Below are 68,151 nucleotides of genomic sequence, written 5' to 3'. Positions count from 1 at the left end.
CCGGGGCCATGTTGATATCCAAGTGCCATCCTGCTTCAGGGCCATGCCAGTCCAGATGGCCTGCACTGCCACTTGGGACCGCGGTGATACCCAGGCTCAGGCTGCCGTCTAGGACCATAATTATATCTGAGGTCCTACCACAGCCAGGGTCTGTACTGATATCTGTGACTCACATTGCCACCAAAGGTCACATCGATGCCTGGGGTCTGGGTTACAACCTGTGGCTATGAGGGAATCCAAGGGCCATGCAGCCACCAAAGACATCCTGACCTGAGTGGCTTGTGCCGTCACCTGGGGCCACGGTGACATCCGTTCAGAGCTGCTATAGAGGGCCATGTCTGCGTCTGTGGCCCTACAGCAGCCAGGGTCTGAGTTCATGTCCAGAGCTCCTGTTGTCACCAAGAGCTATTTGGAGGACCAGAGCCTGGTTAGTCACAGTGTCTGAGAACTGTGCCACGATCAGGGCCAGGCTGACCTGGGGTGGGGGGTGCGGCGCTGTCACCTGGAGCCATAGAAACTTCCGGGTAGTATGGGCTGCTGCTTAGGGCCATGTCTGGGTCCTTGGCCCTGTGGAGGTCTGGGGTGGTGTCCATGGCTCTGCATATGCCCAAGGTCTTGCCAGTCACCTAGGACCATGTTGATGCCCGTGGCGGGGCCGGGTGCCTTGCCGATCTGAGGGCCCCGAGCTGCCACAGGGGCCGTGTTGAGCCTGGGTTCCTGCTGCAGCTGGGGTCCGTGGTGATGTCCACAGCCTGTGTCGGCATAGGGATCATTGGAGCCAGGCTGTGCTGGGCTAACCTTGCCCTTCACTGGCCCTGGGATGCATGGTTGGCCCTGCCCCTCCCTGCACATTGCAGCAGGAGTGCTGGCCCTACCCCTCAGGAGGAAAGATGACCCCCACGTGTCACCATAGGCGTGCACCTCACCTGGGAAGCACACTAGAACTGACCCCGTGATCCTGTGACACAGGGGACACAGGGGAGCCGTCCCTGAGGGCATGGGAACAGGAGAGTTGACTTGCCCCGTCCCCATCGGCCCTGTGGCGGCATGGATGAGGGGAAGGGGGAGGTGGCCTACCCCCTCACCCATTGCCACCTTGGGCAGGGGAGAGAGCTGGCCCCGGGGGCCTTTAGCCTCTCTGGCTGCAGTAAGAGACAGCAGCCTCTGCTTACTGCCTGGGCATCACACTAGAGCTGACTCCGGTGTGGTGAGCCAGCCCTGAAGGCAGAAGCGTGGACTCCGCCTCTCTCTATGCCCCGCCTACAGCAATCAGGGGAGAGGGCATGGGCAAACAGTAGAGCCGGCCCTGCAGGTAGGAGTGTGGGGACCTGGATTTGAGGGCCTGTGGGCAGGAGAGCTGGCCCCTCTCTCTGTGGTAGGCAGCCCTGGGTGAGCGAGCCGAGGCAGCGCTGGAGAGCTCATCCGGGTAGTAGCAATGATTGAACGCTGGCGAACTGACCAACCCAGCCACCACCCAGGCCCAGAACCAGGGTTGTGAGTTGGTCCACTCCAAGGTCCACCTCATTTGTGAACAGCTGGAGGACGAGAAAGAGGTAAACCTATAGATCCAAAACGGCAGGATCTCCATGACAGAAAACAACAGGATATCCAAGAGGAGCCCCAGCAAGAGCCCATCCCTGGCGGTGTAGCGGAAGCCAGAGGCCTCGAACCAGACCAATGACTCAGAGCAACATACACAGATAAAGATGGAGAGGCAAAGGGTGAACTGGACTCACTGAGCCGCACTACAGTGTCCGCGGCGACAGTCCTCCTTTTGTTGCTGTTATCTTTGTTTTGGTTCTTTGGTTTTTTTGGGTTTTCTTTTAAATTTGGTTTTGTTTTTGGGGGGAGGTTGCAAGAGCAGAAGGCAGATTCAAGGGTACAGAGAGGTAAGTGGGATCAGAATGCGTGATGTGAAATCCACATAGAATCAATAAAATTAAAATTAAATAATAAATAAGCCAGACAGTGGTGGTACACGCCTTCAATCCCAGCACTCGGGAGGCAGAGGCAGGTGGATCTCTGTGAGTTCGAGACCAGCCTGGTCTACAGAGCGAGTTCCAGGATAGACTCCAAAGCTACACAGAGAAACCCTGTCTTGGAAAACCAAAAAAAAAAAAAAAAAAAAAAAAAAAAGAAAGAAAAAAGAAGGGATTGCTGTTTGTGATATAATCGAGTAACAAAATGTTGGGACAATCTGTTTAATTTTCTTTTCCTTTTTAAAGATTTTTTAAAATGTATGTGTGCCACATGTGCCCCATGGAAGCCAGAAGAAGGTAACAGCTCCCCTGGCATTAGGATTGTGAGCTTCCTGATGTGAATGCTGGGAACCCCTGGGGCAGCATCGATTGACAGCTGAACCATCTCTCCAGCCTCCTCATCCGCTCCCATAATCTATGGGAAAATTCCGTATCTGACTCACTTCATATTTCTGTTGGGAAGCAGCATCCAGACCCATCCATTTATTAAATACCTATCCATTGTGCTCAATGCACCCCTCATCTCGTGGGTGTTTATGGATCGCCTGCAGATGAGGCACTCAGCCAGCCTAGCTGCCAACCTCACCCGGTGCTCCGCAGCCTGAAGGAACTGATTTCCTGTAAATGCAAAGGAGCCACTAAACCGTTTTCAGCTGGGGAGTGACAGGAGCCCTCTCCCTGGGGGTCTCTGTGTCAATCAGTTCCCTGTTACCACTGGTTGTGACAACCAGTATGAAGTAGGTCCCTTGTCTCCCTCTGCCGGAGCCGTACCGCCGACAGTTTTTCTCTCTTGTTTCTATGTTTGCTTGTAGAGTTCAAGTTTGTGAAAGTAGGGATCTTATTCATGCTGTTGGTCTCTGTCCTCAGCTCCTAAAGTGTCTACTGAGAGAAGCCTGGATTGTTGGAATGATCAGTGTTAAAGAAATACTTGGAGGAAGAGAAACATCAGAAAGCATCAGTAGCACCTGTCTCTTTGGTACTAATATCTATCTGTACATGAACTCTCTAAGATCTTCAGCAGAGGGAGTGAGCTTGCCAGCGATACAGGAGGGCTGGAATTACCCAAGGAGCTCATGCCTACAAAGCCCTCATCCAGAGACTTCATCTGAGGGATTATTGTAAAGACATGCCAAATTAACAGGTACAGTTATCTCACTAAAGACAGCCTTCTAAAAGGGACACTGCATGACCCTCCTGTCTGGGGTCGTTTATGGAAATGAAGACAGAGACCCCTGGTGGGGCGGCTCACAATTGTAGTCCTAATACTTGGGCATCTGCAGCAAGAGGAATGCTTAATTCAAGTCTGGACTGGGCTGTAATGTGAGACTATCTTTAAAAAACAAAACAGGGCCGGGCGGTGGTGGCGCACGCCTTTCATCCCAGCACTCGGGAGGCAGAGGCAGGCGGATCTCTGTGAGTTCGAGGCCGGGCTGGACCGATAGCCTCTGAAACAATACAGAGAAACCCTGTCTCGTAAAAACCAAAAAAAAATAATAAAATAATAAAATAAAAAAATAAAAATCAAAACAGAAGGGCAGGGATGATGGCTTAACAAGTTGAGAGCACAGGGACCCTGGTTTGAGTCCTAGCACTCACGTGGCAGCTAAAACCTCTTCTGGCCTCTGAGGACAGCAGGCATGCGTGTGGTGGGTGGGCAAAGCACCCATACGCATGAAATATCAACAAAATGTTTAAAAAAGAAAACGAGGAGATGGCATTCTCATACCTGCGCAAACAAGAATGTCACAGGCTTTTAAATCTCCACTTTGTCCCCCTAAAGATGGTATGTTCTCACAGAAGCCAGTTTACTCTTTGGGTCTTATTTGTCTCATATAGCCTCTCTGCCTCCCAAATGCTGGGACAACGGGCATGTGTTAGCATGCCCAGTCTGTTAGGCTGCATTTATATAAGTCTTTATCTTTTACTGTTTAAGGCATTACTTCTTTTGTTCATTTCTATCCATATAACAAACTTTTCTGTGGGAAAACTAAACCTCTGTGGGTCTGCCAGCCAGAGGGCCTTGATGACAGCAGCCAAGTCTGATGAGAGATGATGACCTATGGACGGCGACCACATCACCTCAGCAGAGGCCAGCTCAGTGGCTGTCCCCCACGGGGGCATGGTAGAGGGTATATAAGACTCACCCTTTCCTGAAATAAACTGAGCTTGTTGTTTCAACTTATTTCTGGTACCTGGGTCACTGGTTCCGCACCTAATTTCCCCCACCCCCCAAGGGACACCCACCGGGATCCTGCAAAAGTGTTCCTATCATCAAACTGGTGGCAATATACATACACACTCACTAAGCCTCTGTGGAATGACTCGGAAATAGATATTCAGTGGTCTCCCTAAGGTTCCTTAATGGAAATAGAGCCCAGGACTATAGCCCTGTAATGCCTTCCTTTCCCTGGTTCCCTCCCTCCTTGTCTTACAAAGGCACTGTCTTTTTTATGAGACAGGGTTTCTCTGTATTGTTTTGGAGGCTGTCGGTCCAGCCCGGCCTCGAACTCACAGATATCTGCCTGCCTCTGCCTCCCAAGTGCTGGATTAAAGACGTGCACCACCACTGCCCAGCACAAAGGCTCTGTCTAGCATGCAGTCTTTTATCTGCTCACCAGGAAGCCCAGCCTAAGATGTAAACAGAGAGGTTTCTTGGGATTGCCTTCTCCATCCATCTTTCTCTGTTGGCCTCTGAGAGAAGCCAACCTAAGATGCAACTGAACGAGAAACGAGAAAGATACAAGTTGAGGAAGGGGATAGAGGAGGATAGGTCACGGCACACTCGGAGAAGAGAGGTTCAAGCAGGATGAAGACCGCAGGAAGGACTTTTCCTGCAAGGGCACTGGTGAGGCATGCAAGCTTAGACCAGAAGCTTAGTGAGGTTGGTCTGGATGTTAAAGGATAGGTGGGCTGGGGGATTGCTTGGTGGGTAAAGCGCTTACCGGACAATAGTAATTCAGTAGTTGACCAGAAGCTGATGGAAAGGGATGGAACCCAATGGGAGACTCACCTCCCACAGGAGAAAGGGAGACAAGAATGGGAGTCTGTAAGATGCAGACCAAACCCAGAACAGGATGCAGGGGAAATGCCTTCGTAAAGTGCTCACCTCACATGCGGAGGACTTGAGTTCAGATCACCAGAACCCATGTAAAAAGCTGGGTAGAGCCAGGCGTTGGTGGCACGTGCCTTTAATCCCAGCACTCGGGAGGCAGAGGCAGGTGGATCTCTGGAAGTATGAGACCAGCCTGGTCTAAGAGCAAGTTCCAGGACATCCTCCAAAGCCACAGAGAAACCCTGGGTAGAGCAGCATGTATCAACAATCCCAGGCAGATCCGTGGGCATTCCAGGTCCAACTAGCCTGGCCTATATGGGGAAGTTCCAGGCCAATGAGAAACACTGTCTTGAACACACACACACACACACACACACACACACACACGCATGCTGTGTCATTTTGTTTTCTGTTACTGTAACAAATACCTGAAATAAATCAATTTAAAAAGCAGAAGTTTAGGCAAGGTAGCTCAGCAATTGAAAGTGCCTATTGCTTTTGCAATGGACATGGGTTCATTTGTTGGTACCCATACTGCTGCCTTGAGGCTGAGCTTTCAGCCGCTAGGAAATTGAGGGGGAGCCACAGAGTTGACAGACTGATCACTCAACTTGACATTTCTGCTGGAGTTAAACTGAATTCTTTGGGGCTGGAAAGTGGAGCAAAACTGAACTCTCTGGAGCCAATGAAAAAGGGAAACACACACAGACACACACACAGACACACACACACACAGACACACACAGACACACGCACAGACACAGACACACACACAGACACACAGACACAGACACACAGACACACACACATACACACACACAGACACACAGACACACGCACAGACACACACACACATACACACACAGACACACAGACACACGCACAGACACACACACACACACACACATACACACACATACACACACAGACACAGACACACGCAGACACAGACACACACACACAGACACACACACAGACACACACACATACACACACACAGACACAGACACACACACACACGCACAGACACACACACACGCACAGACACACGCACACGCACAGACACACGCACAGACACACACACACCTTCTTTATGGTCTTTCTATCATCTCTCTTTCATCTCTTCATTTCTTACCTCTATCCAGGTGTATCTGTTTTGTCTCTCTTGATGTCTTCCTTCTAGTTAACTTTATTTTTCCCCCTTACGGCTTATATACCCCAGCAAAATCTTCCAAGCAGTATAAAAATTACAATGTGGTTACGTTCTATGTTTAAGTGAATGATTACAATGAACACAGGTGAAAAATAAAGTGTTTCTCATATCCCTTACATTATTAAACATTTTACGCATTACAGGTGAAAAACAAATTATCTCCAAGAACCCACATACATTCTTGCTCAGGAAACTTGTTATAGATTAACATAGCATAAGCAAACAAAGTATTTTTCTCAGCCAATTCTTTTACTGGAAGGCTGCATTTTTGTGGTCACAAAGAAAGGATCAATTATTTTATTATTTATTTTAAAAGGTAATCCTTTTTGTTGTTGTTTGGGGTTTTTCTGGATTTTTTTGTGCGGTGGATTTTTTCGAGGCAGGGTTTCTCTGTGGTTTGGGGGGTTGTCCTGGAACTAGCTCTTGTATACCAGGCTGGTCTCAAACTCACAGAGATCCACCTGCCTCTGCCTCTTTATACCAGGCTGGTCTCAAACTCACAGAGATCCACCTGCCTCTGCCTCTTTATACCAGGCTGGTCTCAAACTCACAGAGATCTGCCTGCCTCTGCCTCTTGAGTCCAGGAAATAAAGGCATGAGCCACCACTTCCCAGCATGTTTGTTTTTGTTTTAATATCAGGAAGATGAGGGCAGAAATAGGTATAATTAATCACCTTTGATCACCAAACCCATCCTAGCAAGAAAGGTACTGAAAGGGGTAAACTAAACTCAAAGGCTTCACTTCTAATAATTTAGAAATAAAGGGACCAGACCCTCACTCAGCCCCTGCTTTAGCAGCTATGACAGGCTACAGAAAAGACACGTAGGCCTCCGACACAAGGAAACTCCAGATCTTCTGGCCTCCCGGAGTCTAGGGCCAAAACTGAACACAAAGAAACTCCAGACACACCAACCCCCATTAGCCTTACTAGATGCTTGGTTCCTGGGCACTGTTTGGTCACAACAGAAACTCCAGGGGGGGATCAAAACCTCCCCTGTAGTCTCCAGGATATAGTTCTGAAAACTATTGGTATCTTTATCCAACGGGCCACCTGCAAGTAACAAGACAATGCCATAGAAACCACAAAATGTTCCCTCTCAGCACTGACCAATGAAAATAATTGCTACACAGGTATTTCATGCCAAAACATGACTTTGAAATTTTTTCCTGATTGTTTGCAAATGTCAACCAATCAGAAACCAACTCCTACCTACTGATGTAATCCTGTAGGTTTTGTCTTTAAACCCTAGCAGTAGACAGGGAACTTCACTCTGTGGAGGCTGCTCGACAGCTAGTCAGACCTCCCTGTCATGGGTGGATAAACAATTAAAACCCTGCTTTTGAAGTTTAGTGGGTCTGTCTTCCTGGTGGTCTCTGGGGACTTTGCAACTTGGGCACAACATTTGGGGACTCGTCCGCGATCCCCAGGACCCCAGACCCCTAAAGCTTTAAGTCTCCGACCAGGCAAGTAAATGCTGTGTTTGTTTGTGTTATTTGTTGTGCTGGCCTGGCAAGAGGCTAAAGTCAACCAGGAAGTAACAATTTCTTTTTCTGTTTTTTTTTTTCCCTCCAAGACAGGGTTTCTCTGTGGCTTTGTAGCCTGTCCTGGAACTTGCTCTATATTATAGGCTGGCCTAGAACTCAGAGATCTGCCTGCTGAGTGCTGGGATTAAAGGTGTGCGCCACCACTACCTGGCTGGAAGTGACTATTCTTTAGTTTTCCTTACACTTAATTCTGGAGTAAGAAATACAACTCACAGCCAGGAATTGGTGGCACACGTCTTTCATCCCAGCACTCAGGAGACAGAGGCAGGCAGATATCTCTGTGAGTTCGAGGCGAGCCTGGTCTACAGAACAAGCTCTAGGACAGCCTCCAAAGCAATACACAGAAAAAAAAGAAAAGAAATCCAACTCAGAAAAAAGCAAGTGACAGACTTTACGAGGCTAGGGCTGCAGTGGCCAGCAAACACAGACAACCAAGGGATGGCTTAGAGGGTAAAGACACTCACGACAAAGCCTGAGACCTGATTGGTGGAAGGGGAGCACATACCGGAGCCTACAGTACTATTCTTACCATCAAAACTCTCAGCTTCTGTGTGTCTGGTTACGGATGCTTTGACAACAGCGAGTGTGTCATGCCCAATTGACACTGAAGCCCAACTCATGGCCCTTCTGTCCTCACTTTGTCAAATGTGTGCCCCTGCGAACATTGCTCTCATTTTCTCTCCATCACCCACAGCTTTCTAATGAAAAAAAAAAAGATTAGAAAATGGCACCAACCTTTAAAAACAAAAACAGAGACTCGCTTATTCCAGACTGGCCTTGAACCGGCTAAGGACGGCCTTTAACTTAATGATTCTTCACCTCCCAAGTGCTGAGACTACAGGCAAGCACCATCACCCTTGATCTTATGTAGTGCTGGTGAATTGATACGGATTTGTGTGATATAGACCCTTACACACTGAGCTACATCCCCAGGCAATAGACAATGACTCTGATTTGAAGACAGGGTCTCCCTATGTAGCCCTAGCTGGCCTAGAACTCACTATGATCAGGATGGCCGAGGACTCCCAGAGATTCTGCTGACTCTGCCTAAAGTCATTTGCCATCATGCCCCGATTTAGAGCAAGGTTTTTGTGGATTGGCCAACAGGATAATTCTGTTTATAAACATATGCACTTTCATATCTCAACCTGGCCCTGTTACTACCTTTGGGACCAGAGGAGACAAAGTATGTTTGTGGCTTCTAATACATCCCTCCTTCTCCCAAAGTTTGTAGTCCACAGCTGTGCCAATCAGCTGTAGCCTCAGCTATCACCACGCCTACCTTTGCCTTCCAGTCTGACATCTCTACAGTTGAAGGTTTTGATGGGGGAAGTCCTGTACATTTGTTAATAAAGCACTGCTGGCCAATAGGAATCTAGATAGGTGGGACTAGGAGTCCAGGAGGATTCTGGGAAGGAGAAACACAGAGAGTTCGAGATGTAACGCCATGGGGTAGGAGCCCGGAACTATTCTCGGGTAAGAGACATACTTAGATTAACAATTATGGGGTAATTACTTAAGTCAGAGCTAGCCAGTAAGAAACAAGCAAGGCCAACAGCTTCATAATTAATATAGCCTCCTGTGTGTTTATTTGGGACTGATGCGGCTCTGGAACCAGGCTGGCGGGAAGGCTTCTCTCACAAAGAAAAAGCTTCTCTTAACAGGGTTTCCTTGCTTTTGTTTTGAGGTAGCCATAAGCAGAACAAATGAAGACAAATGAACCAAATTACTTTTTTCTTTTATTGAACAGACAAGAAGGCTGATAAAGACAGAAAGAAAAATCAAGGCACAAAGCAGTTTTAAAACTGGGGGGTTTGTGAAGCAAGGATCTGGGTATTCTATAGTAAAACAGAATGGGAGTAACAACCAAATGGATCCGAGAATGCTGTCAGCTAACGAGGTCAGTGGTTCTCATTGAGTATCCTGGAGAGCAACGGTTGCTGGCTTTGTATCTGAAGGTTGTTACCGGCACTATATAGATGCAACCTGAGGCAGAACAAGCGTTCTGCTGCGTGTGGGTGGGTCAGTCCCACACGCAGACTGTTCCGCACCCTCGCGACTACCTAATGTCCTGTTGGACACTTATGCAGGACCTACAGTTTGAGAGAGAACACGTGGTTTCCTCTGAGACAAAATGTAATTTGTCCTGTCTTATTATCACTTCAATTAAGGTGATCCCGCCCTTTCCTTCACCATAGGACAGATAAGGTGCATGGTCTGCTATGGTGTACCCCAATGCCATCTGGTTTGTGTCACCCATCCCTTCCATCTTTCATTTTCCTGTACTTTGTACTGCTAAACTCTTAAGCCCAAACCTATTCATAGTGAGTTAACATCTTTTAAAACCTACAGCATAGTCATGCCTGAGCACTGACATACTGGAATTCAGTGTGTTCATTACATCTAGGTTTCATTCCCATTATAAAACAGGTAGGGCACTAAATTAAGTTTTAATAAACTCATGTAGACTGTATTGCCTATAAATCATCTCACGATGGCAAAAGGCATTATGAAAAAGATCTACCCTTAAAAGGATGAACATGTCTAGTGGGGTCTATGGTTGTCATGACTGTGGGCAGGAGGGCAGTACTGGCATTTAGCATTTGAGAGCGAACTACGCATCTTTCGACCTATTGGGCAGTTCCTCACAATAAGAAATTACTCTGCGCCCTATTCGAGTTTTGAATGCCTCATCAGACATTCATGTACGACCTACAGCTTGTCTGCAAGAATGTATCTCTTCATTCTCCGGACAATCTGTAAGCTCTTTTGTACAGTATCTTTATTACAACGAAGGTATTTCGTTCTTACCATGAACAGATAGTGCTGACATCTGTGAGTGACTTGTGTCAGTAGTTTTTACTCTGATGTCCACATATGTGCCTGGTTTTTCACCTTCGGCCAATTCCTTTCTTCTAAGCTCATACTGATTCATGGTAAGTGTAGGCATCTAACGACTCCATTATGTCTTAGTAATGTAAGTGCCGGAGTTATGACCTCTTAAATTATATTAACTTTGACTTATTTTTTTAATTAATGGAGTTATATGGAGAATATATTGTCTGAATTGCACTTTAGAGATTAAAACAGATTATTGCCTAGTGCAGGGAGGGGTGGGAACCCCAACAGAACCACTGAATTGAAGTAGGTACAAAAGTTACCAAGAACCGCAAGGACTTCAGAACAGGCTTAGGAACGACTCAGACGTGTAAGGGATTGGGGGATGCTGGGAGCCTGGAAGGAAGTCTAGCTTTCTGCTTGCATAGCAGGGAGCAAGTTATACTGTTTAGGGGGGTTGGGGCAGGCGGGTGTGGGGGGGGCGGGACACAAACACACCACGAACCGATCTCTTTGAAGGAGGCAAAGAGTGTTCCATTCTGAGCCTGTTGAGCTGGAGATGGCAGGAAAACATCCAACTAGAAGTCAGCTTACTGCGTAGTTATAATCACTGCATGTCTACAGTATGAAATCTACGTCAGAGAATTGAGTATTCCAAAACAGAAGATACCACATGAGAAAAAAAAGAAAAGGGAAATCAGTGAATTAAAAAAAAAAAAGTGGCGCCGGGAGGTGGTGGCACACGCCTTTAATCCCAGCACTCGGGAGGCAGAGGCAGGCAGATATCTGTGAGTTCGAGGCCAGGCTGGACCGATAGCCTCCAAAACAATACAGAGAAGCCCTGTCTCATAAAACCAAAAAAACAAAACAAAACAAAAAAAAAAAAGTGGCAATGAATGAAAAGAATCCTACTCTAAAAGATTCTGGAGACCTTCAAAGGAAAGCGACTGATGAAAACTCCGACCAATTACCCACTAATGTCGAACGTGTGCCGGAAGGAATGTAACAGGAAAGGAAGAAGTATAACAGGAAAACTGGGCATCTGGCACTGAGTGTCGAGAAAGGGGGTTGGAAGGAAGAGCCTGATTCGCATGTAGTAAGCAAGGAAAAAAAAAAAAACTGGTCCAGGCATCCTAAATGCTCTAAAAAACCACACCCACTACGCTTTCCCAGAAGATGTGGCTAGCAGGTAAAGGACTATGTGGGACACTTTTCTCTGCACAGCCTTTCGCTCACCAACAAATCAGTCTAGTCTCCTTACAAGGCCCAGCCTTCAAACACAGAAGACCTTTCCTGGTTTCTGTATGCAAATCCCAACAACACTGGGGTTTATCAGTGCTGCAACCTAACCTTACTAAAATCCAGATGATTACACACACAAAAAGCCTGACGTGCAAAAGCGTCCTCTGTAATCAGATAAATTAGAGCTCGGACAGCAAGAGTCTAAATGGACAATTAACTCCAGTTAGTTGATTCTGAACTATATGTCGGGGCGTTTATCATTATATTTCAGAGCCAACTCCATGGAATCTGTCTTCTAAGTAAATGCAGAGAGACAGAAATATGTTCCTCAGATCAGTTTCATCGCATGGTAGTATACAGTATTGCGTACTGCTTTTTGTGTCTCAGTATCGTTTAAATGTAGCCTTTAAACTTTTTTCCTCAGCAAGTTACCCAAAGCTGCAATGTCTTATATGTCCCTATTTCAATAAACATTATTACATGTCCCTCAAATTTCCCAAACTAATATCCAGTTCAAATTAAGTGAAACCAAAACAATGCTACATACACAGTGAAAACGAAGAGTACATGGGAAGATCAGATTATGGACAATTTAGAAATCAGCCTCACCAGCAATGCTAAGACGGTGAAATGTCTTCAAAATGCTGGAGTCATGGGGCAGGTTTTACAAAAAACACTGCCTTGTTCTTGGGGGGGGGGGGGACAACCTGGGACTGTGAATTTGGAGAGAAGTTTTGAGAATTGCTGATTTAAGACGTTAGGTAACGGTAGCAAGGAAATGTAAAAGTCTAACTGCTGCCCGGGGATGATTTGGTCCTGGAAGTCAACAGAATGGCCTCGGCGCAGTATGCATCGTTTCTAACTAATTGTGCAGGGTTTCTCTTTTTCTAGCTCCGTGTACTCAATCACATATGCTGGGCAAATCTGCTCTTTCTTGAAGATGACAAAGACGGAGGGATTCAACCTGCTGTCCACACAGCTGTCATAGAGAGCAGGCGCCCTGCTGTATGTCACATTGCCTTCGATGGAGTTTCCAGGCAAGACTCGGGCGACAAACATGACGATGTTTTTGGCCTCGTATGGACAATTCTTGTGGGAATACATGGCTTCTTTTGCAAAGTAATTTCCTAGAAATAACCAGAAAAAGTGGGAAATTGTTATTTAATCAATGAGCACAGGTTACAACGTATGGATGAAACGTCTGCCAATAACACCTTACTGACCCTTATAAGCCCTCTGGAATAGTTAATCCTCATCATATATACCTAACTGAACAGATAGGTGGGAGGCATCTCCAGGGAGGTAACTGGATGACCCACCCTGAATGTAGGTGACATCATTCTAAGGGCCAGAAACCCAGACTGGGTGGAAAAGGAAGAAAACAGATATGCGCGCGTGTGCACGCATGCACACACACACACCCTCCCTACTTCCTGACTGTGGCTATAATCTGATCAACCGAATTACAGTTGTCACGCCTTTCCCACCAACCGTGTAGAGCAGAAGACGATATCAGGTGCCCTGGAACTGGAGTCATAGATGGCTGTGAGCCTCCCTTGGGCACTGGGAATTGAACATGAGTCCTCTGGAAGAACAGATGGCGCTCTTAACCCCAAGTTCTCTCTCTAGCCCATGTCCTGACCACTTGAACAAAGCTGAATGTACAGGTAAAGATCTAAGTTGTTTGGCAAAGGAAACTCCAGACAGTAACATCCAGGCTGCAATAGCTACTGCACACTGTGTTTATTTAGACTTAAAATGAGAATTCAGAGCAAAAAGACAATTAAAAACAGTGCAGTTTGCCAAAGAAAGAATGATAAATTCATTTAAAGGTAAGGGTGGGGCTGGTGGTTAAGAATACTGACTGCTCTTCCAGAGGTCCTGAGTTCAATTCCCAGCACCCCACATGGTGGCTCACAACCACCTAAAATGAGATCTGGCGCCCTCTTCTGGCCTGCAGGTGTACATGCAGAACATTGTATACATAATAAATAAATAAATAAATAAATAAATAAATAAATCTTAAAGAAAAAAGGTAAGGGCGGGGCAGAGCAAACAGGTACCAACAAAGTGGCTAAAATTGTTAAAGCTGTTGTTCCCATTAATCAGAGCCCTTACCTTACTTGGGACAAAGGAAAAAAAAAAAAAAAACACGCCTTGAAGGAAGGCATCTGTCCTCTCTCTGGAAGCTAAAGAGTGGAACGACGCAGACTCACCAGAAGAGCAGTCTACGAACTGAACTAAATCCCCGGCTCTTGCTTTGGAATTTGAGATGGATCTCATTATGGAGCTCAGACTGGCCTCAAACTTAGAGCAATCCCCTGGCCTCAGGCACCGGTCCCGAGTACTATGATTAGCAGCATGCATGCGTGCATGCGCGTGCTCTGGAGTGTGAGCTCCCACCCGTGGGCGTGTGCCTGCATGTGCGTGTTCCTAAGTCAGAGGACACCCTTAGGTGCAGGTGTTCAAGTGCCATCCACATCTCTTCATTGGCTGGCTGAGGCTGGATCTCTCGCTGGTACCGAAACTCGCCACTGAAGCTATGCTGTCCATTCAGTGAGAGCCAGGGATGCACCTGTCTGTTTCCCTGCTGAGATTACAAGTATATGTCATTATGCCTTGTGTTTTTTTTCTCTCATTTGAGTTGTGAGGCTCATACTCGGTCCTCTAACTGAGCCTGGACTACTCTCTCAGCCCTGAACCGTTTCTGTATCTCCCCAGACCCCCCCCCCCCCCACTCTGTCGTTTGGGTTTTCTTACCATTGTAAGGTTTAATCAAAGCAAACTTATTTGCAGGAGAATGGGTCCATCCGGGATCCTTTTGCAGACTTATAGAGTTGGTCAGGAATTGGAAAACGACCAAACATAGAAACAAATCTACCAACCTGCCTCCCGTCTGTGACCGTTCCCTCCAGCGGTCATTGCTATCTGTCCCCTCCTTCCTAGTTGTCCCCAGCACCTCAGTTTCTACCAGCTCACTACAGCTGTGCTCCACACTGATCCAGGGAGTCTCTGAATCACAGAAGCAGTGGCATGCCTTGTGTATTTTATCACGGTTTTATTATATTTAGGACAGGGTCTCACCATGTAGTGCTGGCTGTCCTGGAACTCTGTGTGAACCAGGCTAAACTCCAATTCAAGAGATCTTCCTGCCTCTGCCTCCCAAGTACCGAGATTAAAAGCAAGCACCACCGTCACACATGTTTTATATTAGTTTTCACTGTGATAGGTCTGGTCCCCGCCATGAATTTCTTTCTTTTTCTTTTTCTTTTTTTTTTTGGGGGGGGGTTTTACAAGACAGGGTTTCTCTGTATTGTTTCGGAGGCTATCGTTCCAGCCCAGCCTCGAACTCACAGAGATCCTCCTGCCTCTGCCTCCCGAGGGCTGGGATTAAAGGCGTGCGCCACCACCGCCCGGTCCCCGCCATGAATTTCTATACCATGCTGTGCTGTGCTGTGCTGTGCTGTGCTGTCGGGTCTGACTATGTTACATTCCTCAAACGCCCACAAAGAGTGAATGATTCCTCAACAAAAAAAGGAGGGCAAGCCTCTAAAAGCCCAGTGTGGCTGAGATGAGAAGGGGCCTCTTTTCCCCGTCTTTTTATGTTTTTTGAGAAGGTTTCTCTGTATTGTTTTGGAGGCTGTCCTGGAACTCACTCTGTAGACCATGCTGGCCTCAAACTCACAGAGATCCACCCGCCTCTGCCTCCCCAGTGCTGGGATTAAAAGCGTGCGCCACCACTGCCACCCGGCCCCTCTCCCCATTCTTAACTGGAAGCCATTGGCGACAACAGAAAGATAGTTTGAAAGGCTCTGCATCCACAGACACAGGACAGGAAGAGGCATCTCCAGTAAGTACTAGCGGCAGACGACACAGCCAGTAGACGGAGCAGTTTACAAGTATGAAGACCTTGAGTTGTCCCCAGAGAAGAACAAGACAGAAAGACCCAGAACCAGGGCCTAACACCCACACCCCCAAGTCAAGAGAGACCTGTCCTAACACAGGCTGAAGGTAGCTTAGCTCATTTTCTCCCAGGGCCACGGAAGCCCAGACACGCAGGTTTACAAACTAATGCCAAGAACATCTCAACAAAAGCATCGTGTGCGGGGCTGGGATCATGGCTCTCTCTACTCCAGCACAAACCTTTTCCGTATTTGGTCTCCCGACTCCCGTTTAGGATCCAGTCGAAATTGCTCCTGCAGATATAATCCACGTGGGCACGGCATGTTGCGTGAAACAGAAGCATCTCGTTGCTGTTCCTCATCGCCACCTTCTTCCTGATACACAGAAACGGTGAGATTCAGTAGCAAGAAACGGGGCCAGCAAGATGGCTGCCACTGAGCGGGACAGCCTGGCTTCAATCGCCTCGGACCCACATGGTCAGAGGGGGCAAACGACTCCAGCCAAATTGTCTTGGGATATGCACGCAATGCCCTGCCACCCTCGTACCAAACAAATGTGAAAATAAAATAAAACTTAGTCTACTTTAACAACATGGTCCCGGACAAGGTTGGATTACGTCACCTTTCAAAAGTGTTCCAGAGGTCTTCATTCCATATCCTCTTTATGGTTGTAATCTTGAAATACTTCATGGATGCTTTAAAAAGTTCACTTATTGTGACATACTCCACATCCTGGCTATCGAGTGATACCAACTGAAAAAAAATTAGATGCTTAAATGTAAACTAGGAAATACTAAAAAACATGCGATATCCACACACGTGCACCCCCCCCCCATGACATGACCACCACTCTGTTCTCGGGTGAGATAGGCTGGCTCAGCGTTTCCATATCTGGCTTCTTGTTCATTCTGGTAATGAACCAACAGGCATGGGTATTGTCTGTTCAGGCCAATTTATATGGTATGGGACTTAGTCAGTCCAGAGACCCAGGAAACCCAAACTCCAAAACCAACCAGTGACAGAGCAATCAGAGGTACCTAAGCGACACAATCAGACCCGGGCCAGTTGTGAAGGCTCGACAGACTGGAAAATGGTCTTGTCCTTGCCAGGCTGGTGACACATTAAGACACACGGAGCCAGGCAACTGTGATTCTCTGAGCTCTTGTTACACCCTTATCAGCGTTGCTGTGATCTCCCAGGGTCACCGTAAGGAACCTGCCTAAGTGGCACTGCGTCCCCGAACACAGGGAGATGCCCTGGAAAACAGCCATTCTCTGGGAAAGCGTCCCAATCATACCTAGACACCTGTCTTTAATCTGGAGCTAACCCAGAAACACTCATTCACTCGGATAACACACCCAGACACTGCAAAGCACGTAAAACATGCTTTTACCTTTAAAACAAGTAAAACCAAGTACCTCGTATCTGTTAGAAGGAAATGTGCTAGTATTCCTCTGGGGAGGAGAATCCAGGGTCAGAGCCTCTACCACAGGCATCACTGGCTGCCAGCTACAAATAAAGACAGAAGGAAAATTCACTTGGTTCCCTTTCTACCCTCAACATGCAGCCAGAAAGCCAAGGCTTCCTGGGAAACCCATTGTTGGCACCCCTGAAAATCCCTGGTTCCAGTAACCACAGTTTTTTTCAAAAAGGGCGTAATTAAATAATGTAAATGCTCTTTCCGTTATAAAAACACTGGGCAGGCGAGACAGCTTAGTCCACAAGGTTGCTCGCTTGTAGGCCTGATGGTCTGGGTCTGACTGCTGCTGGGTCCTTCCAGGCTGGATGACAACAGACTCCGGTTTGTCCCCTGACCTCCTGGTGGGTATGCTTGCACACCCATGTGTGCCAAATGATAGGCAGTTAATTCAGAAAGGCACAGTGGGAAGGATCTTCCTTTCTGTGGAAACTGTATTTCAGGGTAACAGGTCAGCTGGAAGACAGGAATGACTGCAGACATCCCTTAGTGTTGGTAAACAGGATAGAAAGATGTTATTTGTTGCAATAAAAACACCCCTGGTGCCGCATTCTTGAACAAAAGCCAGTCTGCACTCAACTAGTCCTCAAAATCATCAGGCATGATGACAAGCCTTTTATCTGACCCAGCACTCAGGAGGCAGAGGCAGGTAGACCTCTGTGAGTCCGAGGCCAGCCTGATCTACAAAGCGAGTTCCAGGACATCCAGGGCCACACAAAGAAACCCGAAAGAAAAACAAAAGAAACAAACCAAACCAAAACAAAGAACCCCAAATTCTAAAAATCTTGCAACCAGCTTACAGAAGCCATCCATAAAATGATCCCATTAGAGTATATTTTGATAGATCAAATTACCCATTTCTTTTTTTTTTAATTACATTTTAAAAACAAGAGGGAAATGAACGTGGAGGTACAAACCTCTAATCTTAGGATTTAGGAGGCAGAACCAGGCATAAGTCTGAGCTCAGAGCCAGCCTGGTGTACACATTGAACTCAAGGCGAGCTAAGACTACATAGAAGCCCCTATCGCAAAAAAACACAAACAAACAAAGTAAGAAAATATGGAGAGACGGACTGTGGAGATGGTTTGCTATAGTGAGGACCTGAGTTCAGATCCCCAGCACCCACATAAAAAGCCTTGTGTGACGGCACCCTCCATAACACCAGCCTAGGAGTGTGCTCCAGAGACTCGCTGGACGGTCTAGCGGATGGGTGAGTGACCATGTCTCAAGATGAAGTGATCGAGGAGAACATACCAATGTCCACTTCAGACCCCACACCTATCAGAATGGGTGAGAACACACAGGCACACGCATGTGTGCACTGCACACACACAAAAACTTTAAAAATAGAGGGTACACTTAAAGAGTTGAAAAGCAGCTTAAGAGATAAACCAGCTATAAAAGGTCATTTCAAAGAGAGTGGGAAAACTGTACATGAAATGAGCGTCATTGCATGCCACTTAATCAATTATTGTCAGTTTTGTTAGATGTCCACGTGTATTGCCACAGAGCCTAACACCAAGAGGAATAAAAGAAATAACCAGAAGCTGTCCGTTCCTCTTCCCAGGGTCTGAAGGTGGGCTTCAGCAGTGAGCAGTGTTGCTGTTAGACACATTATTTGGTGGGGGTGGGGGTGGGGGGGAACAGTGTGGTTCATCCTCAGTGTGTGAACTTAGGTGACTAGCATTGGGTCTCAGACCAGATCACAGTGGAGGACCTGGACACGTCTGTTCCATCCTATAGTACTGGCTCCCACTTCCCTCCTGGACACCACCCCCTGCCCATTCCATGCTTGAGATCTTTCTAGATGTTATTTCCCATGTTGCCTAATGGTAATCCGCCTTGGACTCTTACAACCACAAGAATCTACAACAGTTTGATTTAATACCTGCCTTGAAACCTGATTCATGTAATCACACATCCCCCAGGGGGGGGAAAAAATCCAACTGCAAAGTTTGTCAACAATGAGACTTTACTGAGTTTCACAGCAGACAGGCAAGTTACAATGAATCCCCCACAGCAAAAAACCCGCCTTGAAATGCCCCGTTGGTACAATGATTGCAAGTCAATTAAAACTAAAACCAATGCATTTAGCCAACTTTATCTTTCTCCAAAGCTCTTAACCAGGTTAAGGGCTTAACCAGGCTGCTAGCTCAAGCCTATTTCCCAGCCTCCTGCCCTTTATAAACCACACAGCACAACCAAAGACAAAAAACCCACAGCAAACCAAAAATCCACTGTATACAGTACTTCACAGGCACACTCCCCCATCCAGTCAGTCACAGGTGGAGCAGATGAGGCCCAGAATATGGATGCCTAAAATCCCCTGGGAGTTAGGGGCAAATGCTCGTTTCCTGGTATAGTAACCCTCCCACCCTATACCAGAAATCCAAGGCCTAATAAAAAGGCTGACGGACGGCCTGCTCCCCTAGCCTGGGCCTTTTACTCAGGCCATGTTGCTTAACAGTGAAAACAAAAGCAGGAACTTCCCGAGAAGGCAGCCCCCAGATGCGCAGTGCATGGGCAGCAAGATGAGGGCCTGAGGTGAGGGCCCGAGCAGCTCAGACGCCTGCCAGCTAACCAGCTTCAGAACACTTACTCTGCGCCCCTCCTCCTGTGCTCCACATCCGTCCGCGAGACGAACACTGGCCGTCTGACTACATGCCTCTGAGTCTTGGAAGCTATGTTTGTCTGAATCATCCCTATAGACAGAAAAAATAAAATAAAAATCAAGACTCGGTCCTAGAAAATGACTCTTTCTTCCCAGAGGTCACTTGAATAGCTAACATTCATGACCGAATCTTAAATGTACAAATAGAGAGCGGTTTCAGATAAAAGCAAACAAACAACACATCAACTGTAGAATGTTGTTTCCAATTGTAGACTTGGCTCGAAATTCCAAGAGTGACCTTTTTCAAAAAGCAAGTTGCTATGTATTGTTAGAGTATAAAATAATATCTCACTTGGAAATTAAGCAGCTTCTCATGAAGCCTAACACATCCAGAAACCCCACCCAAACAAATGAAAACCAATGCCTACGTAAAGACCAGCATGGAAGTGTTCACAGGCATTATTACAACCAGACACTGAAAAACAAGCCTGATGTCCACAAATTGATGCATGAGATAAGCTACAGCATGCATTTAACAGAATTATTCAGCAAATCAAAATGAAGAACCACTGTATTTGCAGCAACATAAATGATTTTTAAAGCCATTATTTTGAGTTGAAAGAACCCAGCAATGTGCAAAACGTATACTGTAAGAAACCTATTAATATGAAGTTTTAGAAATAGTACAGCTGGTGGGGTGGGGGTGGTGGTGGTGGTGGCAGCTCACACTTTTAATCCCCGAACTCGGGAGGCAGAGGCAGGCAGATCTCTGTGAGTTCGAGGCCAGCCTGGACTGACAGCCTCCAAAACAATACAGAGAAACCCTGTCTTGTAAAAACAACAACAACAACAAAAAAAAATTAAACCGAGGACTTAAGAGATGGCTTAGGGACTCACAGGGTTCGCTGTTCTTGAAGCATCTGCATTAAAAATCAACTGCATACTTTTGAGGGATTTTGAGACATAGGGTCTCACTGTGTATCCCTAATAGCCATAGGAACTCTCCTGCCTCTGATTCTCAAGTGCTAGGGATTAAAGATGGGTTTTTCTGTGTAATAGTCCTCACTCTCCTGGAACTCGCTCTGTAGACCAGGCTGTCCTCGAACTCACAGAGATCCACCTGCCTCTGCCTCCCAAGCTTGGTTTGGTTTTTTTTTTTTTTTTTCAAGACAGGGTTTCCTCTGTGAAACAGTCCTGGATGCCCTGGAACTCACTCTGTAGACCAGACTGGCCTCAAACTCACAGCTGCCTCTGCATCCCAAGGGGGCATTTTTAAATTGCTAATTATGTGGGAGGACCCACCCCACTGTGGGCAGGGCCATGTCCAGGCAGCCGGAACTGTTCTGAGTAAGAAAGGCGGCTGAGTAAGCCAGTAAGCAGCACTCTTCCACGGTTTTTGCTTCAAGCTTGAGCCCTGGCCTCCCTAAACCCAGGTTGCTTTTGGTCGTGGTGGTATTATCGTAACAGCAGAGATACAAACTAAGACAACTACCCTAAAACCCACTAACACTCAATACTCTTATTTACTGACCGTTTTTTTTTTTCTAGTGGACACAGAGGAAATGAAGCAGTGGGCATATTTCAACATGTCTTGGTGTGAATGCCAGGTTGATCTCCAACATGGTGGGTGTATACTATAGGCTCTGAAGTTACATTGTTTGTGACACAATCAATTGCCTAGGACTCAAAATCAGAGACTGCCAGAAAAAGACTTGAGAAAGCATCCCATCTTCAAGCCTGACCCCCCCCCCCCCCCAAAGGGCAAGCGTCTTGCTACCAGCAGGCATGGTGCCAGAGGGACGGCGCTTTCAAATTTGTTTCCCATGTCTTTCTCACTCAACACAGCAGGCAGACCGGTGGAAGCGACCAAGACCTCCCTACAGAGGTTCACATAAACATGGTGGCAGAAAAACACAAAACACAGCACGGTGGCAGAAAAGCCACGCGCCTACGTGGAGGTGGTAAACGAAGCCAAGAGTAACTTTCTAAATGTCTAAGGGTGCCCAGAGTACCAAGGCTCCATTGTAGTCATCGGTGACTCAATGCTGAAGAACCCGAAGGAGAGAAGGGGCAGGAGTCAGAACATGGATCTGATGGCCACCAGCTCAGAGACACTCTCAGAGACACTTCCCACGCTAAAAGTGACCCTTGACCCTGGGTGTGGCCACGAGCGGGGAGTGTCTACTCTGGTGTGCCCAGTGCCAGACTCCACAGACATTCCACACCACCAAAGACAAGAACTCACCTTGGAAGCTTAATTCGTAGTGTTGTGAGCCGGCCTGAAACTGCACAACTCCCCTGGGACAGGACTGGAAGACAGACTCCAGGTACGGAGAGCTGATGTCGGAACTGAACTGGCTTTCTCTCTATGCACAGCAACAGTAGAGAACACACAGGTAAGGACTTGAGGGTTAGGTTTCTGGGAGATCTCTACCGTTCCATCTTACGGTTTAGTTTGCCTTTAGCGATAGGATTAGGGAGGCATGCTCTCTCCAAAATGAGGCTTAAGAACTTCCTAGCAGACACCGAGTCACAGTGCTGGAGAGAGCACTGTTCTATAGAAACTGATTCTTTCGGAGAGTGCCTGAAGCCCACGGCGGCGATATTCTTTTTATAGTCTCTGCACAATACAAACCCATCTGCACCCACTGGGACGGAATTCGACAGTCTTGCATGGATCGGAACATCTTGGGGAGTTAAGTTTGGAGTTGTAGGAGAATCAAGAAGCCTTTCTAACACTCCTGTTAAGTTCTAAGCTCCAATAGGGAGACTGCTGCTCAAACAGAAATGACCTGACTCCTGTGCCTTCAAGCACAGAAATTAGAACGAGCAGGCCTCCAGCCTGGCACTTACACTGAAGATGTATTGGCTTACTACCCACTGAGACTGTTATGAAAGGAGCTTGACTACCCAAGAAATGTAGGCCTCATCTCTGGTTCCAAGGCATCTAGGAAGGATGTAAACCTCAGGATGGGTAGGGAAGGACATGTGTCAGAACTACGCCACCGCCCCACCGAATCCACCCTGCAGCAGGTACAGGCTGGATGTAAAACTCTAGATTCAGGGGCTCCCAACAGAACAGGTGCAAACCATTCCTGGAGAGCTAGAGCAGAGGGGATGAAGATGGCCACCCTGCCAGCTGCCTACATGGGGAGGGGCTCACGATTTAAAGGTCTGCCAAATGTCCGTCAGGAGAAGGCACTGGAGAAGGAGAAGGCACTGGAGACGCACCTGAGGAAAACACCTTAGGGCCTAAGGCCTACATGCTCTCTCAGTCCTGCAGACCAGCAGGGCTAGAGGAGGGACATTTGTACTCAGACCCTTTTACATAATGCAGGTGGGAGACGGCGCCAAGACAAAAGGTAGATTTCTAAGCTTCAACAGCCGAGGATGACGTCAAACCGCGAAGATGTTTGATGCGGTTCCACTAACACAGAAATGGAAGATGGCCGCCATGACTGGGTGGCGCCTGGCTCCCCACGCCCCTCCTTCTGGCTCGAAGAACCCCCAAAGGGAGCACATCCTCATGAGGTCTTGAGACTTCCTACCCATCTAGCTTCAAGTCTTGTATCCTTCAACTCTCTGTTCAAGCTTTATAGGTCCCGGTCCCGCCCTATTGTGCCTCAACCCACCTTCCCAAACCGCTCGCACGGGGAGCACGCCACAGGGAGCACGCCATGGAACGGACTGAACGGCAGACTGTGCTCCAGGGGGTGGGGGAAGGGCCGAGGGGTCACATTTGAACCTCATGTCCGACACGCCGATGCTACTGGTCTGCCAACCTCGCTTTGACTAACAAGGCTCTGGGGTCTAGTGCAGTTGAGGACAGTTCTGAATTCTGCCCAACACAGACGCAAAAAGCATTCTAAAAACATTGTGCGTTTCTTAACTCCATTGCATTGAACTCCAAAGATAAAACGTGATAGATGGTTTCACTCCCTTCTTGCTTTGTTTCTTATCAGTTTCTAACTGTGTTTGTTTTTTTGAGACATACATCAGGTCTGGCGTCTACCGTATTTCAAAACGGCAGCTGTGCCCTGCTCCTTTTGCTCAATTAGGGTCCTTGAAGGATTCACTGGCAGAAGCGTGTGTGCTGCTAAGACCTTTGGGAACCGCTGCTGAACAGACGGGGAGGGACGGATGCTTGCAGAGGCCGCCCTTCCCACAGCACACATGTCCCTTCCACAGCGTGTCCACGGGGGACAGGGACGTTTGGCAGAGACAGTGGTATCCCTACTGAGAAGTCACTGTGCTTCCCACGGGGGAACTGGGGACTTCCTAATGGGTAGCGTCTCTCTCTGCTTTTTTTTTTTTTTTTTGGTTTTACGAGACAGGGTTTCTCTGTATTGTTTTGGAGGCTGTCGGTCCAGCCTGGCCTCGAACTCACAGAGATCCACCTGCCTCTGCCTCCCGAGTGCTGGGATTAAAGGCGTGCGCCACCACCGCCCGGCTCTCTTTGCTTTTAACAGCTGCATTTCCCCTCAGTGCTAACTCCACGAAGCCTCACGCTGCCATTTCTTGGTCCTTACATTGCTTAGTTTCATCTGTTCCTTGTGAAGTCACTCTGACTTTAAGACCTCTTTCTCTCTCTCTGTTTCCTCACTCTCAAGGATGGGCTGGAGGTGCGAGCCAGCCTTCTGTGTGTCAGCTCCAAATGCAAGGCCAGCAAAGAGGGCAATAATGGGAAGTTAGGGGAGTGATGGCGATGTCTTAACCCACCCTGCCAAGCAAAACACATCTGGTCACTCGCATTTGGTCAGATTTAAATGAACTTGAAGGACTGGACTAGAAGATTCTAGGCCAGCCCACAGTAGGAGGAATACAAGTCTGGGTACACTGAGCGTCTGTCCTTTTGTGTAAAGGTCTCTTCCTTTGATTCACAGGGTTAGAAAAGTTTTTGTTAGCGAGACCTGTTAGAACTTGCGCTACACTGGAAGAAGCGTGTCACTGTGGGGGTGGGGCTTGGAGGTCTCCCATGCTCAAGCCACGCCCAGTGCTCAAGCCCCGCCTCCTGCTTCCTGACATCCAGATGTAGAACTCTCAGCTCCTTCTCCAGGACCACGCGGGCCTGCCTGCACCCCGCCATGTCGCGCCATGATGGTAATGGACTGAACCTCTGAAACCGTAGGCAAGCCCCCTCAATGGAGTGCTTTCCTTGTAAGAGTTGCCATAGTCATGGTGTGTCTTCACAGCAACAAAAACCTAAGACCTAGAGGGAAAAACCTAGAGGGAAGGGGGTACTCACCTCATCCCCATACTGTACGTATTTGTTAAATTCATTCCTCCAGTACCAGAGCCACTTGGTGCTGAAGACGGAATTAACGGACTGTGCATCGAACGAAGGCGTGGAGAGGCGGCGGATGGGGTAAGAGCCACAAGTCATCTTCTGGAAATTGATCTGATGCTTTCCTATCGTGATGCTGAAAGAGAAAGTAGAAAATGAGTAACACTTCAATGACCTGTTTCCCACATTCTGGTGGCCTCTACCACAAACACGGAGTTTACATTTTAGGGCTGCAATGGATCTTTAAAGATCCTTTCTCTATTTCTGTCTCTTTCACTCTAAATAGTACTGGGGAGTGAGCCTAAATTTTCTCTGTATAGCTCCTGGTCTTACACATAATAAAAAAACTGAAATACAGACAGGCAATATGTCTGCACTTCATATGTAATGGTTTCCCAAAGATGTATTCCTGCTTGGCATGGGGTGAGTTTAATCCCAGCACTCTAGTAGAGGCAGATGAATCTCTGAGTTTGAGGCCAACCTGGTCTACCTAGTGAGGGCCTGGCTCAAAAATCTTTTACTTTTTAAAAAAATTTAAAGTTATTTTCATTCTCCCCTCCATGCACACGCACACACAAAATCCCCAGTGGGCTAAAGCAAAGGCTCATCGTGGTTAAAAGCATTTGTCATTCTTACAGAGGACTTGAGTTCAATTTCCTGCACTCACATGGCAACTCATGGCCATTTGCAACTCCAGTTCCAGGGAATCCACACATGCAGGCAAAAACATCCATACACAAAATGAAATGAAAAAAATCTTTACATAAAGGGAAAATGTAAAACGAAGAATAGGTTTGCCCATAAAACAAAAAATTGGCCAGAGTTTAGGAACATTTTTCTTTTTTGAGACAGGGTTTCTCTATGTAGGCTTAGCTGTCCTGGGGTACACTTTGTCAATCATATCATGTCACCACCACCCGGCTTGGAACTCACTCTTTAACTAAAAACAAACAAAAACAGGTTTATTGTAATTCAAGTATTTGAATAATAATATGGGACCTATGAGAGGATTGACAAGGTCAAAGTTATCACAGTAATATTAAAACACTATCTTCAAAAGAAAAAAAGACCAGTCTTGATGCCTCTGGCCTTTAATCCCAGCATTTGGAGGCAGAGGCAGGCAGATCTTTTGAGTCTGAGGCCAGCCTAGTCTACAGAGCGAGTTCCAGGACAGTCAGGGCTATACAGAGGGCTACCCTGTCTTGAAACAACAACACCACCAAAAAAAGACACCCCCCCAATAAAAAACAAACAATACTATCTGGCTTTTTTGCCTCCCTATTTTTCTGTGTATAAGACAGTTTTCTTTGTTTTTTAATTTTATTTACATTGGCATTTGGTCATGGGTGTTCGGTTCCCTGGAACTGGAGTTACAGACAGTTGTGAGCTGCCATGTGGGTGCTGGGAACCGAACCCGGGTCCTTTGGAAGAGCAGTCAGTGCTCTTAACCACTGAGCCATCGCTCCAGCCCTAAGGCAGCTTTCTGGAGGTTATATAATACATAACTCCAAACCAGATTTGATTTTTATTTGTGTGTATGTATGATGCTTTGTAGGTATGATTGGCGTGAGTATATATGTCATGTATGTGTGTATGATGTGTGTGTATATGATGGACACGTATGTGTGTTGTGCATGTATATACTGTGTGTGTGTATAACATGTATATTGTGTCACGTGTGTATGTGTATGACATACATGTGTGTATGGTGTGCCCATGCAGGCACATGCATGGAGGTCAGAGGGCTACACTTAGAAGTAGTTCTCCCCTTCCACAGTGGGTTCTGGGGTTGAACTCGGTTTGTCCCGCTTATAGGGAAAGCACTTTCATCAACCTTCCAGCTCCAGGTATTATTTTTAGTATGATACACTGGTAGCTGTAACCCACACACAGAGATCCTCAAAGTCTCAAGAGTGCTAATGTTGCTGAGATGAACGCTTGAGAATGGCTGTTCTATGCAAGGGCTCTTAGGTCCTTGGTCAGGACAGATCAGGGGGACCTTCGGTAACAGTGGATGATAATGTTGGTCACCGCAGGTCAAGGGAAGCAGGGAAAGCAAGAATACCGCTAAACACTGCCCCCAACAATTCTATCTCTAAGCATCGACAGTTTCAAGGTTGAGAAACTGGGTTTACACAGAGGGAAAAGGTCTTACCTGGGGAGGGAAGAAAGAAATGTCTCATCTCCATGAGAACATTGAATGCCGCCCTCTAGTGGCAGAACGCAGCCACAAGGGACATCTACCCAAAGTTAATAAATTCCATACTGGACGAAAAGCATGCACACTCCCCTCTTGCACACCCTTGCCCCCGCCAATCCCAGCAAATGCAGGAATATAAGCAACCCTCTTGGAAACCTCTAGAACACAGAGATGGCACACAAAAACGTAGGGACACAACAAACTTCTCTACTAGAACACATGGGATTCTTCAATCACAAGGGTGTGCGAGTGTATACTCGAAGGCTAGAGGTCAACCCTGGATCCACCACGGCGTTTTGAAGACAGGGTCTTTCACTGGCCTGGATCTCACCAAGGCTAAACTGGGAATCACCTACCTCAACTTTCCCAGGGCTGGGATGACAAACACACCCTCCTGTGCATTCTGGGGATTGAATTCAAGCACTTTACTGCCTAAAGATATCTCCCAAGCGTCAAATCTTATTTTTAAATTAAGAAATGAAGCCAAGGCTTATTTGTCCTGAATCACTTCACATTTCTTTTTAAAGTGTATGTGTGCGTGCGTGCGTGCGTGCATGCATCTACATGCATGTAGAGACCAGACAACAACCATGGCTGTCCTTGATAGCTTCCACCCTGTTTTTTTAAGACAGGGTCTCACTGGCCTGAAGTTCACCAAGCAGGCAAGACTGGCTGATCAGCATACCCTAGGGATCCATCATCCCCGTTTCCTCCCCAGTGCTAGGATCACAAGCACACACACAAATCTGCCTCCCTCTCCCCTCCACCAAGAGCTGAAGACCCAATTCAGGGCCTTGTGCTGGTTAGGCAAGAGTTCTATACTGAGTTAACTTTTTTTTTATTTGTTGGTTGGTTGGTTTTTGTTATGTTTTTTGACAGGGTTTCTCTGTGTAGCCCAGCTTTCTTGGACCTTGCTTTGTAGACCAGGCTAGCCTCAAGCTCAAGAGACCCGCCTACCTCTGCCTCAGGAGTTCTGGGATTAAAAGCGTGTGCCACTATGCACAGGGGTGTCTCTCTGGCTTTTTTAAAAACATGGGTTTGAGGGATATAACTCAGGTTCTCATACTTGTAAGGCAAGCTCTTACCAACGGAACTGTCTGTCTCCTCAGCCTTAATTTGGTGTATTTTTTTTTTCAAATGCTTTTTTGGTATGTGTCACACCTGTATGAGTGTGGGCACGCATGCCCCGGCACAGGAATGATGGGTAATGGGTAAAGGACAAGTTGCCAGATGCTCTCTTTCTGCCTTACTGAGACAGGGCCTGGTTTTTTATTATGGGATATACTCACGGCTAACTGGCCGCCAGCTTCTGGATATAGGAATGTCGGGTTCCAGACGAGTGTCACCTCATCTGGCTTTTTCACAGCTTCCAGGAATCAAACTTAGGTTGTTGGACTTTTGGGACAAGTGTGCTTTCATCCAGCAAGCCATCTTCCTGGCCTCACTGACTGTGTTAGATAGTGATGAGCTATTCAGAGTATGAGCTGTGGGCTGGAGAGGTGGCTCAGTGGTTAAGAACACTGTTTGCTCTTCCAGAGGGCCTGGGTTCAATTCCCAGCACCTGCACGGCAGCTCATAACTGTCTGTAACAATAGCTCCAGGGGATCTGACACACTAAATAACACCAATGACCATAAAATACAATTGAATGATTTTTTGTTTGTTTTAAGGTATGAACTAGCTGGGTGGTGGTGCATACCCTTAATCCCAGCACTTGGGAGGTAGAGGCAGGCAGATCTCTGTGAGTTTTGAGGCCAGCCTGGTCTACAGAGTGAGTTCCAGGACAACCAGAGCTGTCTCAAAAAAGAAAGAGTAAGAAATAACCTCTGTATAATGTTTATCTATAGGAAACACTTACAGATCAAACAACCATATGTCACTTTCATGTCACTCAAGTTACTAACTATTTCTGGAGTCCCTAGCATTAGGCGGCTCGGTGTACCACAGGCTGAGCTTGAAGCTTCCCTCTGTTCCAGTTGTAGACCCCATTAGCCACCAACTTACACCTCATTTTGGGGATCACAATAGGCCCGCTCGAAGTCCTCCATGGCCTGGAAGTCAACCCAACAATTGTCTAGGAACACTTGCCACCGGTAGGGCAGATGGAAGTGGCTCTTGCTGCAGTTGCCTACAGTGACAGAGAAGGGTTTACAGTTAAGTCTTGGGGTTCCTATCCCATTGGGCCCCAGCCCCCATTGAGTCTCTGTGAGTTGCTTGTCAGCCAATAACCACAGGTGCATCCTGTTTTTTCGTCCTGGCTGACAGCCCTGGCCTTGCCCCAATGGCATCAATCTCTAATTATGAAAACAGAAACTCTTACACCTGGGTGTTTCTCCACTGTGCTGTAAGTCTGTATATAAGGCTGCTCCCTCCTTGTAATAAAGACACACATACGCATTCTCCTAGCACAAACGGCCGGACGTCTTGTCTTAAATCTCCAGGCTTTCGCCCGACACGATGGACTTGCTCCTGGCATTAGGTGCCACACTATCCAACTTCACTGTTCAAGTTCACTGCTGACTTCCTGTCAAGGCCAGCCTATCCTACCTGCCAGGGGTTTCACCACCATCCATTCACTCATGCGGACCCCTGCTTGGGCCGCACGTCATCTACTCTGGCTCTAATGGAAACCCACTAGAAGATAAGAGTCTGGGCTTGAGAGATGACTCAGTTAAGAGCACTGACTGTTCTTCCAGAGGACCCGGGTTCAATTCCCAGCACCCACACACTGTGTCACGGCTGTCTGTAGCTCCAGAGGACCAGACGTCCTCTTCTGGCCTGGACAAGAAACGCTAAAGCAAGTGGTGCCTTCTTTCTTTGAAGCCTTTATCTAAGAGTCATCGTAGGATGACTGGGATGAATCCCAGCAAATATTCTCATTCCATTATGATCTGACTGGTTATTTCAAATTCCTTAAATTCTGATACCCACTTTGGGCTAGACGCCAGGTATTTGCTTATTTTAAGCAGCCTTCCTGTTTGTGGCAACTCTGATACGCACTTTAATTACAGACACTGAAGAAAAGTTGCATTGCTGTTAAGCTTACACTCCCAGCAAAAGCACTGAAAGAAGCTAGAATGCACACTTGCTGAGAAAGGAACTATTATAATCCCAACCCACGGGAATACAGGAAGCGGCTTTTCAAATTACCAACGTTACATCTGGATCACTCGTTTCAATTTTGAAATTCCATGGAGGTGTGCTTTATTTACATCATTCCTTCCCCTTTCTTCTCTCCAGGGCCTCTTGGACCTCACCTCTTGGACCTCACCTCTTGGACCACCTTGAATCCATGGCCTCTTTTTCTTTAATTATTATTGTTGTCATGTACATGTGTATGTGTGTGAATATAGAAACATAGTCTGCTGGGATTTTTTGTTAATCCAGACGCCCATGCATGCTAGAAGAGGGCAATGGATCCCCAGAAGTGGATTCCAAGTGGTTGTAAGCTGCGGTGTGGGTGCCAGGAACTCCATCCAGGTCCTTTACATGAGATCAGTAGGCGCTGTTAACCTCTGAGGCATCTCTCCAGCACCTTAAATCATTGTAAAAATGTTTAAAAGATACATGGCTACTTTAAAAATAAAAAGGCACCACAGAGGTGTAACGAGCATTCTTCCTGCCAGCCTGGTCCCAGAGGCGCGTCAGTCCCAAATGAACACGCAGGACATTACATTAACTCTGAAGCTGCTGGCCATTTGCTATGGTTTCTTGTTGGCTAGCTCTGACTTAATTATTAACCCGTAACTGCTAATCTGAGTTTTTCCACGTGGTCTTCTCTTACTGTAGAAAGGGTCTGGACCTCTTACTCCTCTGAGTCCTGCATGGTGACTGCCTGTGCCTCCGTTTCCCAGAATCTTCCATCTCTCCTAGTCCCACCTGTCTTGATTCCCTATTGGCCAACAGTGCTTTATTCATCAACCAATAAGACAAACATATACACAGAAGGACTTCCCCCATCACAGAGGGACTCAAAGAATGGGACTGCTTGAGATTTATGATTTTTAAAAAATCACCAACACGGAAGGAGGAGGAGGAGGAGGAAGAAGAGGAGGAGAAAGGGTGCTCTGGAGGAGGACAAGTTGTTTTCCTCAGTGGTGGGGACACTGGTAAGCACCTGTGCCCTGTAAGTAACCAAACTCGACCTTGTACAAGTAGTCCTGATTAAACTCAGTGTCTCATTAGCAAAAAAAAAAAAAAAAAAAAAGGGGGGGGGGTTTAGTAGAGAGAAGAATGAAAGAGAAACGGGTTAGTGAAAATAACAAAATTCATCATATGATGTTGTCAAAGTTTTGAAGAAAAAGGACAAGAGAGTATAGACTGAAGGGAGTAGAAAAATAGCCAAGCCACAATGGAAAATGTTTTCTACAAAAATCAAACAGAAGTACCCTATGATCCAATTCCTTATCTTTTTACCCCAAAGCCGCAGCGTAGTCTTGAGCAAGCGCTGGTGTGTACCATGCTCACAGCTGTATTCCAGAGTGGCTAAGGGATCTTTCAGAAAACGCAACTTACTCTGTAGACAGCCCTTATGCAGATAGTCCTGACAGATCTCCTTTGGCCCATGATCATCCGTCTTAAGGGATGCAGAACTCGTGATGGGGCACGGGGGATCTGCAAAACAAAAGAGGATGTGCATGTGTGCCAACACCGAGGGCGCCTGCCCTCACAGCGAGAAGGCCATCAGAAATGGGGTCTACATTCTCATGCACCCTGGGGTTTACGGGCTGCCCCTAAGAGCCTACACAGCCCCTCTGCAGAGTCAAACAGAGGCACTAGTGTACCAGGGACCCCTGGCTATGAAATGAGGCAGCTCTGAGGCAGGTAACTCAGTGCCATGGTGGTGTGTGTGTGCCTTCCTGTGCCCCCTCTGTGACTTACACTCAGAGTCTGAGGTCCCCCTTGAGGGCTTATGAGCTGGGTTCACAGAGGTACGTGCCGAGTTCTTGTCAAGGGTCCCAGGGGCTGCGACTCTGTGGCTTGAGGAAGTTGGGGATGACTGAGGCAGCCTGCTGGCTTGTACAGGGGCAGTAATCTCCTCAGGCACGGCCAGGACCTGGCCTCTCAGACTCTGACCTCCGGGGCATGTAGCTTCTTTTCTCCCGGCGACTGCTGCTTTCACACCAAAGCCAGCGGCACTACTTTTAGAGACATCAGGAGTTCCGTTCATAACTTGACTAGAGCCGTTTGGTTCGCTGTGGGTAGATTTACTAGCCCAGACTGCATTTCCTCCGTATCTACCACTCAGGAACGCTGCGTCTTGGCTGCTGTCGGTGATTCTCCCGGTGGTCTGGGGACCCTGAGGGTTAGCTGCACTCTTCTGATGGCCGCTAGGTAATATCATTTCTCCCAGACCGTTGGCTGTGGCCCTGCTACCTAGAATTCCTGAGGCTGTTCCTTCCATAGTCGCTCCACCAGCATAGCTATCAAAAAAGGGGGCTTGCAGGACGTCGTGGACCTCATTCTTGCTCTTGACATCTATGCGGTGTCCAGAAGGCTTATTTGTTTTCGTGGCCATGGCTTCAAGTGTCTGTGTCACATCGAGATGAAGGCCGCTGGCAGCTTGATTTAAGAATGAATCAGAAGGACTCCTAGAAAATAGGCCGCCTGGGTCCCCATTCTCTGAAAACTTCAGGCCCGCTCCCATTTGGCTGGCTCCTCCCATTTGGCTGGCAGCCTTAGGTGGAGCGGCGGGAAGCTGTGCACAGTCTTGAGTGCCCAGGTACTTGAACTTCTGAGTGACATCCGCAAACACATCCTCCAGGGGATCCTTACAGCTAGAGGCATCTGGGCTCGGTGGACCAGATTCCGCAGGTGAGACAGTTGGGAGAAATTCTAGACTGTTCTGAAAGAACCGGTCTCTGCTTTTGCTTCTGCCTCTGGCCCTGCCTCTGCGATATGGTTGGGGAGCTGAAAAGAGAAACCGGAAAGAGAAATTCAAGCTCAGGTCCTACTTTGACGTTCCTTTTGCTCGTCCAGCCGTGTGAGCTGAGTTTCCTAACGGGGGTGGGGGGGGTGGGGGGGCTACTACAAATCTTAAGATGGAGCTGGATATGGCTCACATCTTCTGGGAGGAACACGCCAGAGTGTGAGGTCTGGGCGCGTGAAGTACATGCATGGTGTCTGTGTGCTCATGAGAGCGTGTGTGTGCTGTCCTGGTGGAGGAAAGGGGACAACAGTAACGTAGTTAAAGCAAACCTCCTCCTATCGAGATGGCCAACCCCACAGGTGAACTAGAAGTGACAATAAACACAGATCTCCCCCCACCCCCCACAGTGAACCACATGGAACACATCAAAACCCGCCTCTGCAGACACCCCTGCTCACAGAACTACGGAGCGAGTGCACTATACTCAGCTCAAAAACGTGGCTTTGGATTTAATCTTCCCGGTGCTGTTGAGTGTTCTAAGCATGACTCAAAGCCCCTTGTAATAAAAACTGCCTAATACGTCTGACTTTCTTGCTTGCTTCCTTGCTTTGGTTTCTCAAGACAGAGCTTCTCTGTGTACCAGCGCCCTGGATGCCCTGGAACTCACTTTGTAGACCAGGAGGCTGGCCTCAAGCTCACAGAGATCCACCTGGCTCTGCCTCTCAGTGCTGGGATTAAAGGAGTGAGCCAAGCCTGCTGCTTAAACATTTCCAAGCCCTTATGTTTGAGTGAGGTTAATAAATAAACCTGCCGTTGTTCATAGTTTTGCTATGAGAAATAATGATGAAGTATCCTGGGCAGGTGTTTCCTGTAAACTATAAACCATTCCCAAAACACAAGATGTAGTTTTTCATTGCGTAACACCTTAGTTCAGGTGATCGCTTCCTCCTGTGTCTACTTTATAAAGACAAGGAGGGCCGGTGAGATGATTCATTTGGTAAAAGTGCCTGCCACAAAGCCTGAATAACCTGGGTTTAATCTGAGGAAAGAGAGAACTCCTGTAAATTGTCCTCTGAGCTCCGCATATGTGGCTACACACCCCCAAATAATATAGTTGTGCTGGTTAGTTTTATGCCAACCTGACACAGCTGGAGTTTTCTGAGAGGAGGGAAGGTCAATTGAGGAAAATGCCTCTAGAAGGTCTAGCTGTGGGACATTTTCTTAATTAACGATTGATGAGGGAAGCCCAGCCCACTGTGGGTGGTGCTGTCCCTGGGCTGGGGGTTCTGAGTCCTATAAGAAAGCAAGCTGAGCCGGGCGGTGGTGGCGCACGCCTTTAATCCCAGCACTCGGGAGGCAGAGGCAGGCGGATCTCTGTGAGTTCGAGGCCGGGCTGGACCGACAGCCTCCAAAACAATACAGAGAAACCCTGTCTCGTAAAACCAAAAAAAAAAAAAAAAAAAAAAGACGATAAAGCAAGTCTAGAAATATATGCTATTTATTGTTTTATATATGAGAACAGTTTCAGAGAATGTGCTGATAGACATATAAAATGTCACAATACACCAAGCCACACACCAGATGTTCTAACCACAAAAGGTTCACGTGTGGTGACACTTAGGAGATGGCAGTCGGATCTCTTGTGAGTGTGACGTCACCCTGGTTTACATAGTGAGGCCCTGCCCAGCTAGTACTACATAGTAGGGTTCTGCTTCAAAATGACGAATAGATAGATAGATAGATAGATAGATAGATAGATAGATAGATAGATGTCTGTGGCTGGCAAGATGGCTCTCAGTCACCAACCTGAGTTCACTCCCCAGGACCCACAAGACTGAAGGAGAACTGACTTTAAAAATTACCCTCTAGGGCCGGGCGTTGGTGGCGCACGCCTTTAATCCCAGCACTCGGGAGGCAGAGGCAGGCGGATCTCTGTGAGTTCAAGGCCAGCCTGGTCTACAGAGCGAGTTCCAGGACAGCCTCCAAAACAATAGAGAAACCCTGTTTCGAAAAACCAAAAAAAAAAAAAAAAAGAAAATTACCCTCTGACTTCCTTATGAAATAAATAACTGCAATTAAAAATCAGGTGTGTGCATAAGCGTCCATCCGCACACACAGAGAAAATGAAATAAACATTTTGTTTAAACTGTCTTGCTTTTGAAACAAGATCTCTCTATGTAGCCCTGGCTGTCCTGGAACTCAATAGAGATTTATCTGCCTCCCTATAAAGGTAGGCAGGCGAACGCGCGCACACACACACACGACAAATAATTACTTTAAAATCAGGGGCTATAGCTACTTGTAAATAATTATTTCAATTCTGTTAGAGTGGCGTGTGGGAGGGAAAATGGGGTTCCTGTGTAGTGACACTGAGGTTTCACGGGTAGATTTCTTTCCTTGTAACTTCCGTCTATTTGGAAGTTCTCACAACCGAAACGGAAAAGGGCACACACCTCTCACGGCAGGCGGGTTCCTCCGCGAGTGCTTGTTGTTGCAGATGTCCTGGATGTTCTGGACCACATCAGAGCTCAGCCCGTGCTCCTTCATGATGGCCAACACCTTTCTGTCCATCAGGTTGTGGGACCTGAGGCAGTTGAGGTAACTGCAGTTGCCCCGGGTGAAGTGCTCACAGATGTGGAGTCTCTCGCATGGCTGTGGCTGCCCGCATACCTGCTTCCGGCCCTCGCCTTTGTAACTTTTGCATATCTACAGAGGAGAGAAGAGGCAAGAGCATCTTCTATCTGCCATGCTGGTTAAAAGCATGAGCCCCCTTCCTGCAAAAGCAGGGGTGTGCCAAGAAGAAACAGTGCATGCAGAGCCCATCTCTGAGGAGACGATTGAACTGGTGACTTATTTGGGGACAGGTGAGAATGTGCGGACCAGTTCACAGATGACATCGTGCGTGGTGGTGTATACCTACAGGCCAGCTCTCAGGAGGCCGAGGCAAAGAGGATCACCAGGCAAAGAGGATCACCAAGCTCAATGCGAAACCTCACATTTGAAAGAAAAGAAACATAAGGGGGAAAAAAGTGACGAATTTGATAATTCTTGGAAGACTCAAACTCATAAAGGAGCTCAAGAGGAAGTCTAGTCTGGATCCTGACTTACTCTACAGTTGAAAAGGCATGTGTATCTTACCTGCAACTTTGGGATTTTGTCATTTGGTCTCTGGCAGCCAGAGCAGGACTTTTTCAAATGTAAGGGTAGTGGGAAGAAGAGGCAGAGGAGATGGAGGCAGGTCTCACTATGCAGCTCTGGTTGGCCTGGAACTTTCTATGTAGACCAGGCTGGCCTTAAACTCCTTGAGGCTCACCTGCTTCTGCCTGCCAGGTACTGGGATTAGAGGTGTACACATCCCTTCCCCATTTTGTTTTTGTTAGCTGGGATTAAAGGCATGCACCACTGCACCCAGCCTTGGCTTTCAGTTTTTTTTTTTTTTTTTGAGATAAGGTTGCATTATGTAGCACAGGCTAGATTTCAACTCACAGTCCTCCTCCTCCTCTGAGACCCCCAAATGCCGGGACTGCAGGCAGGCACGCACCACCACAACCAGCTCAGGTAGGAAACTACAGTCTATCTACAGCACTCGTTCTCAACCTGTGGGGCACGACCCTTTTGCGAATGGCATGTTGGATATTTACATTATTATTCAAAACAATAGCAAAATTACATTTCCGAAGCAGCAATGAATGATTTTGTGGTCGGGGTGTCACTACGACATGAGGAATTGTATTGAAGGGTCACAGCATTGGGAAGGTTGAGAACCACTGCTCTAGACACACATTTGCACACGCAACTCTGCAGAAACGGAGTTTCCCAGTAAAGGCAGAGATGAGAGCTGGGCAGTGGCGGGGCACACCTTTAATCCCAGCACTCGTGAGGCGGGGGGGGCGCGGGGGGCGGCCCACGACCTCATGGACCCAGCAATCCTATAGTTTGTTTCTTTTTCAACAGCAGAAGGAAGATAGTTGTTCTGCCTGCCTGCCTAAAATCTGCTGTGAAGCAGAGATAATGACAAGACAGAAGACTGTGTTGTACAAAGCGAGGAATGAGAGGCTAGTATTTAAACCGTTAAGACGAGGAGCCCTGTATGACTCGTGACAAAGCTGAACTTGCAGCCATTTGAAAGATGGAAATGTTTTGGTCTAATAGGCTGTGTAAACTGGGTCTGCCTGGATGCCTGGGAGAGTCTGGATTTGGAGACAGAGGCTGACTCCAGGAATAGTGATGGAGTCACATTGGTGGCCTCTAAAACCAGATGAGTGCATGTCACTGCTACAGAATCTGAGTCTAGACCACAGTTCTCAAATGTGGTATCTGGACCATAAGCACCTGGACACAAACTAGAAATGCAAATCCATGCTGGGCGTTGGTGGCGCACGCCTTTAATCCCAGCACTGGGGAGACAGAGGCAGGCGGACCTCTGTGAATTCGAGGCCAGCCTGGTCTACAGAGCTATTTCCAGGGCAGTTTCCAAAACAACACAGAGAAACCCTGCCTTAACAAACAAACAAAAAAGCAAATCCAGGAGCTGGGTTGTAGCTTAGCTGGTAGAGAGACTGCTTACCTACTATACACAAGGCCCTGGTTCAATTCTTGGTAGCATGTAAACCAAGCATGACTATAACATGAGCCCTCAAGAGGTGAGAGAATAGGTTTGTTTGAGGCCGACCTGGGCTACATAGTGTGATCTTGTCTCTAAAACAAAACAAAGACCAGGTGAGAAGGTGAACACCTTGGTCCCAGCACTGGGGAGGCAGAAGCAGGTAGGTCTCTGTGAGTTCAAGCTACACATCCAAGGAGCTGGGGCATATAGTACACAGCCTATAATCCTAGCATGTAGCAGCTAAGGCCTGAGAGCCAGGAGTTCAAGACCAGCCTAGAATAGTTGAGTGAATTTCAGGTCATTTTGAGCTACTAAGGTCAAATTGGGGGGCGTTAGTTCTCTCCTTCCATTGTGTGGGTGCCAGGGACTGAATCCAGAGATCATCAGGCTTGGAGACAAGTTCCTTTGTCCACTGTCCTCAACAACTCATATTTTCTTTAGGACAGGGGAGTGTGTGTCTTGTCCACAGCTTTATTCAGTATCTGACATACTACCTTGATGCATGCAGGCACTTATAAATCTTTTTTTTTTTTTTTTTTTTTTTTTTTTTGGAGACAGGTTTTTCTCTGTGTAGCCCTGGCTGGCCTGGAACTCACTGAACTCACTTTGGACACCAGGCTGGAAATCACAGACATCCAGCTGGCACCTCTAATCTTACTAGATGCAAAACAACAGAGGCCACGATGCCAGGTGGGGTCTGAGCTCTGTCCAAGGTCACAGTGGGGGTTAAAGGCAGAGTCAGGACGGTGAAGGATGCTAAAGGGACTGGGATCCTCTAGAGAAGAGAGGGGGAGGGCAGGGAGAGGGGAGGAGAAAAGAGCAATGGGGCGGAGCATCCGAAGCACCTAAAGGACACTAGAGACTCAGCATGTCCCGGTCCCCCGTCGTGTACCCCCCACCCCCGCAACGCTCTCACACAGCGTCCTAACTTTGTAGCGCCTGGAGCTGGGCGGCCACCTCAAAGTCGCCTGTTGTGCCAAGTTTTTAAGTCCTCCAATGGTCGGCTCCTCAAGAAACCTCCACTGGCTGTTTTGTGTAATCTGACGGGGAAACCCGAGTTCCAACCCTTCCCTTGCAGCTTCTGCGGCTCTCCCCCTCTCCCTACACTCCTCTGCCTTCCTTTCTGCGTCAGGCTGGCACGGGCCTTGTGTTAGGGATACACATAAAGGACTCTCAACGAGGGTTAGTCTCCGGTCAACAGCAGCAGACCCTCCACTCACCTATGCAGATGAGACTTCACCATCTAACCCCGCATCCATCTTCCCTCTATGGGCCATTCAGCCAGGAACTACATTTCTCAGCCTCCCTTGCAGCTAAAACAAGCACATGATGAGCACTGGCCAATGAGATGTAAGCAGATGCGCCACACACCACGACTTCCCATCTACAATCCCACTGACTAAAAACTGCTGGCAAGTGAGAAACTACTTTCTGGAGACAAGAGCTATTCACCTAGTGTTGAGTCCCCAGAAGACAGTATAGAACCCTCTGGCCACCTTGCCTTGTAACTATCTACATGCCCGTATTCGGGCAAGACCCAGAGGCAGCACACTCCTCAAACAGTCCAGATAGCAGACATTTTAGGCTCCTCTGGCCATTGTGTCTCTGTTGCAACTTCTCAACTGACTCCTGGAGCGGGAGAGCAGCAACAGACAATCTGTAGACACGTCAGCACGCTGGCTATGTCTCCGTAGAGTCTTATTTGTAGGCTGGTGGCAACCCAGGTTTGGCCTCTGGGCTATAGCCTGCTAACCCTTGGAGAGGATATCAAGGAGTAAAAAACTTAAATGCATGTTTTTTTAATCACCGAGTTTAGAGAAGAAGTCTCTTGTACAGCAATACAACATGTACCCCTATCTTTCCAACTTCAATTCAAAGGTCACCCTGATGTAATAAAGCACCAACCAATCTGACTATCACTATGTCTTCAACCCATCCTGTTCACAATGGAGTCCCTGGCACCTTAGTGGAGGGGGGATCCCGCCCCAAATCTATTCAGACAGGATCTCACCAGATAGCCCTGACCGGCCTGGAACTTGCTAGTCTCAAGCTCACTTAGATCCGCCTACCTCTGCTTCCCAAGGTTGCTGGGATTAAAGGTGTGCATCACCAGGCCTGGGAATTGGGACCTACCTCAGGCATGAAAAACGGGTCGCTCTGGACCAGGAGTACTGCCAGTTCCTCTTGGTTAAGCCCAGAGAGCTCATGATTCTTCAAAACCTGGAAATTCTGTTCCGAGAGAACTTCATGGGAATATTTGCAAAGGTTCCTGGAAAACAGGAGAACACGTGTCAGTCGTTGCACCTCACAAGGGACAGGAACAAAAGGCAACCACAGACACATGACATGGATGTAGGAGGACTGGGGGGGGAGGCATCTTGAGTTCTAAGGGAAGGGAACGGGGGATGAACGGGATTACCAAGAGGGTAGGCAAGGGCTGGGAGAGGGGAACAGGTAAGACCAAACCGTGGTGGTATGCATGCATGAAAACGCCATGATGATACCCATTACTGCCGGGCAGCGGGGCCATACGCCTTTAATCCCAGCACTCGGGAGGCAGAGGCAGGCGGATCTCTGTGAGTTCGAGGCCAACCAGGTCTACAGAGTGAGTTCCAGGACAGCTAGGGTTGTTACACAGAGAACTCCCTAACGACAATTTCATTACTTCATATGCTAGCCTAAAAAGAACTGAATTTTAAAAGAGTGGATTTCCGCCGGGAGTTGGTGGCGCACGCCTTTAATCCCAGCACCCAGGAGGCAGAGGCAGGAGGATCTCTGTGAGTTCGAGGCTGAAAACAATACAGAGAAACCCTGTCTCGAAAAACCCAAGTAGGTAGGTAGGTAGGTAGATAGATAGATAGATAGATAGATAGATAGATAGATAGATCGTGGATTTCCATGGTAGAACACCTACTTAGCATGTGTAAGGTAGATTAAACTTTCGCTCAGCAAAAATCAATGATGTACCCTTCAGCAATTAAACACAGATTAATCAATCCTGCAGAAAGAATGCAGTTTTCAAAAGTACACTGGTCCAGCCAGATGGCACAATGGGTAAGGGTAAATAAAGGTTTGGCAACACACCTGGTGACCTCAGCTTGACTGCACATACACAAATACAAATCTGATGACCTCAGTTTGACTGCAAACGCACAAATATGTACTTAAAACAAACAAAAACAAGGTCTCCCTGCACAACATCAGCTGGCCAGACATCTGATACCGGACCATGCTGGTCTCAAACTCATGGTGATCTGCATGCCTCTGCCTCAGAATTAAAAGAAAGAAAGGAAGAGGAAATGCATGAAAGAAGAAAGAAAAAAAGAGAGGAGGAGGGAGGGAGGGAGGGAGGGAGGGAGGGAGGGAGGGAGGGAGGGAGGGAGGGAGGAAGGGAGGGAGAGGATTGTGTGGCACATGATTTTAAACCCAGAACCTGAGAGGCATAGATGGGAGGTTCTTTGTGAGTTTGAAGCCAGCCTGATCTACATAGCTAGTTCCAGGCCAACCAGGGCCACAAAGAGATTCTGACTAAAACAAAACAAAACAAAAACTTATTAGTAAGTAAAATAACGATGATGATGATAACAATAATGACATATTCACCAAACAGCTAAAAATGAGGAGGGTGCACAATTCTTTACACATGGGCAGGTCATATCTGACCTCAGCTGTCACAACACCTCTTCTGCACATAGCTGTGAAAGAAGAGACTTGCCGATGGCCTAATGGTCAAGAGCCCTCAACGCCCTTCCAGAGGACCGAGTTTGGTGCCCAGCGCCCACACCAGACGGTTCACCCTTGGAATCTCTATTGTGTTTTGACTAATCTGTTTCATTTCGAATCAATGGTGATCATTTGTGTGTCCTTTACAACATAAAAAATTAACACAACGGTTCACGATAATGTCCGCCTACTCCTGTTCAGAATGTGCCTAACTACCTTTGTACACACAAATGTTAACCCAGAGTGTCTCAGTTTCCCCAAAGTAGCACATAATTGTTACCTCTATAAATGATACTGCATTTCCCCTGTGTCATGACTGCGTTAAAATGTTTGGTTCTGGGACAGATAATCGCAGCTGGTTTATCCAAGGCTTATTCCAATTTTAATTAAAATTTTCCCTTAACAGTTGTCCTTCATTTCTAAATATTAAATATTACCTGCTCCACTACTATTTGTCAGCTGTTTATTCCTGGTGAACAGAAATGCAAAATGATTTTCTTGAGATTGATGTCGTTTTCACATGAACATCAAGGTGGAAATCATTTTCTAAGAATTACTCTTGCCGCTTTCGAAGGTGATTTTCACGTATGCGGACAAAGCCTCGGGAGTCATAGGTAACGTGGTTTCCTTAACCTTTTATTGTTTAATCAATAAAGTCGACTGAACCGTAAAAAAAAAAAAAAAAAAAAAAAGAATTACTCTTGCCAAGAGGTGGTGGCACACCTTTAATCCCAGCACTCAGGAGGCCCAGGCAGGTGGATGGAGTTTGAGGCTAGCCTGGTCTACAGAATGAGTTCTAGAGCAGCCAAGGCTACACTAAACCTTGTCTCAAAAAAGAAAAACAAACGAAGACAGAGAATTGGTCTTGAGAAGTCATTGGTGTGGGCTCTATCAGCAAAGTGTGTGCCTTGCCATCATGACAGCCTGAGTTCAGTCCCCAGAACATAAACTAAAAAAAAGAAAGAAAAAGCCACAGCTGGTAGCTTGCTTGCAATCCCAGCCCTGGAGAAATGCACACAGATAGATCCCTAAAGCTCAGCAGTCAGCTAACTCAGTCACTTTGATGAGTTCCAGCTCGGGGACAAAACCTGTCTCAAAAAATAAAGTGGACAGCTCCTGAGGAATGATGCCTTACACAAATACATGTGTGCAAGTGTACACACACACACACACACACCACTTACAGGAATGTTACTAAGCCTGCAGACATACCAGAACCTTTTAAAAAGTTACAGACAAAACCCTGTTGGCCACTAGCTAGCCAGCCAACCCTTCCAGGAAAGGTGAAGGGCTGTGGACGCCTCCACCCTCGCCATTTTCCCAGCCAGTCCTTCCATCACTTCCCCCGCTGCTAAGCTTGCCTTCCAGGGTATTTATTTCTGGTGCTCCTTGATAAGGCTGACCTAGACTCTGCTGACATAGGGCTTCTGCTCTGTGGTTTCAGATAACCGCTCCCACCAGCCTCTATCCACCAAGACCCCTTGTAGCTGGGCAGAAACTTTACCTTATCACCCTGAGGCCACAGAGAGGATCTCAGGAGACGGGCTGGGCAGAAAAGCTGCTGAAGGTAATCAATCCCTTCCCTGGCCCTCCCACACACACCGGGCTATAGCTCTGCCAGAGGTGCAGGATTTCCCTACCTTACCCGTGGTAAGATTCCCAGAGCCATGCCCATTAAGATTCTGGTCACAAATCTGAAGCACCTGCCCAGGGCCAGCGTAGTGGCCCAGTGGATAATGCCACCTGCTCAAACACTCCCACAAACAGGTTCCACCCAGACTCAGAGATTGACAACTGTTAGTTAAAGAGTAAGGACTCTTTGCTTTCCTTTTGGGCCCAGTCCAGAGAGCCTGCGGGGGGGGGGGCTCCTTCTGTTTGGAAGCCCACTCAAGGCATGGATGTCTAAAGGAAGAGTTGAGTTGACCTAGCTGTTGTCCTTGATGCTGTCCTTCTGGTGGTTCCAGTTTGCTTTTCGTTTCTCATCTCCATCCTGAGGTAAACTACTATCCCCCAAACTCTGGTCTTCACCTCAAACCCAGCTTCCGTCCGCTGCATCTGTCTAGTCTGGATGTGGCTGGCACCCCATGCCCAGCAGGCCCTGCTGTCTCCCTACGGGCTCCATGCATCCCCTCCGTGGCTTCTTACAGGTTTTTATTTGTTTGTTTGTAAGATTTATTTATTATGTACACAGTGTTCTGCCCCACGCACATATCACCGAAGGCCAGAAGAGGGCAGCAGATCTCATTACAGATGGTTGTGAGCCACCATGTGGTTGTTAAGAATTGAACTCAGGACCTCTGGAAGAGCAGCCTGTGCTCTTAACCTTTGCCTTCTGTCCAGCCCCTCTTACAGGTTTTTAATCTTGGTTCTCATTTCAGTACACTGATCAGTCACAAAGGCGGGCAGTTTGTACTTGCTGTCTATCTAAGGAAATACGGAAATTACCATCTACCGCGTTTCCTGCCTGGGAGCTTAGCAATTACAATATCCCTAGCGTGGGCAACAGAGGCCCAACAATCTGAACCCTCGAGAGTGAGGCAGGGAAAAGGCCAACAGCAGGTCACGAAACTCAGATGTCAAAAACAGGAGGAGGGGAAGGCGACAGACAAAGGCCTCTCTAATCTGCAAAACCGAACACGGGGCGCTCAGAAACTTACAAATGCAATAAGTGGGGAAGTCCGAGGCCGTAGCCCCTCGTTACTGCCTGGAAAGCTGGGGGCAATTAAAAGCAGAGAGGGAAGGTCATAAACGATAAGGTGCAGCAGGGCAGAACCCGACTTCAGTGAGGGTTTGCCGGGGGAGAAAGGCGCAGCTGCCGGTTTAATTAGAGCTAAGGCTGAAGCCTCCTTCCCGATAGCCAGGACTGGTGTCGGGGTCCCCCGGGGCTACTGCCTCGCAACGGGATCCTCCCGCCGCCGGACTCGTCGGAAACGCAACCTCTGGGTCCTGTCCCAGACCTGCCAGGTGATTCTTCACTTGTAGCATACAAAAGAATCTTCTAGATCCGGAGGGATTGTCAGACGACTGACGGCTGGGGCCCCGGCCGTTTCTGAAACAAGTTTGTCTGACGGTGGGGGCTGGGACTCCCTGGTGATGCTGGAAGTAGTGCTGGTTCCCTCCCCTCGGGGGACAAAGGCTCTCTGGGAGAGGGTTGATTAAAGCCTCGGGTGCCCCCAGCCCCCAGACTGAAAGAGAGTTGTTTACAATCCTGCATGAATTGCCCAGGACAATGCAAACATTTGCAGAGCGCTCTGGGCACCCAGCAGACTCACCAGCAGGCACAGGAAGTGGTAACTTTGAAACAGAAGCAAAGACGCCTTGTAGAAGCAGGAGCATCTCTAAGACCCAAGCCTAACAATAAACGACCTTTCTCCTTAGCCTTCTAGCCACAAAAGTAAACGTAGCTTTAGCCCAGCAGTCCACACTCCCGTCCCCCCCCCCCCGCCCCCGGCTGAGGGGCGTGGCCTAACAATCTAGCCTGGAAAATGGTTCTTATTCCCAGGCAACACATAATCCCCAATTGAGGGCTCTTTTAAGATGTCTGAACCCAGCCACACCTGGAGACTGCTTGAATCTGACTGGTGTGAGCCGCCACCCCCCCCCCAAGAGAGTCTAATGTGTTTTCTAGGACTTGAAGGTTGGGCTTTACACTCGATTCTGGGTGAGGCTCCCGGCTGGGTGTGGTGTGTTCCCCTCAGTAAACACACCAGCTGCTCAATTGAAGATTACAAGAGAAAACCTGAGTCTTGAGTTTTGATGGGAACTACAGGGAAATATCCTTTCCTTCTCCCCCCCCCTTACCCTAGTGTTCCCGGATCACCCATGGGGTTGATAAACGCACAGATCACTGATTTATTTGCACAGGAAACAGGAAATAGTGCACCATAATACAAGCCAGGTAGAAAAGGAACCAGGATATGGGAGCGAATGATCTTGACAACCCTAATAAAGTATTCAAAGCGCTGGACTCCCATTCTCTTTGTGCTTCTGATGCTCTCTTACACACAGGACGGGTCACCGAATGGAATACGTGCCACTGTAGCCAATGGAGTCAAAGAACAGCTCGTTCCGCACAACCGAGGGTACGCAGAAAGGAAGGGCCCGGGATTCTAAGGCTTTGCCCACAGCTGCCTTACACACAACACCCCGGGAGCCCAGCAAACTGTCACAACATGGCAGAGGCCCTGAAGTTGCAGCAGGAAGTGACATCAGAGCACCCAGGCCCAGAGGGTGAGGGCGGGCGGGAGAGCGCTGAGACAGTTCCGTGAACAGTCTAGGGTTCTGTGCAGGGGGAGCCAAACTGGTACCAACTGAGTCTCCTACGGACTTGGAAAATTCCCCTCCCCACTCCATGTCCAACCTAACTCAGTGGTTACACATGTGTGAAGTCCCAGGTCCAGTCCCCACGACAAAACAAAACAAAGAAACAACAAAAAGCCCTCAAAACAAAATCTCCATGCCGTATCTACAGCAAACCTTCTCCTGAACCATACCTAGGAGCAGGGTGTCCTCATTCTTCAGTCATACAAATTTTGATTTTGTCATGACTTCAACACATCAGTATAAACGGCTCTACTGCGTTTACATTGTATTAGGTGGCACACATAATCTAGAGGTGGTTTTAAGTATGTGGGAGGATATGTGGAGGTCACATGTAAAAACTACGCCATTAGCCGGGCGCAGGTGGTGCACGCCTTTAGTCCCAGCAATCGGGAGGCAGAAGCAGGCGGATCTTTGTGAGTTCCAGGGCAGCCTCCAAAGCCACAGAGAAACCTTGTCTTGAAAAAGGAAACAAAATAGGGAGGGGGGCTGGAGAGATGGCTCAGAGGTCAAGAGCACTGGCTGTTCTTCCGGAGGTCCTGAGTTCAATTCCCAGCAACCACATGGTGGCTCAAAACCACCAGTAATAAGATCTCACACTCTCCTCTGTCATACATGGAGTGCTCTATACATAATAAATAAAATCTTCTTTTAAAAAACAAACAAACAAACAAACAAAAACTAGGACATTTTATATTAGAGACTTTCGTACCAGAAATGTTCAAAATGTTCTGACAAGAGTGAGGAATCAAAATATTTGAAAACTAATTCCCTCTTCATTCTGGGGACATCTAAAACACAAAACTCTCTTCTCTGAAAGGCTAAACAGTTAAAGGCTTATGAAATGGGCTGCACTCTCCAAGTCAGCTCAGCTCCCCTGCCCCAATTTATTTAGAATGATGTCTGGCTTCTAAAACCTGGTGTGTGGGCACACACCTATAAACATGGTATACACCTGTATGTAACCCCAGAACATGCCTGTAACCCAGGTACACACCTGTATGTAACCCCAGAACATGCCTGTAACCCAGGTATACACCTGTATGTAAACCCCAGAACAGGCCTGTAACTCAGGTATACACCTGTAACCCAGGTACACACCTGTATGTAACCCCAGCTCATGCCTGTAACTCAGGCACGTACCTATAAGTCCAACATACACCTGCATTCTGGCACATGGCTATCATACCTGTAACCCCAACACATGCCTGCGGTAAACCCAGCATACCTGTAACCCCAGCACTCGGGAGATAAGAGACAGGATAATCAGAAGTTCAAGATCACCCTTCACTAAACAGATGTCAAGGCCTGCCTGTTTCTTCTTGTTCCTGACATCCTCCGTCTCCCAGAATCTTTTCCTCCTCTTTCCATTTCCAGGCCTTGCCAGTCCAAAGTAACTTGTAGGTTAAGAAAGATGAGATAGATTCTTGTTTGGAAGAAAACACCACCAGGATTAGAAAGCAAATCAGAACTTTCCAGTTAAGTTACACTAAATGAAAGGGTTTTCTTCTTTTTTTTTTTTATCTCAATGTAACATAAAAGCAGAAAGTATTTGCTGTCAAAATGCTTGTGTAGGGAGCTGGAGAGATGGCTCAGAGGTTAAGAGCACTGACTGCTCTTCCAGAGGGGCTGGAGAGATGGCTCAGAGGTTAAGAGCACTGACTGCTCTTCCAGAGGTCAAGAGTTCAATTCCCAGCAACCACATGGTGGCTCACAACCATCTGTAATGAGATCTGGTGTCCTCTTCTGATGTGTAGATGTACATGGAGGCAGGTTGTTGTATTCATAATAAATTTTAAAAAATGCTTGTGTAGAAGCCCAATGGAGCAATGGGCTAGTGCCAGTTCTTACAATGCTTGTCCCTCTTAAAAGCCTTTTCAAACACTGTGACTATTACTCACATGGAGTTTCTCTCTCTCTCTCTCTCTCTCTTTTTTTGGTTTTTCAAGACAGGGTTTCTCTGTATTGTTTTGGAGGCTGTCCTGGAACTCCCTCTGTAGACCAGGCTGGCCTCGAACTCACAGAGATCCACCTGCCTCTGCCTCCCGAGTGCTGGGATTAAAGGCATGCGCCACCAACGCCTGGCTCACATGGAGTTTCTTAGATCGTTTTTTTTTTTTTTTTAGCAGAACACTGCCGACACTGAATGTCACGTCTGATGGAAGCATAATTAAAAAACATGAAGAAAAGCTGAAAAAGAACAGATTCCAAGATGATCCTTCTGGCCTGCACCCCTGCTTGGTCCACAGGCTGCAGAGAAAAGCGAGTGTGCCTTTAAGGTTTGAGGATTGACAGACTACAGACAGAGAGAGTTTCCCAGACCAACTATGTATCACTTGCTCAATGAGACACAAGCTCTGAAAACTGCCTGGAAGGAGCAAGGCAGTCCCCAGAGGCCACACTGTGTCGGCTCTGAAGAGGTCGGGTCCAGGACAGACTAAGTGTAAACAGAGGATGGCAACAGAAAAGAAACAGTTGTGAGGGCATTTTCTGGAGGATAAGGAAGTGCTCTGGCTTTTGATAGCGGTAGTAGTTATGTAATTATAAAACACAACAAGGAAGCCATGGATGTGCTTATTGAGATGAAATTTAAAAATGCGTTTAGCTATTTAAATACAACAACGGGAGCTGGAGAGGTGACTCAGTGGTTAAGAGCACTGGCTGCTCTCCCCAGAGGTCCTGAGTTCAATTCCCAGAAACCACATGGTGGCTACAAGCATCTACAGCGGGATCTGATGCCCTTTTCTGGTGTAAAGGTGTCCGTGCTGGTCGAGCACTCAAATACACAGGAAATAAGTTCCGTCTTTTTTTTTAAAACCGTGAGATAAAGAACCGTTACAAACAACAAAAGACATACCACGAGCTGGTTGTGGTGACTCAGTTCTTTAATTCTAGCACTGGGGAGGCTGAAGCAGGCTGATCTCTGAGGTGGAGGCCAGTCAAGTTTACAGAGAATCCTTGTCCCCAAAAAAGCCACAAACAAACAAACAGAATGCTATGCTAAAATGACCCAAAAAGAGTGCCAATAAATGCATCAAGTCAACAAACTTCAAAAGTTCAGAGTGACATAGAAGGTTGTCCTCAACTACATCAAGAGTGGAGATCAACCCCCCACCCCCCCACAAAAAAAGATGAAGAGCGGGACGTTCATACCTTTAACCCCAGCACTATGTGATCTATGTGAGTTTAAGGTCAGTCTGGTCTACAGGTGAGTTCTTCACTGGACCAGGGATATGCAATGAGACCCTATCTCAAGGGAAAAAGCATGTGTTGGCCAATTTATGCTCCCAGTAAGTGGTCTTATAGGCCACTGGAAATTGTGCCTCTGCCTCCCAAGTGCTGGTATTAAGGGTGTGTCCTATCACGCCCAGCTCCACAAACACTCTAGCTGTCCTGGAACTCACTCTGTGGACCAGGCTGGCCTCAAACTCACTGAGATCCACCTGCCTCTGCCTCCCAAGTGCTGGGATTAAAGGCCACCTGGCTTTCCACAAACACTCTTTAGAAAACAATTTAACATCATCATCTCATAAAACTTAAGGCGCCTTTGGAAATCCCATTATTAGTTCTATAGGGAAGATGTGCACAAAGAAACATTATCAAAATAACCAAAGATCATGATTTAGTGGCAAAACAATTAAAAACAATTTTAATAACAAGAAAAAAGTTTTATACCTTAATAAAATCAGAATAGTCCCCCTCTAAAGTTTGTGGGGTCTATAGCAAAGCTATAAATGAAAGCCCATGTGAAACACCTACATAGAAAAAATCTAATATATTTACTATACTAGTAATATAAATAGTAAGTCAAGCTAAGAATCTATTGAATTCTTTCCTCCTATTGTGACAAATATTGATCCAAAATGACCAGACGATCAGCTACGAATTTAGAATTCTCAGACTGCTCAGAGGGAAGACGGTAGCCCTGTTTCCCAGGTCTGGTCCACCAGCCACGCCTCTCCTTAGGTTCTCTCCCCACCCACGGGACTGACAGCCTCAAGTAGTGGATGCACGAGGCTGTACGAGCCGTTTCCTTCCACATGTAGAAAGACCCAAGGAAACACAACGCAGACTCTAGAAATACGACTGAGAATTCCATGGGCCCAAGGACCGCAAACGGTGTAGGCTTCGGGTATTCTTTTAAAATTGGGTAGGGCTACAACCAAGACCCATGAGACCCAGAGCTCCAGGCAGAAAGGAAACAGAGACTAGAGCAGGTGAAGCATGCTGAATGAGCAAATGAGGCAGTAGAGCAGCTCTTCAGTGGCCCTCAGAGGCCGGTTTCAAGTCCTCCTCCACGCCAAGGTCCACATTAGGTCCCCTGGTGTGAAAGGCACAGCATCTTCATGCAGCCCGCGCCCGCCCGCCCCCCCCCACCCATGTGACTTCTTACAATGCCTAATACGGGGGAAACGACGTTATGTAAACACTTGTTCTGCGGGATTGTTTGGAAAACAATCATTCAGGTTCCCCCCCTGCATATTTTCCATCAGCGCTTGGTTGGATCCACAGATTTTATAAATACCCTAGCCCAATCACCGGTTGGTTTGTAGATGTGGAAACAGGTAAAAGAATGGTAATAAAGGATGAAAATATACGCTGAGGTCTCTCAGGGCTCTTCATTTTCTAAGAGACAAGCAAAATTTTAAAAGATAAATTATTTATTAGTGGTGTGTGTGCGCGTGTGTGCACATGCGCTAGTGTGTAATGTGTATATGGGAGCACATGCATGCCAAAGTGTGTGTGTAGAAACCAGAGGACGGCTTTGTGCATTGGATTTTCTTCTTCCATCTTTCTGTGGAGTCTGGGAATAGAATTCAGATCATCAGGTTTGCAAGGCAAGCATTTTTACCTCATGAGCCATATCACAGGCCCCACGCCTAACCGAAGTTTCAGCACTGAATATCTTAAAAACAGGAAAGAGAAAAAAAAAAACCACCTACAATGACAGAAACCATAGTAACAAAATGACCTTAAAACATCTGCTCCAACCAGTTCAACACAACTCATGCCTGCAAGAAGAGTAACTTGAGTTAGTGAAACACGTCACTGCTGTGTGCTGTATGCTAGACAATGGAGAAGCTAATGTCACACAGATAGGGTTGACTTGTTACCTACCAGCTATGGTGGCCACCAGTAAAAATCTAAAGACCTCTATGCCTGATTCATCTGACTAAGGTAAGATTTTTACTTTAGGTTTATTTGTTTTCACTTTAATCTATGAATAATTTGCCTAACTTGTGTGTATGTGCACCCCACGCATGCCTGGTGCCTGTGGAGGCCAGAAGAGGGTGTCAGATCCCACAAAACCGGGGTTACAAATGGTTTTGAGCTGCCATGTGATGCTGAGACAGAACCCAACGAGAGCAGCCCCAAGATAGCATTTATAAGGCTGGTGTGATGGTATATGCCTGTAATACTAGTACCCAAGACGCTGAAGCTGGGGGATTTTTTTTTCTTGAGCTTGAGGCACGCTTTCAAGACCTAGCAAGACCCTTGTCTCATAAAACAAAACAAAACAGAAAGAAGGAACCAAGTCCACATAACTGTGCTGAACTCCACACGTGTTCTATGGCACACATGTAATCCCCTACACACATTGAACACCTATACACACACATACAAAACAATAACAATAATGTCAAAATACTTTTTAAGCCAGGCGGTGGTGGAACACGCCTTTAATCCCAGCACTCGGAAGCAGAGACAGGTCTGGTCTTTGGACTTGTTCCGTAGACTTCTCGGATGCTATGGTGAAAATTAATTTAGCTGTCATCTCTACTGTGCTTCTTGCATAATTAGTGTCTGTGTCACACCTGGGACTTGAATTTCAGGTTTGAGGCTATCATGTCAGCAAAGCAAACAGAAATATCCAATCTTCAGTGCCCAAACAAGTATATACGGCCTACCCTAGGAAAATCCTGTTGTCAACTAAAATGTATAGCCAGAAGCATTACAAAAGGGAAGACAGGAACACCAAGTACTACTGAGATAGTATAAAACCAGCAAAAATACAAATTACACTAAGACATACAAATACAGTATATCATTGTGGATATTAAATGGTTAACTGGCCCCATTAGCCAGTGATTCAAGAGAGTCATTAATTCATGCCAAGTTTTAGAAGACAAAATTCTGTAGGAGTCACTAAAGGGAAAATACTACAAAACAAACTTGGTTTTTAAAAAAAAATGTTGCCTAGACTCACTCTGAGGAGAGTTGGGCTGGAGATGGCAGGGCGGTTGAGAGCACTGGCTGCTCTTCCAGAGGACCCGGGTTCAAATCCCAGCAACCACACAGTGGCTCACAGCAGTCTGTGGTTACAGTTCCAGATGGTATGACGCTTTCTTCCACCCTCAGAGGGTACCAGGCACAAGAAATGGTGCATGTGCAGGTAAAACACCCATCCGCATACAAAATAAACATCCTCTAGCCAGCTGTGGTGGTACATGCCCTCTGGAGGCAGAGGCAGGTGGATCTTTGTCAGTTTGAGGCCAGCCTGGTCTACATAAGCAAGTTCCAGGTCACAGAGAGCTACCCAGTGAATCAAACAAAAAACAAAGAAACACTACTCCCCCCCATAAATAATGAACTCTCTGGAAAGTCTATCTCTATCCAAACTTGCACAGATCAAATAATCCCTTTTATATATCATCCTCCAAAATACAGAAACGTGTCATTTCCAAGCCAGTGTGTAAACTTAAAATGGTTGTTTTAAGCCAGACGAAAAGTCATAACAAAATTCATAAAACTAAAAATTCTATGCATGTTGTGTGAACAAACCGAAATGACAGTTCTAAAAACATATTGGGTATGTGTCCAAGTCATCATGGATTATGTCTACATAGGTGTTTTACCTGAAAAAACAAGTTAGACTACTAAGGCGATCAGGAGAATTCCAGTACCAAATTACAAGGTAATAAAATAATCGTTGGGGGGCTGAGGATGTAGTTGCATTGGTAGAGAACTTTGCCAGCGTGCAGCAGGTCCTGGGTTCAGTCCCCAGGACCCCAAACATCTGCTACGGCTGTGCCAAGTATGTAATCCCAGCACTTAGGTAGAGGTAGGAGGATCTAAGTTCAAGGTCATCCTTGTGGTAACCAGAGTTCTAAACCAGCCTGAACTAAAGGGAGGAGAGCAAGAGAAAGACACACACACACTCACTCAGGCACACACTCACACACACTCACACTCACACACACACACACACAGGGCTTCTCTGTGTCACAGCTCCGGCTGTCTTGGAACTCACTTTGTACACCAGGCTGGCCTCGAACTCTGACTCCCAAGTGCTGGGATTAAAGATGTGCACCCACCACTGACACTAGAGACTTTTTTTTTAAGTGATCAATGATGATACTGTGAGAATACTAATAAAATACAGTCTTTATCTGTTAGAGATACTGAATACTTAGGAAGTAAATAATCACTGGGATTTGCTTTAACATAAAACACGGGAACTGGGGGTGGAGACGGAGAGGCCTGGGGATGGAGATGGAGAGGCCATATTTGGAAAACCACTGAGTCAAAAGAATGGGTACATGGAGACCCACCATCTCCCCTCTCCACTTCTTGTTTTGTTCTGTTTTCTGAGACAGAATTTCTCTGTGTAACAGCTCTGGCTGTCTTGGAACTCACTCTGCAGAGCAGGCTGGCCTCAGACTCAAAGAGATTCACCTGCTTCTGCCTCCAGAGCGTTGGCGTTAAAGGCATGCGCCACCAACACCTGGCTCCTTCTCCATTTTCTTTCTTTTTTCTATTTTATTTTATTTGGTTTTTCCAGACAGGGTTTCTCTGTATTGTCTTGGAGGCTGTCCTGGAACTCACTCTGTAGACCAGGTTGACCTCGAACTCACAGAGATCCTCCTGCCTCTGCCTTCCAAGTGTTGGCATTAAAGGCGTGCGCCACCAACACCTGGCTTCCCTCTCCATTTTCAATATGCTGAGAACTGTAGATAAACACTGAAACTTTTAAAACTAAAAGCCAACAGTTACTGAAGAAATTCTCAGAACAGGCCACCACAGAAAAATTTTTTTTAAAAATCACTAAGTGTTCTAACGCTGTTGCTATTCAGTGCAGTGCTAGAATGTTCCTTCCTTTTCTACCTCTAACCACTTCCCTTCCTCCCTACTCAGCGATTTCTTCAGTTGCAAGCAACTTAGATGCCTACTCCTAAACATAACTTCCGGTAACTTAGAAAAGCTTTCAAACTGTTGCATCAGAACATTAAATATTTAAATAAAGGGGCACACTGAAGTATTTCTTCAAATACTTAATGAGCTAAAGAGATCTCTGTGAGTTCGAGACCAGCCTGGTCTACAGAGAGAGTTCCAGGACAGCCTCCAAAACAATACAGCGAAACCCTGTCTTGAAAAACCAAAAAAAAAAAAAAAAAAAAAAGAATTCTTGTTCCAAACAATTTAAGAAATTTAGAACACTCCTCCTTTGTACGTCTTGATACACACAAATGGAAGTAACTGGACTTTTTTTGTTTGTTCGTTTTTTTGACAGTACACGGATGATTAAAAAAGGTTTGAAGATCAAGTTGGTTCCAAAACAGGGCGGCAACACTCACAGAGTTTTTTTAAGAACCAAAAAAGTGAGCAAAACACTCTGCCCAGAAAAAAGTAACCGAGCAGAAGTTGAGCCTGGAGGGTCAGACCTGTAATCTCAGCCACCTGGGAGTATGTCACCGGAGGAACCCAAGTTCAAGGGCTATGGAGCGAATTCGAGGCTAGCCTGGGCTAGTTGGTCAGACTCCGGATCAAAAGATTTTCTAAGTCTCAGGATGCATATTATCAGGCTTCAATACTACACACACTCAAACTCACACACACACACACACACACACACACACACACACAGAGAGAGAGAGAGAGAGAGAGAGAGAGAGAGAGAGAGAGAGAGAGAGAGAGAGAGAGAGAGAGAGAGAGAGAGAGAGAGTGTGTGTGTTTGGAAAGACAATAGTCTAGAAGAACCTCTGCAACACCCAGAAGAGGAGGAAAGGGCAAAAGGGATGAGACATTACATAAACTAGAGAAGTCGGGGCGGGGGGGGGGGGTAAGGTCGGAGAGCCTGTCTGGGGGAGTTTGGCTCATGTGAGCAGGACACTGGTTCCCTATACGCGGGAGATGGAGGCGCAGGATTCATTGCACGGGCCTGCGCAGGGTGTGTGTGTGTTTAGAAGCTATCGACAGGTGAACCCCAGCGAGTGATCCCTGTCGCAGAGAAATCTGGAAGACAGCTAAATGAAAGGCCTGACTTAAGCCTTGGAAACGCCTGTATCTAGGAAGCGTAAACGAGTCGAGTTGGAACAGAAGCAACAGCCTGAGAAGTCAAACCACACTGTTTCACGCAACTTGAGAGAGCGGAGCGGCTTGCAAGAACGGGTTGTCACTGTGCGCACCACCAGGCAGGCTAGACAGGGAGGCTAGGAGGCCACTCCGTCCTGGGAATCTCAGGGAGGGCCACTCTGGCCAGGTGGCGCGGCCCGTCGCTAGACCAGAGGCGGAGGGGACCGTGGGGGAGTCGTGGAGGGCCACAGCGGGGCCCCGGAGGCACACCCGAGTGTGCAGCCCTGCTGGGGTACCGGGGAGACCACAACCCGCCGCGTGGGGGTGGGGACACCAGGGTAGCAAGGAGGAAAAGATCCACCTGCAACTTCTCCAAACTCCGGTTGGCCCAAAAGTACTTTAATTAGGATTTTAGTGGGCGACAGAAAGGGCAGAGAGGCAGCCTAGCGTCAGGCAATATCGATTTGGCCCAGGGAAGTGGTTCTCAACCTGGGGTCGGGAAGACCCTTTCACAGGGGTCGTCTAAAAAAACGATCGGGGGAAAAATATTTACATTATGGTATCACAGCAGTAGCATGAAGGAGCAATGGAAATAATTTTATGGCTGGGGGCCCACCACAACACGAGGAACTGTATTAGGAAGGTTGAGAACCACGAGCCTAGGGGGTCTGAGGAAGAGGGGGAGACAGGGAAAGTGAGTTCTTTTTTCCAGGGGAGTAAGCGACATCCACCCCCCCGCCCCCCCCAGGAAGCAGCCCCACGGTCCCCGGGCAGACTCCCGGGTGCACTCACCGCTGAGCGTGTGAATAGTGGCAGCGGCCCAGCAGGTTGAGCTTGCAGAGGTGCAGGCTGTCGCAGGGTCTCTCGCAGTACTTGCGACGGCAGACGCGGGCTCGGGTGGTGGCCACCACCGACCGAGTGACCCCGGTCTGGCCTACGATCTCCAGCAGCACGAAGCGGTCGGGCCCCGCCGCCTCCAGCAGCTCGCAGAGCTGCGCCTCGGGGGAGCGCGATCTCAGCCAGCAGCCCCTCCAGGGTCATGCGGCCCCCGTGGGCACACAGGATCTTGGTGATGAAGCAGCACACCCCGGGGTCGGCCATGGCGCGCTATGGCTGCCGCTGCTCCGGCCGCAGCGCGGGACGCCGCTCCGCCGAGAATCGAAACTTAACGCGCGGCCCCAGGGGCGGACGCGGGCGGTGCCGTGTGTGTGCGCGGAGCCGAGCGGTTTCGCTTTCCAACTCCCGGCAGTGGCGTCGCGAGGCGGGTCCTGGGGTCAGATTTAAGGTCAGCAGCGCCGGAGACAGAGAGAGAGAGAGAGAGAGCGGGAAGAATGCGACGCGGTGCCGGCGGGCTCTGCGTGCGCGGCGACACCCTGGGTCCCAGGCTGGACGTGAGGCGCCCACAGTTCGGGACAGCGAGGCCGCTACCGGGATGGGAGGGAGGAACGACGTTCGTGGGGCTCGGGTGGGGTTTTGATAAGCCTGAGGCGAGTGACGCATCCTGGGGGGGCCCACTGGAGGCGTCCTCAAGTTTGCCCCACCCAGCGCCGGAAAGAGCTGACCCTGGTGAGCTCTTCCTCCTAGCAGGGCGCTCTGCGGGTGTCGTCAATGCTCGCTACCACTCCGCTAGTAACCAAACTCGCACTTGCGGAAATAACTTGAATGAGCAGGTGGAGCTCCGATGTCACCGAGGTTCTCAAAAACCTGTCCCGGGCATGATCTGCAACCAGGGCTTCGACACACACTTTGTGCGCACCGCGGAGCCCCTCTTAGAGAGCCGTGATTGGGACTCCCAAGCTATTTGAAGACCCACTCTTTATCCCTTTCTGGCCTTCCTAACTAAAATCGCCAATTTTGGTGCCCTAAACCAACGGCGTAAGCAATCCGGTGACAGTAGGAAGCCACATCGGGCATGCACAGAATATCCCCCAAAAGTCCTCTTCTACCGCTTGGAATGAAGATGATTTTTAAGGTAAACCCTTTAAGATATTGTAGAGGTAGAAAGAAATATTAGCTAGATTTCTTTTGAGGAAAGCCAAGGCAGACGAAATTAAAAAGCCATCCACATCCCCCAGGGAGCTTCTAGAAGATTCAGCTGCTCCAGGCCGGGCCATTAGCATAAAAAGAACACCTCAATATATCCTTCCAGAGTCTCCTATTGAAACACAAAAACCTGTCTGCTCTTCAGTCCCCTCCCTTGTTGAGACTAGTATCTTTTATTTAGGACAATTGTCTATGCTAGTTGATTCATCTATATTCTCAGCTAATTTGCAGGCCGCCAAACCCTAGACCCAAATTAGAAAGGAAAAAGGGTTTTCCCTTCAGCTCTCCGAAATGAAATGAATGGATAAGGTCGCTGATCAGATAGGAAATAAATGTGTTTTTTTTTTTTTTTTAAGTTCTGCAGACACGGTGCAGGAGCCATGTGAGCCTGAGATGTTTTGAACTCCACAAGACGGCATGGGTGGCTACACACACACACACACACACACACACACACACACACACACACACACTAATAATAGCTTGGTGTAGTGATTGCACACCTGTATACCTGTAACAGAAGCACTTGGAGAGTGAGACAGGGATTATAGGCAGGGAAGATAGTTCTGCATGTAAAGGCACTGTTGCGAAAATTTGGTCCCCTGAACCCATCCCCATGCTGGGGAGTTTGCTCCTGCAAGTGGCCCTCTGACCCCCACCTTTCCCTCTCTCCCACCCACCACGAATAAATGTAATTTAAAATAAAAAACAAATCAGTAAGAAGATTCTTCAAATGCTGCAGACACTTGAATGAGAATCGCTCTGGGTGTGGCTATTCACAGGGGTCCATTCCAACTCCCTGGAGCCCAGTTCTTTGGTATGAAAAGAAGCCAAGCCTGGGACCCTCTGGCTACTTGTAGACTCTGGCTTTTTGCTTCTGGAGTTTTTTAATCCACTTGGCCTTATTTTCTGACAGGTGTCCAGAGACCCGTTCTTACCAAATCAAGTAAGATGTGTGTATTCACTGACTGTCTTCCGTGTGGGCCTTACATTAGTGACTCTAAAGACATAGAAATCACAGAAAAAAAATCTGCTCTCAGCTTTTAAAACAGGAGTCCCATCCCTATAGGCACTGAGAGCAGACGTCATGAAGAACCCAAAACTTGTCAAGTCACTCTTCCTGTGAAGGGCTGAGGAACTGGGCAAAGGGAATATTAAAGATAAGTCTTTTCTATCAAATAATGTAAAATTGTGCTCAGGACAAGAAATTTAAATTTCTTTTATCACCCCCACTGTTGTGATAAAGCCTGAAGGGAACCTTGGTGGATTCCGTGGCAGGCGAGGGTGACTGAGGCAGAGGGACAAACATGCCAGGCAGACAGCTTAGTGAGTTTTATTAGAAGGGGGGAGGAAAGAGAAACGAGGTAAAGAGACACAGACACAGAGGACAGAAGAGAAGGGGGAGACAGGGAAAGTCCTGTCTGCCCCAGGGGAACAGCGAGAAAGAGATCGGGAAAAGACATATTAAGTGAGCAGGGTCTTTCTTTTAAAGGGGTTCTTTGCACCTGCTTGCAGACTATGCAACCATGGAACCCTGGGCTGACCAGGGGACCGCCTGAGTGCATTCTGCCAGGTGACAGGGGCAGGCCAGCACAATGCCTGAGTCCTTACATCCACCTTGTTTGTTTGTTTTTTTTTTTTTTTTTTTTTTTTTTTTTTTGGTTTTTCGAGACAGGGTTTCTCTGTGGCTTTGGAGGTTGTCCTGGAACTCGCTTGGTAGTCCAGGCTGGTCTTGAACTCACAGAGATCCACCTGCCTCTGCCTCCCGAGTGCTGGGATTAAAGGCGTGTGCCACCAACGCCCGGCTACATCCACCTTGTAAGAAGGACTTTTATGAAAATATTTCTTTCAAAAACAAAAACACCCGACCCAACATAAAACCTTTATTTGCACAGAGGCCCTGCTGCATTCGTGGAACTTAAGTGACGGAAGCAGAAAACCCCTTCCTCCCAAGACTACATAACCACAGAAGACTGTGAGGTAGGACCCAAGTGTGGGGGTTGAAGGGGACAGGATGACCCAATCACCATCTGAGTTAGAATAAAACCCGAATGCCCAGGCTGGTGGCACACACTTTCAATCCCAACACTCACTCCGTCGGCAGAAGCAAGCTGATCTCTGAGTTGGAGGCCAGACTTGTCTACAAAAAGGGTCCTAGGACAGCCAGGGCTACCTAGACTGTCTCAAGGGAGGCGGAGGAGGGGGGGGGAGGAGGAGGAGGTGGTGGAGGAGGAGGGGAGAGGAGGAGAGAGGAGGAGGAGAGAGGAGGAGGAGGAGAGAACCAAGTCCTCCACTTCCTATCTGTGTGTTAGTCACCCTCCTTGATCACGGTAAAGTTTGTCTTGTACAGACACTTCACCTGGAGTAGTATTCTCTTTCTTTGAGACCCCGGAACATATTCCTAACAGGAACGTGTGCTAGGACTGTGAAGTCTTACTGGCTCACCCCTTCGCTCTCAGAAATGGCTAATCCCAGTAAGGATTACCTCAGTCATGAGGGCTGGAGAGATGGCTCAGCAGTTAAGAGCATTTGCTGCTCTTGTCGAGGATCTCGGTTTGCTTCCCAGCACCCTTAGGGTGGCTCACAACCTCGCCATCTTCTGGCCTCCACGAGCAATACACCAGACAAACACACATAAAATAAAAATAAATTTTAAAAATATATGACTGAACTCTCCATCCCGTGCCCACCATAAGAGTCATAAGAGACCCCACTGTGCTCCCCCAAGGAGCCTCCCCGTCTCTCCTGGAATGCCTTCACATTTTTCCTTAATAAAACTCTTTGACTCATTGCTATCTGAATTTCCTTATTCTTCTTGAGCATAAGATAACAAACTTAGAAACCTCTGGGTGGCTTTCATGACCATTGGATTTCAGACATCCTAGTTCCCCAGTCCCACAGGGTTAAGCCACCCACAGCCTAGAAAGCTGTAGCAACAAAGAACCCACATCAAGGCATTCAGTGGCTCTTCCCCAAAGAGATTAAGGAGATTAAGGAACAAAGAGTCCTGGCTGGGGAGATAGCTCAGCAGTTAAGAGAGACCAGAGTGATTCCCAGCTCTCACGTGGCAAAGAGTCACAAAAACACACATAAGGAAAGTAGGTCTTTTTTAAAAGGTTTCTTAGCCTGGCGGTGATGACGCAGGCCTTTAATCCCAGCACTTGACCAGCCTGGTCTACAGAGTGAGTTCCAGGGACAGACTCCAAAGCTACACAGAGAAACCCTGCCTCGAAAAACCGATAAATAAGATTGCTGGGCAGTGGTACTGCACACCTTTAATCCCAGCACTTGGGAGGCAGAGGCAGTCGGATCTCTGTGAGTCCCTAGACCTGTGGTCTTCAAGAGCTAGTTCCAGGACAGGCTCCAAAGCTACACAGAGAAACCCTGTCTCCGGAATAAAAAGAAAGAAAGAAAAAAAAAACCTGCTTTGAAAAACAAATAAATAAATAGATTTCTTTGTTAAGGACAAAAGCCCAGCTGGATGAGAGTGCCTAGAAATACAGATAACAATTCCCCTCCATTCAAATCCTGAAAAACTGTTAATGCTGGGGATGCCGCTCACATGACTTGTCTAGTACGTAAGAGTCCTGAGCATCTCCACTTCAGCAAAGAAAGGAAGGAAAGAAGGAAGGATACATAATTAAAAGAACACTCTAAATTGTGGAAAGGAAGGACAAGGTTTTTTGTTTGTTTGTTTTAATAGGGTCTTACTATTTGTAGCATTGACTAACCTGGAACTCCCCATGTAGACCAGGCTGGCCTCAAAGTCACAGAGTTCTGCCTCGGCCTCCTGAGTGCTGGGATTAAAGGTGTGAGCCACCACGCCAGGCTTCATTTAGGGCATTTTGAAATAATAACATGCACTGTTACACTTGAGTTTCTTGGTGGGGAGCTAACGAGGGGCCAGATAGAGGGAGATACTTCTTTTCCAAGTGGTTGGCGGGAATAGGGCAGCGTGCTAGAAATAAAATGCCTTTCCAGCGAGAAGTCACTGCTCTCTCTTAGGAAATGCTCTTTAGTAGTGTTGGTCTGACTGGGGCAATGCCCAAGGAAAAGAAGGCCTTGAATAGAAGGGGTTGCTAATTTACATACGCTTTATTCATATTCATTTTCTTGCACCTTCATCCTTACATCTCTTTTGTCCCTGCTACTGGTTACACTTTGAACAATATAAACAGAGAGGAGACTGTAGGTCTGGTTGCTTAGGCAAATAGGAAATTTGCATAGCAAAGCTGTTGCCAGTTATTTCTTAAGTGCACCTGTGATGTTTCCTTCAAAGAGTTGTCACCCAGGGTCATCATGCCCACCTGCCTATTAAGAACACAGGGGACTTAAAGGAAACTAGACGTAATGATGCCTCCCTCGGGGCTATCTTCTTTGTTATGGGGATGTAGCCTAAAGGATAGTAAACAAATTGTGGGAAATAAACATTTACTTTTTTTTTTTTTTTTTTTTGGTTTTTTGAGACAGGGTTTTTCTGTGGCTTTGGAGGATGTCCTGGAGCTACCTCTTGTAGACTTGTAGACCAGGCTGGCCTCGAACTCACAGAAATCTGCCTGCCTCTGCCTCGAGAGTGCTGGGATCAAAGGCGTGTGTCACCAATGCCTGGCTCAAACATTTGTATTTTAGCATGCTAAATTTCACTTATCTCTAGCAGGCCTGGTTTGCATTACCCTTATCTTCCGGGTATTTTGGAGGCATCATTCCCTTAACTAAATTTTACTTTGTGTGTGTGATTTTATGTCTCCTAAGCGAATCTATTAGTAAATCCTTTATAACATCATTTCTTCGACTTTGAGTTTCTTTACATCAGCAGGGGGATAGAGACTGAGGTCAGCCTGGGCTACCTGGGAAACTCTGGGACAGCATGGGGCATGCGGTGAGGGGAGGGAGAAGACTAGGAGGAAAGGGAGGAGAGGGGTAGGCAGATCCTGAGCAGAACACCAGAGAACTCAAAAGAAGGAGCAGAGTGGGTCTGAGGGAGAACGACACCAGAGAGCAGGAGCCCTGCCTTGGTAGCATCCCAGCGTGCTTTCTGTTACTGTTACTGTTACTGTTACTGTTACTGTTACTTTCTGACACCACGACCAGAAGCAACTTAGAGGGGAAAAGGTTTATTTCCTCGTATACCCCATAGCACACCAGGAGGGGAAGCCAGAGCAGGGACCGAAACAGAGGCCACGGAAGACTGCTGCTTACTTGTTTACTCTCCACTTCCCAAGCAGCTTGCTCTTTGCAAACAGCCCAGGACCACATGGCCAGAGGTGGCACCACCCACATGGCTGGGACCTCCCACATCAGTCCTTAATGAAGAAAAAGAAAAAAACGCCCCCCCCCCAAACTGTGATGAGCTAATAAAGCTAGCCACAACCACAGAGGCCAGGCAGTGGTAGCACACACATTTAACCCCAGCACTCAGGAGACAGAGGCAGACAGATCTCCGTGAGTTCGAGGCCACCCTGGACTATGTTAGAGTGAATCCGCCTAAAAGAGAAACAAAGCTCCCACCTGTGATCCCAGCACTTGGGGACTGGAGACAGGAGTGATAGGGTTGGGCTAGAGAGGAATACAAGGCAGGAGGAGACAGGACCACGGTCTGACAAGCAGTGCAGTCAGAGAATACAATCTCCGGTTCGGACTGAGCATTGGTAGAGGTGAGAACTCTCTGGTGGCTGGCTGCTTTGCTTTTCTGGTCTTCAGTTTTAATCCCAATATCTGTCTCTGGGTTTTTATTACTCATGCAACAACAAACTTGTTCATGGGCCAATCTGATGGAGATTTTTTTTATTTGAAGTTCCCTCTTCCTAACGTACATCAAGCCCATGTGCTGGTTGAGGCCAGCAGAGAGTTACAGACTTCAGTAGGTGGTGGGCAGATCCAGAAGTAAAGCTGCCAGTTATCATGCGGGTAGTTTGAATGCAATCGGCCCCCATAAACTCATAGGGAGTGGCACTATTAGGAGGTGTAGCTTTGTTGAAGTAGGTATGGCCTTGTAGGAGGAAGTGTCTCACTGTGGGGGCAGTCTTTGAAGTTTCCTATGCTCAAGATATCACCCAGTGTCACAGGCCACTTCCTGTTGCCTTCTGATCATGAATGTCTGCAGGCCACCATGCTCCCCGCCATGATGATAGTGGACTGGACCTCTGAAATTGAAAGTGAGCCACCCCAATTAAATGTTTTTCTTATAAAAGTTCCTGTGGTCATCTCTGTGAGTTCAAGGCCAGCCTGGTCTACAGAGCGAGTTCCAGGACAGCCTCCAAAACAATACAGAGAAACCAAAAAAAAAAAAAAGTTCCTGTGGTCATGTTGTCTCTTCACAGCATTAGAAACCCTAACATATCAGGTTAACACAGTCTTGGAAGCTGAGCGGCAAGTCCTTTCTGTATACCTCGTCAACTGTATCTGTCCTCAGAGCCTCAGGGGTCTCCAACAGTTTCCTGCAAGGAAATTCAGGAAAGCGAAGCTGATGCAGAGAACTTTGGATTCTGTCTCTGTAGGTGATCTCAAGGCCACAACTGGCCCTCATGAGATCCTTCCACTATTGTTTTTTTAAAATTCTACATGCGGGCTGGGGAGATGGCTCAGCAGTTAAGAGCACTGACTGTTCTTCCAGAGGTCCTGAGTTCAATTCCCGGCAACCACATGGTGGCTCACAACCACCTTGAATGAGATCTGGTGCCCTCTGCTGGCATGCAGGCAGAAGACTGTGTGTATACAATAAATAAATAAAATAAAAAATTTAAAAAAGTCTACATGCTCTTCACACACACACACACACACACACACACACACACACACACACACACTCATGCAAGTACCTGTGGAGACCAGAAAATGTGTTGGATCACTTAGAGCTGGAATTTCTGTTGGGTTTTGTTTGTTTGTTTGTTTTAAACAGAGTTCTTTTTAAAAATGATTTATTTATTTATTGATATGTATACAGTGTTCTGTCTGCATGTATCCCTGCAGATCAGAAGAGGGCACCGGATCTCATTATGGTGGATAGTTGTGAGCCATCATGTGGTTGCTGGGAATTGAACTCAGGACCTCTGGAAGAGCAGCCAGTGCTCTTAACCTCTGAGCCATCTCTCCAGCCCTCTGGTGGTTTTGAGCCAATCAATATGGGTACTGGGAACTAAACATGGTTCCTCTGCAAGAGCAGCCAACAATCTTTTTTTTTTTTTTTTTTTTTTTTGGTTTTTTGAGACAGGGTTTCTCTGTAGCTTTGGAGGCTTCCCTGGAACTCACTTTGTAGACCAGGCTGGCCTCGAACTCACAGAGATCTGCCTGCCTCTGCCTCCCGAGTGCTGGGATTAAAGGTGTGCGCCACCAACGCCCGGCCAGCAGCCAACAATCTTAACTGCTGAGCTAGCAACCAAAGTCTTCTTTGTCCTTCTTCCCAACTACCAAGGTCCAGCTACCAAAGTATTGAAGTCCAACAATCAAAAGCCCACTTTGAGCCGGGCGTTGGTGGCGCACGCCTTTAATATCAGCACTCGGGAGGCAGAGACAGGTGGATCTCTGTGCTTTGAGGCCAGCCTGGTCTACAAAGTGAGTTCCAGGACAGCCTCCAAAGCTACAGAGAAACCCTGTCTCGAAAAATCAAAAAAAAAAAAAAAAAAGCCCACTTTGAATCACCTAATTAGCATACCCAATTTAAATTAAACAGCTCATCCTAACATGGGTTTCCTCTTACTTTTACCTTTATAAACTATTTGCCTATGGGCTACATGTGTCTATCCAGAGGCAGTCCTTTGTCCTTCCCTCCAACCCAAGACCAATACCCCTTCCCCCTCTCCCTTGATCCCTTCCCCTTATCCCTTGTCTTCTATCTCCCCCTCTCCCCCCTCCCCCTCCCTCTCTCCCTCTCTCTGGTTTTTTGAAAGTAGCCCTGGCTGTCCTGGAACTCACTCTGTAGACCAGGCTGGCCTCAAACTCACAGAGCTCCTCCTGCCTCTGCCTCTCAAGTGCTGGGATTAAGGCGTGCACCACCAACGCCCCGCCTTTCTTTGTCTCTTATTCCCTATCCTCTGTCCCTTTAGGGTAAATAAATCTCCTTTGTTCTGAGAACTTTGTTTTGGGGGTCATGAGCCAAAACTGATTTCCTTCAGTGGATGGGATTAAAGCCTTGAACCTAACCACATTACATTTTTTTTTTCCCAGACAGGGTTTCTCTGTGTAGCTTTGGTTGTAGACCAGGCTGACCTTGAACTCATTGAGACCAGCCTGACTTTGTCTCCTGAGTGCTGAGATTAAAAGGTGTGTGCCACCACTGCCCAGCACATATTATGTTTTTTACTTTTCATTTCCAAGGCCATACTAACATCCTAAATGGTATGACCCAGAATTAAGTGATGTTTGTATCATAGCCTGGTCCTGCCTCAGAGTTCTTTTCTGTTCCAAACCTCATGTAATACAACCTAGTTTGAATCTGTTTCCCCAAAATGTGTCAAAAGCCATGTGTCAATGTTACTTGGGGTTTGAGGGAGACAGGATGTCAGGAGAGAGGGTCCCCCGTGATGGCATTTGTAATTCCATTAGAGGTGCGGAGACCTGAGTGAGCACGCTTGCTTGGTTGCCTTATTATGAACTGTTAGTTGTTGAACAGATTCCTGAGATTGAAACATTCCCTCCTGCAGGGAAGTTCCTTAAGCAGGAAGATAAACAACTCAAAAGTAGCTGCAGGAAGTCCCTGAAACTGATGAGACTGTAGGCTTCTCCTTGCCCAGAGATGCAATAAAAGCTGAGAGTCACTCTCAGACCAAGCAAGCTGCAAAGACTCTGAGACCAGACCAGCTGCCTGGAAGGAGAACCCACACCACAGCACTGCAGGGAGAGATTTAAATCAATCTGCCTGCAGGCTTTGCTGTGTGCTCCATGTTCCCAGATTGTGTGAGCTGTCACCCATGATGGATGGGCTTCTGTGATGTAGCTGTGTTTGAGTCACTTCTGTTCCTGAAAGCTACCCCTCACCTGTATCTCTGTAAGTGATCCCAGTAAAACTCATGGTTCACCAGGTACCAGGTTGGACGTTGGTGGTATCTGTGCTTTGATTGATCACAGCTTCCTATCTGGGGTGAGTAGAACTGTGTGTGTGTAGCATCTCCTCGGGAAGAGTCTTTGCTGTGCTGATCTCAAGTTAGGATGTTGTTCTGATTTTCTTTTTATTTATCTGTCAACTTGATACAAATCAGAGTTATTCAGAAGGACGATCTCAATTGAGAAAATACCCCCATCATGTCTACAGGAAAGTGTGTAGGGCATTTTTTTAAATTGGTAATTGATACAGGAGGCCACAGCTCACTGTGGGCAGTTCCACGCCTGCTCAGGTGGTCCTGGCCTGTATGAGAATGCAAGCTGAGGGGCTGGAACATGGCTCAGAGATTAAGAGCACTGGCTGCTCTCTAGAGGTCCTGAGTTCAATTCCCAGCAACCACATGGTGGCTCACAACCATCTGTAATGAGATCTGGTGCCCTCTTCTGGACTTCAGGTGTACATGCAGACAGAACACTGTATACATAATTAATGAAACTAAATTATTTAAGAAAAAAGATTTGTGTGTGTATGAGTCAGAGGATAACTTGCAGAAGTTGGTTTTCTCTTACTATGTGGGTTCCAGTCATCTAACTCGGGCTGAGACTTGACAGGAAACACCTTTACCTGGCAAATAATCGTATGACCAAGTGTCTTTGAATTTTTGTTTGTTTTATTGAGACAGGGTTTCTCTGTGTAACAGCCTTAGCTGTCCTAGAATTCAGAGATCTACCTGTTTCTGCCTCTTGAATACTGGGATTAAAGTCATGCTCCATCATACCCTGATAAATTTTAATTGATGAAGCAAGTCACTAGATCTTCACAGGATTTAGCATGCTCTCTCTGTCTCCCTCTCCGTCTCCATTTCCCTCTTCCCTCGCCCCTCCCTCCCCCTTCCCCTCCCCCTTTCCTCTCTGTTTTTCAAGACAGGGTTTCTCTGTAGCCCTGGCTGTCCTAGAACTTGCTTTGTAGACCAGGCTTGCCGCAGACTGGGAGATCTGCTTGCCTCTGCCTCCTGAGTGCTGGATTTAAAGGCGTGCGCCCACATTACCCCCCTTAACTCTCGGGAACGCACGTGTCTCCTGCCCCATGACCTCTCCCGTGCTTTCCAGCTCTTCCACACCCATTCAGGGGACTGAGGCCCAGCTGTATGGACTGATCAAACACTTGGGTTTACTCTGGCCTTGGTTATCACAGATGACTGGTGAGTCAACCCGTGACAGTATTGGAAACAATTGTTGTGGAATCAGAGGCTACGTGACTGAACTCTTAACTGGCTGGAGTGAAGAAAGCTCTCACTGGTCCACAGCTGACAAACACAAGCCTTAGGATCCATGCCGGGGCATCGGCTGCTACTTCCTGGTAACAGTCTACAATCATTCTCTAAGATCCTAGTTGCTACAAGGCTCACTGGGAGGTTCGTTTTTGTGGTTGTTGCGCTTTGAGACAGGATTTCTCTGTTTCACACTCTGTAGGCCTGGAACTCACAGAGATCCTCCTCCCTCTGCCTCCCAAGTGCTGGGATTAAAGGCGTGCGCCACCACCTGGCTCAGGAGGTTAAATAGTTGAACAGATCTTCATCTTTTAGATACTTAAGAGAGGCACGCATCTCTGCCACACCCCCACTCCACAGTCGAGTCACTATTTCATGTGTTTCTACTTGCTTCCAGATTTACCAGCTCTTGTCCTTCAGGATCAGTGAGATGCAAGGAGGAGTCCACTATCCAAGTGTGGCAATCTCAGATATATAATTAGGGTTAGGAAAATGGCAACTGGTGCTTCCAAGAACCCAAAGAACCTCTGTAAGCTGGACCTAAGTGAAGACTGCCTTCTATCCAGCTCTACCACAGGGACCATGAGGATGTCTCAGATCTCTGGGTATAGATGAGCTCTGACCCTATCCCTAACAGTCACCAA

General features: G+C 47.4%; 1 protein-coding gene across 1 annotated transcript; it reads right to left on the bottom strand.

Moving 5' to 3' along the window:
* Window positions 1–9,516: 9,516 nt before the first annotated feature.
* Zc3hav1 (zinc finger CCCH-type containing, antiviral 1) lies at window positions 9,517–56,695 on the bottom strand. Its single transcript, XM_040728491.1, is given in 14 exon segments — window positions 9,517–12,997; window positions 16,014–16,147; window positions 16,395–16,525; window positions 17,191–17,281; window positions 19,850–19,952; window positions 22,107–22,227; window positions 25,107–25,281; window positions 29,350–29,473; window positions 31,861–31,959; window positions 32,227–33,255; window positions 35,668–35,920; window positions 39,954–40,089; window positions 55,950–56,161; window positions 56,163–56,695. Coding segments are annotated over 14 exon segments (2,973 nt in total). The 5' UTR covers window positions 56,259–56,695; the 3' UTR covers window positions 9,517–12,728.
* Between the last annotated feature and the right edge of the window lie 11,456 nt (window positions 56,696–68,151).

Source organism: Mesocricetus auratus, unplaced genomic scaffold, assembly GCF_017639785.1.
Source record: "Mesocricetus auratus isolate SY011 unplaced genomic scaffold, BCM_Maur_2.0 Super-Scaffold_100019, whole genome shotgun sequence".
In the NCBI taxonomy this organism is placed as follows: Eukaryota; Metazoa; Chordata; class Mammalia; order Rodentia; family Cricetidae; genus Mesocricetus; species Mesocricetus auratus.
This window is presented reverse-complemented; position numbering and strand designations above follow the sequence as displayed.